Raw genomic sequence first — 72,089 nt, 5'->3', positions numbered from 1 at the left:
ATTAAAATATTTCATTATAGTGAAGACTCTCCAGGAGGGTGGGAAAACAATTCTTCAATTGGAACTGACTCTCTTGCAGAGTTGGGTGTTGTCTGAGGCTATCAGAAGCCCCTGGGACACAATGACCAGTGAAGGACAGCTATTATGAAGATGACAACATTCTGAATCATTTCAGGCAGGTTGGGACAGACCAGCGAGGTGTTTTCTAGTGTAGGCATTAAACCCACACCCCATTCCCACCTTCCAATAATAAAAAATCCAGACTTCATAAAAATTAAATTATATGCTGAAGTCCAGTGGAAATGAATTATTAGAGGAGGAACACTCAAAAAAATGTCCTGTACAGGGCAAGAAGGTGAATTTACCACCTAGTTAGCGCCCAAATGTCTTATGATACTTATTTTGCAAAAGTTTTGCTCCTACTATTTCAGGTTTGACCGCTCAGAGTTGGTTCACCACAATTGAAATTACTACGTATCATTCAAATATTTGGATTTGCTCATTTTTGTGGTGGTTGGCTGGAGTCTGACCTTGAGACAAACCAGGGTTAATTTTCACAATTTTATCACTCTAATTTTTAGGATGATAAAAAAACTCAGATGTGAATTAGTTTTTTCTTCTTCTTTGTGCAGATGAACAAATTAAGGCCCTGTCCCCTACTGGGCCCCACCAGTTAGTGAATGAGGAAGTCTCAGGTCTGGATACCATGACTTCCATTCAGGATTCTTGTTAGCACACTGTCTCCCTAGAGCCGATGGAATGAATTCTACCTTCTTGGAAAAAAGGAAAGCTTTTTTCCTAGGGTGTCCTAGCTAGGGTGGACATTAAAACACTAGGCTGTCCCCTATCCATCGTCTCTACTCTGCCCAGAGGTGGTCAGCATTTAAAACATCTGAGCTCAGTTAATGCCTGAGTGGCCAAAAAGTGCACCATTAATCTAACAAGCCACCTTCCGAATGCATATGATTAGTCCCAAACGAGACTAAAAATATGTGCATCAGTGCAAATCCTTCCAAGCTGGAAAAATCTTTCAAAGCATATCTCACTGATCCTGGATAGGTTCTTACTTATGGCCCTTGACATAATTAAAATAGGTCCATTTACTGATTACTAAGTACCAGGTACTGTGCTAAGTACACCACATTTCCCATCATTTAGCGCTAGTGAAGTTCTACGATTGAGGCACTATCAGCATGCCCACTGTAAAGTTGAGGAAAGCAAAGTACAGTGATGTACTCATCTTGTAGCTTATGGGTGATCAATGAGGGCAGATTTGGAGCCAGGAGACATACCGCTGTGCCAATATTTCCTTTCAGCAGCATGGTCTTCTGTGTGGTAGATCTGGTACCCAGGGAATGCAGGTAGATGGATCTGGATTAAAATTTCAGTCCTTGCAGTTAACCTTCATCCAGCTACCTCACGTCCTGGGTCTTCAGTATTCCCAGTTCTAACTTGGGGATAATAATACCTACCTAGAGAGCAAGATGTATCATGTATGTTTACAATTAGAACTGCGTAACACAGTTTTAGGATTACCTAGTGGTGAATCAAAATGGCCAAACCCTTATTTCTAAGTGTGCATGAGGGAACTGGGGGTGGGCATGGGGTTGAATGAAGAGGGAAAGCTGTCTTTGGATGGCTGCATATAGATGCAGCCATCCAATGACAAAATTACCCTCCCAGCTTTCTAGAGATCGAGTGCTTAGTAAGTCCTTGATCATAAAGTCAACTCTTCTGAAAGTGGCACCTTTTCTTGAGAGGGTGTTTGCTTTCCTCCTCCTTCGATAAACCACGCTCCATGAATTCCTGGAATAATTTCACTGTAAAAGCCAAGATCGGGGACATCTACAATCGACTCTCTGGACTGTGCCTGTGTTCACTCCCACTGGCTGGAATTTTTATGGGGAGTTGGGACAAAGGCCATTTTGTGGCTACTCCCTCTGCCCCCTGCCCAGAACTGGCTCTACTGGAATGCACTAATTGCTGCTGAACAAAAGGATGCCTATGTCCCTCTCTACTCCATGGTTGTGCATTGATTCTTTATGGTGTTGGTATCAAAACAGCCAGTGTTTCCACCCAGTGGTCTTTTCGCCGCAACAGAACACAGCACCTCGGTCTCCTGCACTCCCGGGAAAGTGCGTGTGAGGCTATGGGGTGCAAGAAACGACAGGCTCCATTTACCTAGCAGCCTGTGGAGGAAAACACCTTTGACTGGTCACAAGGGTCCCTTTTGTCTGTTTGGGCATGTGTAGCTGTGACGGATTCTGTGGGCCCAGCCCAGGTGTGGAAAACAGTCAAACGTATTATTCAAATGTATTAAGACCATTCAAACATATCAAATCCACCAGCTGGGTGTGGACCTAAGAAGAAACATGGCCCTCCCCAGAGAGGCTTTTAAAAAGAAGAACAAATGAAGGGCATGGCACAGGGGGTGGACTGAACTCCTGTATGAAAGTTTCTTGAAGTCATAAATCCATAACAGCACGTAAAAAAGAAGATTGGGTTCCATTAGTCAATAAGGATGGAGGGCTGTTCCTGAAGATGGAGGGTAAGACAGAACAGCAGAAAAGCCACCCAGAGGACATTGTGGTGAAAGGCTGCAGACGTAGCAGTGGGAGAAAGCCCTGTGCCCATATAAAAACCCAGACACAGATGGGACTCCTGGGCTCTCTTTGGGGGCATAACTTGAGAGCTGCATTTGGAAGGCCAGGCAGCCCCTTCCCCCAACTCCTACTTCCAGAAGCAATGGTTTTTGAACCCTGACTCAGACAGTGAGAGTGAGCCCTGGGTGCTAAGAGAGAAGGAGGTGTTGAACCTGAAGAAGGATGGAGACCTGCCCACAGCTTGAAAACCCCACCTTACAATCACCAAGAGCAAAGTATAGTGAAAGTGAACCTCATCCATAGACAGACAAGGAGGGAATCCTCAGTACGAAAGGAAGCATGAGAATGACCATTCCAGACAAACACCAGAAAGAGAATCACGGAGCATAACAGGATGTGTGTGGGGGGAAATCATCCTCCAAGGAAATCGTAAAAACAGAGAAATACTTTAAAATAAAGATTAATCAGTTAATTAATGTCTGATGATAGGTTAATTGGATGATCACCCCGTAAGAATAGCTGATGTAAAAAAAGACCCAAGTAGGAATTCTATAAATTTAAAAGATGATTTTTAAAACTTTTACACATAGAATAAATAACTAGGTAAAAAATAAATCCATGATTCAAATGGTTGAACCAAGAAATTTTCCCTGATTTAAAAAAATCTGGGGGGCACCTGGGTAGCTCAGTCGGTTAAGCATCAATCTCTTGATTTTGGCTCAGGTCTTGATCTCAGGGTGGTAAGATCAAGCCTTATATCAGGCTCTGCACTCAGTGCAGAGTCCGCTTGAGATTCTCTCTCCCTCTGTCTTTCCCCCCTCTCATGCACGTGCTCGCTCTAAAATAAATAAATAAATAAATAAATAAATAAATAAATATCTTTAAGGAAATAAAAAATAATTTTTTATTAAAATTTTTAAAATATGGTAAAATACACATACAGTTTACCATTTTAACCACGTTAGCAGCATTAAGCACATTCACACTGTTGTGCAATCATTACTACCATCCATCTCCAGAACTCTTTTCGTCTCGTGAAACTGAAACTCTGTCTCCGTTCAACGTGAACTTCCCATTCCCCCTCTCCTCCAGTTCCTGGAAGACACAATCCTACTTTCTGTCTCTGAATTTGACTCCTCTGGGGCTTCATAAAAGTGGAATCATCCAGTATTTGTCCTTTTGTGACTGGCTTGTTTTCCCTTAGGTAATGTCTGCATGGTTCATCCATGCTGTAGCTTGTGCCAGAATTTTCTCCTCATGAAAGGCTGAATAATATTCCACTGTATGTGTATACCCCAGTTTGCTTATCCATTCATTCACTGATGAACATTTGGGTTGTGTCTACCTTTTGCCTATTGTGAATAATGCTTTCTACATTCTGGATTTTTATACTGTAAAACAAACAGAGATCTGGAGATCCAAAGCTCCAAACACCATTTTTTATTTATTTTTTTTAAAGATTTTATTTATTTATTCATGAGAGAGAGAGAGAGAGAGAGGCAGAGGGAGAAGCAGTCTCCCAAGAAGCAAAGAGCCTGATGTGGGACTCGATCCCAGGACCCTGGGATCATGACCTGAGCCGAAGGCAGACCCTTAACCATCTGAGCCACCCAGGTGCCCTACAAACACCATTTTTAAAAAAGATTTATTTATTTATTTGAGAGTGAGAGAGAGTGGGTGGGAAGGGCAGGGGAGAGAGAGAATCTCCAGCAGATTCCCTGATGAGCAGGGAACCTGACTCAGGGCTTGATCTCACGACCTTGAGATCATGACCCTGAGATCATGACCTGAGCCAAAATCAAGAGTTGGACACTTAACCGACTGAGCCACCCAGGCACCCCAACAAACATCAAATTTTGAGAAGGTTTGACAAGAGGTAGAAAACCAAAAGAAACCAATAACCATAGAAAAATGGAAAAGGCTGTCAAAAATCTAGCCCTTAAAAGGATACAAGGCCCAGTTCCATTTTTGGGCAAATTCTACCAAGAAATATGTTATATGAAATCTCTCAGAACATAGAAAAACATATAAACCTTCCTAATGTGTGCTTGCTCTGAGCTTAACTTTGAAATTGGACAAGAAGAGAAGGGAAAAAAAGAACTGGCAAAAGGTGGCAGACTAAATATACTTGTGTGTCCTTTCTCTCTCCCAGTTCTCTATCCAAGACCACTCTGAAATGATATTCGAGGAGGACTAAGGGTGCATGTTCATAAGGCTAAGGAGGCAAGACAGAAGCCATCCATGGACCAGAGAATTAAACACATTTCTAGATGATGGAAAATAGGTGGGAGAGAGGAACTGACTTAGTAAAGAGGAAGAAACGACATTCTAATGTGATATAAGCAGGGAATACTGAAGGAAACCAAGCTATGTAATTTCATAAATAGTGAAGACCTTGGACTCAAGGCCTTGAAGACCTTGGACTCAGAGGCATCAGGTACCACAGAAAGTTGGAGGCAGGCCAGGGGCTGCAAATAGGCAATAGGACTACCTTCTTCATCCAGATAAGTTGATCTAGGTTGCCTCCCCAGCTCCACACAAGAAGCTGCAGATTGATGTTCTGGACAGATTAGACAGAAGGAGTCCTGGTCTTGGACATTTAAGGCACAATGCTTTGCTTACACAGTGTCAGCAGCTGCACAAAGGTGAGGGTTTGGAGATTCTTCCCCAGAGAAGAACAGATCCACACAGTGAAATCTGGAGGTGTCCAAATGTGGAGGCTACTGGCTGATGAGCCTTGTTCACATACTTAGAGCTCCCAGTTGCCTCTCGACACCTCGCTCTGAAACATAAATGGACAGTCAAGGATCACCAGTGACACAAGTGTCCAAAACGAACATAAGAAAAGAGGGAAGAAATTATGTTAGGAAGAGAAGGAAACTGAAAATATTGCACAGCTAATGTTTCCAAAGACACTGCATTCGCGAAAGAACATAGCTCTTGGAGAAAAAATAATTGGATCACAATTAAAAACTCTTAGAAATGAAAAGTATCGGGGCGCCTGGGTGGCTCAGTCGTTAAGCGTCTGCCTTTGGCTCAGGTCATGATCCCAAAGTCCTGGGATTGAGCCCCGCATCGGGCTCCCTGCTCCGCGGGAAGCCTGCTTCTCCCTCTCCCACTCCTCCTGCTTGTGTTCCCTTTCTCGCTGTGTCTCTCTCTGTCAGATAAATAAATAAAATCTTTAAAAAAAAAAAAAGAAATGAAAAGTATCACTAAAATAAATGTGACAGGAAGTCTGGGTATATGGTTGAAGAGATCTTCCAACAGTGTAAACGTTAAATGAAAAAGTAATGGCAAACAGGAGAGAAATGATAAGAACATTAGAGGCTCAATTCAGGAGAAACAAAATCCACCTAACACCAGTTCCAGAGGGAACAGAAGGGGGAAAGTTATCAAAGAAATAGTGTGGAAAATTTTCTGGAATTGACGGACATGGCAGTCTACATAGTAAGGACCAGCCAGGTGCGTGGTACTGTGACAAATTAAATAAGCAAACAACAACAACTGTATAACAAATCTATATAAAATTTCAGAACAGTAGGGAGGAAGAAGAGGGTGGGGGGACCAGGTTACATAGGGAAGGATTAAGAATCACAGTGCTATCACACAAACCTGGATGGCAGATGACAAAATCCTGCAGGAAAATTATTTTCAACCTGAAATTTAATACTGAGTCAAAAGGTTAATCAAGAGTGAGGGAAGACTGATGTCATTTTCAGATAGATGAGGAATCACAAATTTTAGTGACCATGAGCTTTTGCATAGGAAGCTATAAGGGTTTATTCCACTGAAGTGGGAGTGAAAACTAGAAATGAAAAAAGCAAAGGAGCCAGGAAAGAGAATATTTCATAGAAAGAGAGAGAGAGAAAAAAAGGCCAATGGAAGTCTCAGGATGTCAGGTGTGTGAAGGGGAGCTCAAATGTGCCGTGTGAAAAACATATTCTGCTGGATTGGAAAATGATCCCTGGGGTCAGAGCACCTTAGTTTTGCTCCAGATTCTTCCAACAATTTGACTTTGGGCAACTAACTGAAACTCCCTGGGCTTCATTTCGGTTTCTTTGCTTGTAAATAAATGAGACTGAACTGTATCATTTTTGAGTTTCCTTAGATTTCTAATATTCTTTACAGAGCAAGAGGAGGAGGTCAGTGATTAACTTTTTCCAGGAGAAAAGTGTAAGTATATATACTTTTCACTTCCTGTGGAACAAAATGTTGGTACCAGAATAAGATAGAAAGAAAAATAGAGCCACTTGACATTTCTTCTAGTTCTAGAAGTCTACTATTCCTTTATTTGTGTAACCATCGAAGTTAAATTTTGGGTGGTCTATATGTGTGGCTGTTGTGAAACCAAAGTAAGCCAAGTAAAAATGCACTAATTGTCACCTTTCTTGAGGTCTTGTGTTGGCCTGAGCCCCTTCTGGTCGACCTAGTAGAGGCTGAGGCATCTCTACCAAATATACTACTCATTAAATATTAGTTCATATTTAAATCAAGAACACGTTCTTAAATCTTACAGTTATTTTTAACCAAACAAACATCTGAGTGGAAAACAGGTAAAGCCTCCCCTTTGACCCAATATCCTCAAGCTCTAGGTCATATGATATTTCATAACACACTCTAGTCCCTCTTGACTGGTATCATCACTCGAAATCCCATGTAAGGAGTCCCACAATAATCCGTACTGGTTGCTCTGGTTTCCAGACAGGTGATGATGGTGTGCTTTCTCTTGCCACACCTGATGGCATGCCTGATGGATTGCACCAAGATTTAAGAGCCAAGCATCCCCAGACAGCTAACACTAGGTAAAAACCAAGTTTCTTATGAGGAAGCAAACTGGTAAGTATCAGAGAGATGTAGAATCAAATGCTAGCACCATCACACAGTAACTGCTTAACTCTGTACGGACTAATTTAGCTCTAAAATCTCATTTTTTCTCCTTTGTAAAATGGGGTTAATAATACTTCCCCTTTGTACATGGTTTTTCAATTTCAATGACATAATACATGTGAAGCACGCTGTCCTGTGTGGGACATATGACCACTCAACATACACTTGCTATTTTGTAGCCCTTGTCTTAAGCAAATTCAAGTTTCTTAAGGTACTCAGTAAAATTTTATAGATGTGGAAAATTTTGTAATCAGTATGCAAACAAAGTAATTCCTTCATCCATTGCCAAATCCAAGGTTGTAAAGATTTACTACTATGTTTTCTTCTAAGAGGCTTATGGTTTTATATTTGTATTTAGGTCATTGGACCATTTTGGTTAATTTTTGTATACGAAATGAGGTAGGTGTCCAACTTCGTTCTTTTGCCTGTAGATACCCAGTTGACCCAGGAAAGTTTGTGGAAGAGACTGTTCTTTTCCCATCAAATGATCTTGGCACCCTTGTTGAAAATCCACTGGCCAGAGATTTCCGGGATGATTTCTGGACTCTCAGTTCTATTTCATTGAGTATATCTTTCCTTACACCAGCATGACACTGTCTTGATTACTGTTGCTATGCAGTAAATTTTGAAATCAAGAAGTGTGAGTCTTCTAAATTTCTTCTGCATTTTCAGTTTGTTTTGGCTATTTGGGGCTCCTGGGAATTCCATATGAATTTGAGGACTGGCTTTTCCATTTCAGCAAAAAAGGCTGTTGGAATTTTGAAAGGGATTGAATTGACTCTGTAGATCACGTTGGGTAGTGCTGACATCTTAACAATAACCTATCCAGGAATGTGGTTGCTTTCTATTCATTTAGGTCTTGTTTAATTTCTTTCAGCAATATTTTGCAGTTTTCAATTCACAAGTCTCCCACCTCCTTGGTTAAACTTATTCCTTTGTATTTTATATTTTTGGATGCTATCGTAAATGGAATTGTTTTCTTAATTAGCTTTTCAGGTTGTTCATTGTTGGTGTGTAAAATCACAACCGATTTTTGGGTGTTGATCTTGTACCCTACAAATTTCCTGACTTCATTTGTTGCTCTAGAAGGTTTTCTTTGGGATTTTCTGCATACAGGGTCATGTCACTTGTGAATAGAGGTAGTTTTACTTCTTCCTTTCTTATCTGGATAATTTTTATCTCTTTTATTGCCTACTTGCTCTGGTTAGAACTTCCAGTACAATGTTGAGTAGCAGGAGTGAAAGTGGGCATCCTTGTCTTATTCTCCGTATTAGGAGGAAAACATGCAGTCTTTCACCATTGAGTGTGATGTTAGCTATGGGTTTTTCATAAATGCCCTTTATCCTGTTGAGAAAGTTACCTTCTACTACCAGTTTCCTCAGTGTTTTTATCAGGACAGGGTGTTAGATTTTGTCAAATATTTTGTGCATCAACTGAGATGATCATGTGTTTTTTCCCCTTTGTTTTATTAATGTAGTGTATTACATCAATTGCTCCTTAAATGTTGAATCACGCTTGAATTTCAGGGATGCATCTCTCTTGATCGTCCTGTATAATCTTTTTGATATGCTGTCAGGTTTGGTTTGCTAGTATTTTGTTGAGGAGTTTTGCATCTGTATTCATAAGGGATATTGGTCTGTAGTTTCCTTTTCTTGTGCTGTGTGTGCATCTTATGCTATGCCATGCTTGTGTGTGCGCGTACACACACACACACACACACACTTACAATTTATAAAAATTCCAAGCTGCTCCAGACACTAGGAACAAAATGTTTGTCCAATAAGTATATTATTATACAATACCCCAGGAAGGATGACAACCAAGAAGATCTAGTTTCCCTGATCATTGTTGTTTCTCAGTTATGAGTCTCAAGAAAGATACTGGTTTGTGCAATGTACATCAAGTATTCAACCCTCATCTCATCTACTGTGCTATGTTCAGAGCAGCTGTACCATGTTGTCAAGTGCCTCTCAAACCTTAGCGTACAAACAGCTCACATAGATGTGCTGTAAAACTTTGGATTCCGTCGCTCTGTCATAAAGGCATAATCTTAGGCTCTGCATTTCTTATAAACTCCCAGGGGATACCATTGCTGCTGGTCTATAGACCACACTTGGAGCAGCAAGTTTGCAGCCATGGATTAGGTGGGGGTGGGCCCATTCTTGCTTTGATTACTGATTACCTGCAAACAAAATTCTCCAATCATGAAGGCAGCCATGTCAAAGCAAAAATTCTTCAGAAGGTGTTCAAGGAATATGCCTGGTGTAAGAAGAGCAAGGATTTTGTAGTATGGTGTCCTTGAATCATTCACATGATCTAAGCCATCAGTCTGTACAATTCTACTTGCTTCTTCTACCTCATTGAAAGCAAACATGGTCAGGCCATAGCAACACTGTGCAGCTGATGTTTTCCTACAGCATATCCAGCTTCTGCTTTTGGTGGCTTATTTTGGAAAACGAAGGCCCCTCCCTGATCTCATGGGGCTCAGTGCCTCCTGCTGTTACTTCCTGCTCATTTCTCAACATTGGGATGAATGTTACCAGTCAGTTGCATTCACTCCAATATCCACTTTTTGGTAGGAGCTAATGGGGTTGACTCGTGGCGACACTGGTAAAGAGCAGGTTCATCTGCAAGTCCTGGGGACCCTGGAGAGGGACTTGTGATCAGCATCAGTCTTGGCATGTCCCCTCCACATCCTTTCCCTGCTCTCTCCCCTCTAGTTCCTGCCAAGCCTTCCCCCTCTCCCAGAATAATCTTTTCTTCCATCCCAGATGTAGTTTGTGTTTGCCAGGAACTGCTCTCACTGTAGCTGGTTTTGGATAACACTTTTGTCACTTCTTTTTATCTAAGATTATGTCCTGAAAAGAGTACCACAAGCTTTCATATTATTCCTACCTTTTGTAGAAAGATATTGGCTGAAAAGTATAATACCAGAATGTGTCTTCTTCATGAACAGATCATTCCAGGGCTATCCCTGGGTGACAGGACAGTGATGAGCAGCTTTGGGTTTGAATGCTAAAACGTGGGCAGGAATTTCTTAGGAGGTAGGGATAGGAGAAGCCAATTCAACACCATCTGGGCACTTAGAGCCACAGTCTTCAAAATACGGAGCTCATGTAACCTTAAAAATTTTTTTGAAAAATTTTGTACTCTCTTGCACTTTTTAAAGTTGATGTGCAAAAAAACTGTAAGTGTCAGTAGTTGCAAAGAAGTAATTTTTTTTTTTTTTAAGATTTTATTTATTTATTTGAGAGACACAGTGAGAGAGGAAACGCAAGCAGGGGGAGTGGGAGAGGGGGAAGCAGGCTTCCCGTGGAGCAAGGAACCCGATGCGGGGCTCGATCCCAGGACCCTGGGATCATGACCTGAGCTGAAGGCAGACGCTTAACGACTGAGCCACCCAGGCGCCCCAAGAAGTAATTTTTATGTACTGTCAGTATTGATAAAGTCATAACATCATTCTTTTTAATATATCCAGTTAAATACATAATGAATGATATCCACCATCACCCATTTAAAAATAAACAAATAAGCTTATCTTAATGGTCAGAAATTTTACATCAATTCTTTGAGCTCATTTTCCTATTCAACTTCCCCCACAGAAATGCATTTTAATGTAATGTGTATTTAGGCTTGAAAATCTCCCATTGAGGGCGCCTGGGTGGCTCAGTTGGTTAAACGACTGCCTTCGGCTCAGGTCATGATCCTGGAGTCCTGGGATCGAGTCACACATCGGGCTCCCTGCTCAGCAGGGAGTCTGCTTCTCCCTCTGACCCTCCTCCCTCTCATGCTCTCTGTCTCTCATTCTCTCTCTCTCAAATAAATAAATAAAATCTTAAAAAAAAAAAAAGAAAATCTCCCATTGACCACACTCTTGTGTTTCTCTGCCAAAATTTGTATATAAATGAAACAAAAAGAAAACATAAACAAAACAGAAATATGTATATAAGTGAAATTTAACAATTTAAAAATCTTTATAACTCCATCAAATAAGGCTCTGAATGGAAAATGTCAAACTTTTAATCACTGGTATACTATTGACCTAAAAAACAGAAATTTATCCTATTTTTAAACTCCCAAGCAACATTTTACTGGAAATGCACATTTCCATGAGATGGATGGGACATGATTTACTTATTTTACTATTAGCACACATAACACTGCTAAACTGAGTGAGTTTCACTGTTATTTCTGTGCCAACGTCTCATTTTTATGGATGCTGATGTTGAAAAACTTTGTTCATACAAATTAAGATAGGACTGGAAGGAGAATCCTTATATCAATTTAAAATGCAATGTTACTCAATTTAAAATATAACTCCTTCTGAGTGATATGCCCCAATTAACAAGATCATTTATCATAAAAAATTATTTGATGGATGGACAACTGTTTGGATCCTCTTTCAATTTTGTAGGAAATGAACTAAAAACCCACTAGATTGGCAAAATAATTCATTACTTAATTATTACAGTGATACACTTTCTGAACCATTGCCAAGTCTTTGGGTTGCCCTTCGTTTGGCACCCTGGGATGTTTCACACCGGAGGCCAATACGCAATTGAAAATAAGAAGGGTCTTCATGAAAGGGTGAGGGAACCAGGAGGACCCCTTGACCCTGCTCCCCTCAAGGCAGATCAGTTGTAGGAATGAATATGTACTGAAGCTGAAGACTGGAAACTGATGCTCTAAAACCATCTGAGGGCTGACATGCCCCCTTGGAAAGTATCCCAGTGACTCCGGTAGGCTTGCCTAATAGTCTAGAATGTTCTGCTGGGCTGGTGAAAGCTGCTGTGTTGCACCTCGGCTGGTGCCCCAGACCCAGCAGACATTCCTGTCCTTCTCAATGCTCTGCATTTTCTGAGAACGACTCTCAGAGCCATGGTAGAATCATTGTTCCCCTGTCTTCTGCAGTCTCTTCCTGGCTCTTTTAGGTACCCCCCAGAAGGAGTGCAGTACCCAGTAAATTATTTAAACTTCCTGAATGTCTGCCTCAGATACCAAGTTATATATTTCCATTGTTATATCTAAGTTGCATGCTTGGAAGTACCTAAGAACTCCAGGGATAGAGGACCAGGGGAAGATCATCTCTAGCCCTCCCATAAGAAACCTTGATCTAAATTAGGCCTTGGGCCAATCTGCCTTAAACTGAGAGGAGAGAGAAAACACTTTTTTTTTTTTTTTAATCTCGTTATTTAAAAATAGTTGTCACCTTTCAAGAAGCCTTGGTCATTTTCTGTAAGAACTGATGACCTCATCCAATGTTGTGGCTAACTTGCAGCCACATATAATTAAATTCTGTCTTGCCATGTTTCTGCTGCAAGATAATGTGATGCTTCTTTTTCTGCTACACTGCTACGGGAGGGGGAGGCCGGGAGAAAATAGCCACCATGTGTGGCTGTGGAGGTTCAGGAACCTTCCACCGTCACCCCTCTCTTGTTCTGTAGGAACAGCGATGTGCTCCTCTGAGGAGAAGGGGAGCTCTTATTTCCCCTGTGTTCCCATTTAATTTGCATAGCCACCTGCGAAGGTGGTATTATTATCCCCACTTTACAGATAAGGAACCCAGGTCTCAGAGAGGTTATGACTTGGTCATTGTTGCGCACCAGTGGAGGGCAAAACCAAGACTACTAGTTGGGTCTGTCTTATTACTGGGGCTATGTTCTTTCCAACAGGCATGGGGCTACCTTAGGTAGAAAATGTCTCCCTAGCTGTGGTCGGTACCCCAGATGGGGGTGTGGGAAGCCACCATGGTAGATGACTGCGGTCTTCAGAAATGCCTAGTAGATGTGTGTCTGGAGCAGTGTTTTCCAACCACTTCTGCATCACAGCATGTAGAGAAATGGAAAGCAGGCATTTGGGTTATACGAAGCATTCCAAGGCTAGAGGCAAAAGGGCCAATGTCGTCCCAGCTGCTGAAGGCAGCACACTTGTAACCCATGTAGAGCATGGTGGTCTGACCCACAGGGCGCAAGTGCAACTCAAACACCATCCTTGAGGACCAGCCACCATGGCAGTGGGGTCTCTGCAGAATTGCATCCTTTCATAGGATAAGCAAGAGATGATCCTTTTTGAATTCATGATGACATGCTTAGTGTCCTCAGAGCACTGGTGACTTTGAATGGTAGGGTGGAAGAAAGTGGGAGGACACTGTGTTTCTTGGGGAGCTGTAATACCTCTTGTCCCTGGGGGTGGAGAGGTGACCTGGGATTGCCCACAGATCATAAAGTTGCTCACTGTCTTTTCTCCTTTTCTTCTAATTGGTTGACAATTCAAACGTTGTTCTGAATGAAGTAAGAAGAAATATTATAGTGTGGAAATTGATGATTCTCACTTTGGACTCAAATAAATTCTAAGGAAGTAGACAATATATAGGTGTATATATGTATGTGTATATGTATGTACACACATATATAGAGAGAGAGACAGAGACAAGAGAGAATATATATATTCTCAGCAGGTATGTGTAAGCAGGCTCCAGGTATTTATGTAAATGAGAATACATTAGAGTATCTTGAGGCATGATGAAATTTGCTTTTTGGTTTTAATTGTAGTCTTGAAGGCTCTTCCCTAGGGAAGCTTCAAAGCAGTGAGGGGTGGATGCTTTGTAGCCAGGGTCTGATCAAACAGAGGGAAGATGGAGCTACCTACGTAGGCTCTGTTCAGAGATAATACGTCCATCCCTGCTCAGTTTGCCTAGAAGTACTATTTGCAGGAGACTAGAAATAAAGCTCCAATGAGAATGCCCACACCAGGCCTCCTGGGTGTAAGGGAGACATCAAAGATGTTGGTGATGGGTCTCCCAAACCTGGGGAGGGAGAAACAGGAGAGACATAAAAATCACTCCTGGATACTTAAAAAAATTAAACTTACTTTGAATTAGAAATATAAGGATATGTTTAAAAAAATCTCAATCACAAGCAGGAAAAATGACAAATTGTTTACACTATAGGTTATGGTAAGTGTAGAAATATCTATCTCAAACAAAGGAAATCAAAAGACAGAATGCCTTCTTTGCCTTTAAAAATCCCCTGATTGTAAAGTACACCTGAAACTTATAAAACACTGTATGTTAGTTATACTTCAATTAAAAAAAATCCCCCAAATTAAAGTAAGGATCATCTAAACAAAATTGTATTATTGCTCAAATCCAAGTAAACTCCTTTGCAATAAAGTTTGTATGGATTCCCAGACCCCACCCTAGACTTACTGAATCAGATCCTCTAGGGATGAGACCCTGAAATCTGCATTTTAAAAGCCCTCTGGGCAATTCTGATGTGTCATGCTCAGTACTTGGGAATGTTCTAGCAGAGCAAAGATGTCTATGCATTGTGACTCAGATGAGCTAATTATCGGCCTATGAAGAGCATTGGTATTTTTATGAGCATTCTAGAGAACTGTGGAGTAGGGGTGGGAAAGATGATGTTGATTCTAGGCAAGCTTGAATTCTGTTTGCATTTGGTTGCGTCTGTAAAATTCTGGCCTTCCTTTCTGACATGGAGGGTTGTACTGTGGGTACCACTCATCTCCATGTCCTACCTGGCCTGATACTTCAAAGGTCATTCAACTTCCATTTCTGAACAAAGATGTCTGCCCTCTGCTCCTGTGTCTTTTTTGGGCTCTGATGAGCTGGGCTAGATCAGAAGCTCCTTTTTTATCTAGTTATACAGCAAACCTGGAGCAAGTCCCAGACAACATGCCTCAGTTTCCATTCTAGTCTGGTCCCTTCATCACTGAATCAAAGGTGTCCAAAGGCTCAAGAGTCACCTTTAAGTCAAAGGGCTCCATGTTTATGGTTTCTATAGTTCCCTCCACACTCCTGGTTGGTAGACTTTTGACTCTTTTTTTCTCCTTTCTGTCTCCTCCCTAGCTTGGAAACCTCATCTTGGCTGCTGCAAGTGACAGAAGAGGTTATGGAAGTCTGAAGAGGATTCAAATACTTTTTCTACCTCAAGCATGAGCACTAGTCTGCCTCCTTTCAGCTTTTCAATATCTCAATCAGATTTCCTTCCATCTTCATTATTCAACTTATTTGAATACTAATTTGGCTTCATGTTGCTTCTATTCAAATCATTATGGCTTAGATAATTGTCAGGAAACTTTTCCTGAAGAATTTAGCAATGAGTGGCCAGAAAATTGGGGCCATCAGTGAGGTGATTCCTAGCTTGTGTTTTAGGCTCTTTGGAAAACAGAGATAGGGCGCCTGGGTGGCTCAGTCGGTTGAGCGACTGCCTTCGGCTCAGGTCATGATCCCAGGGTCCTGGGATCGAGTCCCACATCGGGCTCCCTGCTCTGCGGGGAGCCTGCTTCTCCCTCTCCCACTCCCCCTGCTTGTGTTCCCTCTCTCGCTGTGTCTCTCTCTGTCAAATAAATAAATAAAATCTTTAAAAAAAAAAACCAGAGATATCTAATTACCTTGAATAATGAGGGTTACAGGAAGGAGAATGTAGAAATAAGAAATCTCATGGAAATGGGAATATATTTGCAAACTGGAGAGTCGCTGAGGATGCAATAGGGCCTCGATGACTGGGTTGTCTTGTTGCTCCCTGGCAGTCTAAATCTATGAATCTAAACTAGAATTTTGCAACATCAAATATATTGACTCAGCTACTCTCTATATGACACAAAATCAAACATTCCAAGAGAGAGGATCTAGTTAGATTGGTTTTGTGCTACGGCCACCTCAGTCTGCTGGCCAGACTACAGATCGGCTACCTTTAAGCTAGATGCCCACCTGTGGTCTAATCAACTGTGGCCAGGGAGTGCTGGATGGGGGTGAATAGGTTGGGTTCCCAAGAAACCACCCCTGAGGATTAGTGTGAAAATGATTTATCAGAAAGTGTTGCCCTGGAAAAACTAGTAGAGAAATGAGGACGTGAGATCTAGATATTTAGATGGGAAGTCAGGGGAAGCAGGAGTTTGGTATCAAATCAAATCCCCAGGAGGGAATGGTTTGGTTCAATACCATAGGGGGAGCTCTGGAGACAGGGTAGGTCACCCCTCAGCGTTGTCCAATTAGGGCAAGGGAACTGGGGTATTTATACCCCTGAACTCATTAGTCTTTGGGCAAGGGTTGGCTCAAGGCACAGATTCCTAGACACATCTAGCTTTTCTTATGCTGGCAAAGTAGACATTGGCAGCCAAAGGCAGTCCCTCTTCAAGGAGATGTAGAGTCAACTGTTATGGGTGAAAGTGCACTGGCAGGCTGTGCTTAAGAAATGGTCAAAGTGGGGGCACCTGGGTGGCTCAGTCGGTTAAGTGTCTGCCTTCAGCTCAGGTCATGATCTCAGGGTCCTGGGATCAGAGCCCCTCATTGGACTTCCTGCTCAGTGGGAAGTCTGCTTCTCCCCCTCTCTCTCTGCCCCTCTGCTCTGCTCATGCTTTCTCTCGTGTGCTCCCTCTCTTTCAAATAAATAAATAAAATCTTAAAAAGAAATGGTCAAAACATCTGAGGGAATGTGGATTGTAGCACTAACAGCATCTGCTACTGCCCCTAAAGAATGAGCTAGAGAGCTGTTCTTCACCAGGGCACTATGGCCAACACCATGAGCTGACTAAAGTCTTCCCTATATTACCTCACTGACAACAAAATCTGAGCTGAAAACTTCAGTTTGGAACATAAAAGGTGCAGTCAGCTATCTGGTACTTGTGTCTACAGTATGGCACCTTCAGAAATGGTCAACCAAACTCACAAAAATCAGACAAAGACCAACACAGAGCAGACAAGAGTCCACACTCGCCAGATTCAGGCAAGTGTATTAAAAAGAGATGAACTGTTTTCAACCATATCAACAAAAAGAAATTAACTTTCTTATTAATCACTGAGTAATACCATTTCAAATATCCGATACAAATATAGCGCATCTGTCTACAGCCAGCTCCATTTTTATTTCCGCAACCTCTCCTCAGTTTAAAGAGCTACATTATATTCCATATTATTTATAAACTAAACTTTTAGGAATCCCTGGCTGACAGTCCTCTTTTGGGGACTCTCACAACACTGGAGCCTGCACCATGGGTCTTTCCCATGTTCCACTAGACAACAATCTCTTTAAAGATAGGAACAGGGACCCACTTACAGCCATACAAACTTTTAGCCACCGGCTCTCTGGGAAAAATGTATTCATATATACATACACAACTTTATTATATGTTTTAACGATATAAAGGATGTAGAGCACACAATTTATAAATAATAATAAGCTATACAATACTCCGTGTTGTAAGTTCCACATAGCCAATTCATTTTTACAGAGTGCTTTTATTGATTTTTGCTTAACTCTTCTATCTCTGGCCAACCTATAGTTGCAGTTGATGAACAAGGGGAGTTCCAACCTGAATGTTGGTTGATACCTTCATTTATGTTAACAGGTAAGACAAAAATGAAGATGTATGTTGGAACTTCACTCAATGGCATGAGTGACTTCCAAAATGGTTCTTGTGACTAAGGTTGGAGACACATCGTTCCTGTTCTCATAGGACTCATAATCTCATGGGAGAGATGATCTATAAAGACAAATGACAATGGGATAATGACTCTGATGGAAACACAAGGAAAGAGAGTCCCGTGGGAGCCTATCATTTCCTACTTGATCAGGAGGCCACAGCAAAAATGTGATGCTAGGCATGTCATTTAGCTTCTAGAATCACAGCTCCTCACTGCTAAACACGGGAGCTAGATGGTATTTAAACTTGGCTGAGTCTATGTAACTTTGGATCTCTGGAGGTACTCCCAACAAGGTGTGCCCTGCAATTTCATGCTATGAGAAAGTCTATTCAGTTAAAAAAAACTGACGGTGATACACACCCCTACAAATAGCTTAGTAACAAAAGCAAAACATAACAGTGAAAGCTGATATCGCCTTACTATGGTTGTAAATGATAAAATTCTCAACGAATGCATCACACACTCAATCAAGTTTCCCAATCAGTCCTTGGTGAAGCACTTTTCTGTAAATATGAGTGTTGTATTCTGCACATTAAGTCAATGTGGATCCCATATCCAGTTCGTAGGTTGATATTGCTGCTTCTGAAAGTACTGATAATCATCACAGCACTCAAAGAAAATAAAACCATTGATATGGATGGTGCAAATTTGAATAAAATGATGTGCATCTGTTTCTAAGTAATTTCTGAGAACCAATGATAAAGAATACATTTCAAGAATTTACATTATTCTCTGGGAGAAGATATTTGCAAATGACATATCAGATAAAGGGCTAGTATCCAAAATCTATAAAGAACTTATTAAACTCAACACCCAGAGAACAAATAATCCAATCAAGAAATGGGCAGAAGACATGAACAGGCATTTCTGCAAAGAAGACATCCCAACGGCCAACAGACACATGAAAAAGTGCTCAACATCACTCAGCATCAGGGAATACAAATCAAAACCTAAATGAGATACCACCTTACACCAGTCAGAATAGCTACAATTAACAAGTAAGGAAAGGACAGATGTTGGCGAGGATGTGGAGAAAGGGGAACCCTCTTACACTGTTTGTGGGAATGCAAGCTGGTGCAGCCACTCTGGAAAACAGCATGGAGGTTCCTCAAAAAGTTGAAAATAGAGCTACCCTACAACCCAGCAATTGCACTACTGGGTATTTACCCCAAAGATACAAATGTAGTGATCTGAAGGAGCATGTGCACCCCAATGTTTATAGCAGCAATGTCCACAATAGCCAAACTATGGAAAGAGCTTAGATGTCCATTGACAGATGAATGGATAAAGAATATATATATACACAATGGAATATTATGCAGCCATCAAAAAAATGAAATCTTGCCATTTGCAACGAGGTGGATGGAACTAGAGGGGATTATGCTAAGCGAAATAAGTCAATCAGAGAAAGACAAGTATCATATGATTTCACTGATATGAGGAATTTGAGAAACAAAACAGAGGATCATAGGGGAAGGGAGGGAAAAATGAAACAAGACAAAACCAGAGAGGGAGACAAAAAATAAGAGATTCTTAATCTTAGGAAACAAACTGAGGGTTGCTGGAGGGGAGGGGCGGGTAGGAGGGATGAGGTGGCTGGGTGATGGACATTGGGGAGGGTATGTGCTATGGTGAGCACTGTGAATTGTGTAAGACGGATCAATCACTGACCTGTACCCCTGGAACAAATAGTACATTATATGGTAATAAAAAAAAGAATTTACATTATTCTCTAATTTTAGACTGCAATTTAGAGCTTACATTATTCTATAATTGAGACTCTCACATTTTTACAATGCAACATTTCTAGTTTCCCCATATAAATAGCCATAAAACAGAATTATGGAATTAAAAGAATTCAGAAAGAGTGGGCAGGTTAGAGACAGCTGGCTATAAAGGCAATATTTTCTATTTCATTTTCCTAAACATTCTCCCTCTACTCCCCCTACTCTCATACCCCCATACCCCTCTTTCACTTCTCTTTCTCTCTCGGTCCTTCTTCCATCAGTTTTCCAAGAGCTACCCTTTGCCTCCTCCTCTCCATCCCCCACACTCCTAGACAGGATACTTAGATGGGGAGCTGTCATTCTCCCTTCTAGGTGGTATCAAGATTATTTTGCCTGCCTTTATTAAGGGTGTGATCCTAGAAAAGGTGACTTTAATGCCTCCCAACAGGGAATCTGTGCCCCAGGGCCTGCTTTACCTGTTGTTACAGACAAGGCAACTCACCAGGCCTTCAGCAGGTATTAATGTGTGTTGGGGCAGCGGTACCTTTCCCCCAGGGGTGTTGATGAGTTGAAGTTCATGGATGTGAAGGCCAGTGCCTGCCATGGTGTAATCCTTTAAAACTACTTCTTTGTGGTTGGTATTGTGTTTCTGACACATGACTTATTTCAAACTTGTTTATCATATAGAGGCAAAGAGCATAGAAGTTAAGACCAGACAGACCTGGATTCAGAGCATGGCTCTTCCTCTCGCTGTCTGTGTGGCCTCGGGCAAGCCACCCAACATCTCCAAACCTACATTGCCTCATCTAAAAAATAGAAGTAATAATAATCTATTCCTTACTGCTAGTAAGAGAAATAAATGAGATTATGCATGTAAAGCCCTAGCATAAGATACGGTATATGGCACAGAGTGAGGATTCATTAAATATCAACTACGATTATTATTGCAGTCCAATAATGGGGTGTGTGCATGTGTGTGCAGATACAAGGCGTACTCCAGGGAGTGAGGCCAAAACATTAGTAAATAAATATAGCATCAAGTGAATTATACCATACTTGCCATACAAACTAACGGGATAGAGAAGAATAGTTCAGTTTGATGAGCAAAATATATAATGTTTTGGAGGTAGCATTTGCCCTTAGCGTCAAACAATGAGTAGCATTTATATAGGCAGAGATGGGAGGAAGGGAGCTCCAAGTTGTGGGGACAGTCCGAACAAATCATGGATGCAGAAAAATTACAGGCTGTTCTTGGGGGCCCACATGGAGAATGGGAAACTGGGGCGGAGGTTGTGTGTTCACCTATGTTTGGGGTCATGGAGTGGGGAGAGAGGGTTGGAGAGCTCACCCATATTCCATCTTTCCCAACTTGGCGCTGCTTTAGGGCAGGGACCCTGTGTTATTTGTTCTCTGCTTTCAGTGCCTGGTGTATGGTAGCAGACACTTATTAAGTAATGGTTGAATGAATGAATGAGAGATTTCTAGTCTGTGTTTTTATCATAGCTAGAAATGGGGAAGCAGAGGGACAAAGGGGCTTCAATGTTTTACTTTGAACATTGGGTCCCTGCTTCATGTAAAGAGATTTTGCTAAAGATTATGGGACATAATTTGGACAAATGAGGTGTTTGTCAAGTCCAAGAGAGTCATGGTGGAAGGTGGTGGCAACAGGCTGTCCTGCACAGATTTAGACATGTCCTGCACATGTCAAACCAGACTGGAACACTGGATCAGAGATGTAGACATGGGAGCTAACAACATATATACAAAACTTGACTCCTTGGACTCTACATGGCAAAAATCTATGTAGACGCCATGGTCATGGTCCCATTTATTAGGGATTTGATGGGGTAAGGAAGAGAGGTATAAGTCAATGACTTCATGATGCAGGAAAGCCTAGGGTCTTAATTCAGTAACAGCAATGGTTGGAGTATGTTGGGAGATGGAAGGGAAGTTCTCTAGGGAGTAAGAGAAGTAAAAGATGCTGGAGAGGAAAGGAAATATTTTAGATATCTGAATGGTGGGATGCAATGTGGTTCTGAGTGACCATTAATGAGAAAGTCTCCTTTGCCTAAGGATGAAGACATGAGTGAGAGAAGAGATGGGAGGTAGTCAGGTGTGGAGGGGAGATGGGGTGGTCAGGTGTGGAGGGGGAGGCGGGGTGATGTGTTGAGGGGGAGATGGGGTGGTCAGGTGTGGAGGGGAGACGGGGTGGTCAGGTGTGGAGGGGAGATGGGGTGGTCAGGTGTGGAGACTCTGCTTTATTGCTTCTCTACTTCCATACATTTGATGATCTCCTATCCCGCCAGTCATCACAGATTCACTCCATTTAACAAACATCGATTGCGCACCTGCTTTGCAGCAGGTACCAAGCCAGGTCCGGCAGATACAGAGATGGACAGAAACAGACTCACCCCTGAACTCATGAAGCTGCTGACAAATGTGAGGTTGATTAGCTGAATGTACATTATTTTGCTATATTCTCTTTATAAACAGGGACAAATAAGCATTGTAGGGGCTCTCCATTGTAAAATAAAGCTGAGGGGGGAGACAACTAACCTCTTCATTCTGTCAAAGACTCGATGATCACATAACAATTTTAGGGGGAGGACATCTGGATTATTTTTTAAAAAATCATTCAATTCTTTCTGTGGAGACCAGAGCTGACCAGTGTAACCAGAAATTTTCATCAGAAGGTTTTAAAATTTCACTGGCTCCATGTATCATTCAAAGGACCAAATTCTGCTATAATTTCACCTGTTTATTTTTAGATCAGACATTGAATGAATTTGATATTCAATTAGTGGTGATATTAGGCATTTTAACACATGCCAAGCACAAAGACTGGGTGTCATCTTTAACAGGCAGTTAAATCCGTTCTAGGACTATTGCAGGCCTTTTGGCTGGTAGTATTTACAGGTAGGGTCCCCCCTCCCCAATTGAAGCATAGTTGACATACGGTGTTATGGTAGTTTCAGGTGTATAACATAGCAAATGGACAATTATATATTATGCAATGTTCACCATGAAAAGTGTAGGTACCATCTGTCATCCTACCAAGTTACTATGATATATAGCATATACATTCCCTATGCCCTACTTTTCATTCCTGTGACTTATTTATTTTGGAGCTGGAAGATTATACCTCTGAATCCACTTCACGTATTTTGCCCATTTCCCTACCCCCTCTCCTCTGGCGACCACCAGTCTGTTCTCTGCATTTATGTGTCTCTTTCTGTTTTTGTTTGTTTGTTTGGAAATAAGTCAGACAGAGAAAGACGAATGCCATATGACTTCACTTACATGTGAAATCTAAAAACCAGAACAAATGAACCGGTACCATTTTAGACCCATGGTAGCATTTACCAAGTCTACAGCCTACAGACCCATCCAGAATTCTGAGAATGAATACAAGATATAAACTCTGCATGAGAAAAAGTAATTTTAAAAAAAGGTATCTGAAGGTAAAATGTTTGTGAGGCCAGAAATAGAAAGAGTTGTTGGTAAGGAACATAGGAGAACAGAAGGACAGGGTTGGGGAGCCCTGGTACCCTGGTGGGGTCTGGGAGACTAGACTTGGCCGTTTAGTCCCGTGGCCAGGCTAATGAGCAGCTTCTGATCATCGGATGTTGTCTGTGGTTTTCCTGCTTGGGGTAAATATTCTGGGCTTGTCTCCATTGTCAGAGGTGCTTGTTGCTTAATATAAACCCTTGTGGTGGCACCCCCCCACCCCTGCTTTTCTAGTTCAGGTTCCTAGGAGTTCAGTTAATGTGAGTTAGCCTCTAATAAACTTGGAAAGGAGACCGAAACACTTTTCTGAATTGGCAAAGCTGAGGTCCCTCACCTTTAGTCACCTCACTAAGGTCTGTTAGGGGCCAGCCTGATGGTGCCTTATCCTGGCAGCAAGTCCCCCGCTGTTACCCTTTGGTGGAGTGTCACACAGGGGTTCCCAGACCAACCAAGACTGATTAACTGAGGGCTGTATTTTCCTTAGCCCTAATAGTAACTCCATGGCCTCACTGTTCACCCACTAAGACTGTTGCCTTGTGGAAAGAGCGCCTCGAAGCCGGACAGATCTGAGTTTTAGCAGTAATTCTGCCACTTACCGTTTGGGTGACCTTGCCTATGTCAATTAACTTCTCCAAGCTTGAATTTTTTCGTGTAAAACGTAAATTCCTACCACACGGTTGTAAGGAAGTTGCAAGGGTGAACAGTGATGTATGGGAGACAGGTAACCCAGCCTCTGGATGAACTAGTGGAGGCTACTGTTTACGGAAATATTAGCTAAAGAGAGAGAGGGGGAAACCCCAAATCTTTTCCTTAGAAAGTGAGGAAGGAGGGGACGGTCACTAGATAATGCCCCCACGGGAGAAGCCCGGCTGGGCGGAAGACAGGTGTAAATGTGGAGGCTTGTCCGCGTCCTGCACCTAGAATGGGCCACCAAGCCCTCTGCCGCGGAAGAGTTTCCATTCCGGTGCCGCAGGAGCGGCGGGGGTATCACCGCGGCCTCTCCCTTGGGTTGCGCTTCACCCGGTCACGTCCGCGACGGAGCCGGTCTACTCGGGAGCCGTGGTTACTAGGCGCGAGAGCGTCCATGGCAACCGCCCGCCGCAGAGTTTCCCCCCGTTCCTCCCGCTCCCGCCTCCCGCCTTTCCTCCCACCGGCCAATCGGCTCCCGGCGAGCCGGCGGGGGCGACCGTTGAGTGGTCCGCGGGAGCTGACGTCACAGGTGGGGAAGGCGGGGCCAGGGCCGGACCTGTCGGGGTCCCAGCCATCAAGGGCGGTAGGTGGGGGGCTGCCATCCTTACCGCTCACCGCCCCTTCCCCGCCCCTCGCCCGCAGCCGCTGGCAGGTGAGTGGTCTGGTCGGCTCCTGCCTGCCGCTGGGACGACCCCTACAGCGTCCCCTTCCCCAGTGAGGCCCCAACGTCTGACCTCAGAATTCGGGGTGAAGTCGTGGAAACCCTGGAATTCCTCTCCCCAATCTGCACTTCCCTGCTCCCACCCTTCAGAATAGAAACCCCACAGACCCACTGGTACCCGCTACCCAACCCCCAACCCCATGCCTTTGTAACTGACATTTCTGACGCTTTTCAGGGATTGAGAAGTTATTTCTAAATGCGGAACCAGCAAAGGGGAGTCCGACCCCCCGACCCTGTGCTCCCTGGTGTAATTTCTTAACACCAGTTAGCAGTGCTGTGCTTTTCCCCGGTAGCGCTGTTTTCAAGTGCCGTCAAGGGGACGGCAGTCCAACCACCTGGCTGTTCAAAGACAGTTCCTGAGATTCTGATCAGGGCCGGTGTTCTCTCAAGGCCTGTGGCCCTTTCTGTTCCGCTCTGACTCTGAAGCTCTTAACTTGTGTTTTGACCTTTTAGACCAAGCCCCTTTATGTTTTCTCCCTGGATGCTTATGATGGTGTAGATAAATATTTTAGAAATGGGTAATATTACTTGTTTGGCCACCGTGAAAAAAGCAAGCAAATTGTTTCACTAATGGGCAAAGTGTTTCGAGGTTTCTGATAAAATATTCTACTCTTCTTTTTGAAGTGAAATATTTTACTCAATAAGTAGAGTGTTCAAGCATCCATGCACTCATGCCTCACTTCGAACAAACAAGCTAACGTTACTGTCGTGGATGAGACCTCCCTCCTATGTACCCCTTGGGAATCCCATTCCCCTTCTCGTTTCCCAGCTGTATCTATCTACCAGAATTTAGTGTTTACTTACATTCTGTATATTTGTGTACCTTTTCTACTTGTGTATTTGTCCAAAAACGAATATATAGTGTTATTTTTAAAAGTTTATATAATGGTGTCGTGTTCTGGGTCACTCATTTTAACTGCTGTGTGATAATGCTTGTATGAACTTACCAATGATGTATGCCTACTCCTGTTGATAGACTAAAAGTCTATTGTTAGAAACATTCTTGTACATTCTTGGGTACATACTTGAGTTTCTCTAGGTCTATTACAAAGTTGAATTGAGTTGAGTCATGGAGAATGTGCTTTTTCAACTTTGTTAGAGACTGCCACATAGATCTCCAAGGTATATTAATTTATATTTCCACTCTCAGAGAAGAGAGTTCCGTATTGAACATTTTTTTTTCGAAGAAAGAGATTAACTTTTCCTGCATTCTTATTTAATATATGCATAAAGAGAAATTGCTTAAGTGTTGAAATCTGATATAATTTTTTAAAAAATCTGCTGCTCAGGGTTTTGTTTTTGCCCCAGTTTGAAACTGTGAGTAGTTAGATGGATATGACCAAAGGAGCTAAGGGGCGTTGTATGTGATCATTTCAAGCCTATCCTAGTCATTGATCTGAGGCACCGTGTGAAGCAAGTCATGGAAATCTGTACTTGTCATGTCTTCCGCAGAAAATGATCCACAGGTTTTTTTTTTTTTTAAGATTTTTTTTTTTATTTTTTTTATTTATTTGACAGAGAGAGGCAGTGAGAAAGGGAACACAAGCAGGGGGAGTGGGAGAGGGAGAAGCAGGCCTCCCGCTGAGCAGGGAGCCCGATGCGGGGCTCGATCCCAGGACCTGGGATCATGACCTGAGCCGAAGGCAGACGCCCAACGACTGAGCCACCCAGGCGCCCCAGATCCACAGGTTTGTATACCTTAAAATATTTGTGATTTTAGAGCCTTGCCTAAATATGCTAATAAAATATGTTTATCCAACTTGAGGTCATCTTTGGGATTATAAATGGAGCTTCCCTGTACCTACCGTCTTTGCGTTATTGATTATATTTTTAGCATGTTAATATTTATAGAAGACAATTATAGCATTTTTTTTCAGTAGGTAAATAACTATTGACTTCACGTTAAATAAATACAGTCAAGCACTGTATTTGACCTCATTTCTTAAAATGTTTTTTGGTCATGCCTAAAAGTATAATAAAAAAAATTGCATAACTTAGGGTATGAATTTTTCCACAGCTATTTTCAGTCATTTTCCCAAAGAATTTGTTCAGTTTGCTTGCAAATAGGAGACATTTATAGCATCAGTTAATGATCTTAGTATGTGCTGCACGAGCCCTGTTAAGATGTGACTGAGTTAGAATTTAGAGAATGATTTAAATGTTGTAAAATGCACATCATCAACTAAACCATAGGCTTTAAAAAAACCTCCTCCTTAAAATTTGAACAAACCCATTTAGGCATGAAGTTTTCTTTGAGGAAATATTTTAAACTATAGATTCAATTCTTTTAACTACCATAGGGCTATTCAGATGATCAATTTCTTCTTTAGTCAGTTTTGGGTATTTGTGTTTTTAAAGCATTTTGTACCTTTCATCTCTGTTGTCAAATTTCTTGGCATAAAGTTATTAGTAACATTGCTTTATTAACTGTCTAATGTTTGCAGGGTCTGTGTCAATATCTCTTTTTCATTACAGATATTAGTAATTTGTTTCCTCTCTTTTTATCTTGATCAGTCTGGTGAGAGGTCTACCAATTTTATTGTTAGAGTTTCACTGCTTCCCCCCCTGCCCCGTTTGTCCATTTTCTATTTCATTGACTTCTCTCTTTTTATTATTTCTTTCCTTCTACTTTGGTCTTACTTTGCTTCCCTTACTTTATTAAGAATAAAGTGGAGATCATTGATTTTATTTTATCTTTAATTTTTAAAAAGATTTTATTTATTTATTTGAGAGAGAGCACGAGTGGGGGTGGTGGGGCAGAGGGAGAGGAGAAGCAGACTCCCCCAGAGCAGGGAGCCCAATGTGGGTCTCAATCCCAGGACCCCAGGATCATGACCTGAGCTGAAGGCAGATGCTTAATTGACTGAGCCACCCAGGTGCCCTGAGATAATTGATTTTAGCTAATTTTTATTTTTTTGTATAAGCATTGAAAGCTATATACTTCTGCCTAAATACTATTTTAGCTGTACCCCACAATTTTGATATGCTCTGTTTTTATTCTCATTCAGTTCCAAATATTTCCTAATTTTCTATGTGATTTCTTCATTGGCCTAGAGGATATTTAGTAGTGTGTTGTTTAGGGATGCCTGGGTGGCTCAGTCAGCTGAGCATTCTACTCTTGAGTCCGCTCAGGTCTTGATCTCAGGGTCATGAGTTAAGGCCTCTCATTGGACTCCATGCTGGGCGTGGAGCCTGCTTAGAAAAAAAAGTGTGTTGTTTAATTTCCTACTATTTGAGAATTTCCCAAATATCTTTCTACTATTGATTTCTAATTTAGTTCAATATGGTCAGGAACATATTCTGTATCATTTAAGTATTTTATGTTTATTGAGAACTTGTTTAAGGGTCAGTATATGGTCTACCTTGGTGAGTATTCTCTGTGTAGTTGGAAATTGTATGTAATTGCTGTTTAAAAATATTTTTCTTTCAGTTTTATTGAGATAAATTAACATGTAACACTGTATAAGTTTAAGGTATACAGCATAATGCCTTACATATATTGTGAAATGTCTACCACAATAAGTTTAGTTAACATCTGTCATCTCATATAGATACAAAAGAATCTGCTGTTTTGAGTGGTGTGTTCTATAGATGTAAATTAGGTCCTGTATTATTCAAAGAGCCTATTTATTAACCAGTTTTCTATTTGTTCTAACAATTACTGACAGAGAAGTGTTGAAATATCTGCTATAGCTGTGGATCTATTTCTCATTTTAGTTCTGCCAGTTTTTGCTTTCTGTGTTTAAAATTCTACTGGTGGTTACATAGACATTGAAGATCATTATATCTCCTTGACTAATCCTTTTATCCTTATTTCTCTCTTTATTTGTGATAGTACTTATTGTCCTGAAGTCTGCTTGGTTTGTTATTAATATAGCCACTTCAGTATTCTTTTGATTTGTATTTACATGGTGTACCATTTTCCATACTTTTATTTTTAACTTATCTATGTTTTATATTTAAATGGGTTTTTTTGAGACAGCATGTAGTTCAATATTGCTTTATAAAAACCAGCTTAAGAATCTGTGCCTTCTAATTTGATTGTTTAAACCATTTATTATAAATATAATTAACAATGTGATTTGGTTTGTATCTACCATCTTGCTACTTGTTTCCTCTGTCTTACTTTTGTCTCTTTTCTCTTGGATTAATTATGTGTCTTTGTCAGTCTTCTATATCCCCACCCCCCTTAGGTGATTAGCTTTAATTCTGTTTTATTTCTTTTTTAGAAGATGTTCCAGGTCAGTGGTTCAAAATATTTTTGGTCTCAGGACCCCTTTGTACTCAAACAACCTCACGTTGAGGATCTCAAAGAGCTTTAGTTTATGAGGATTGCATCCATTAATATTAATTATATTAGAAATTAAAATTGAACAGTTAAAAATATCAATTCTTTTAAAAATAATCATTACAATCCATTATATAGTAACATAAATAAAATGTTTTATTAAAAAGCTATGTTCCTGAAACAAAAAATATCTAGTGAGAAGAGTAGCATCATTTTACATATGTGGTAGAGTTCTTTGATTTCTGTCTTAGCAGCTGGGTTCTCCTATCTACTGTATTTAGTCTATTGTGATATCACATATCATGTCACCTCTGGAAAACTCCATTGTAAATCTGTGAGAGAATTAGAGTGAGAAAGGAAAATAGCACCTGAGCATTTACTGTGAAAATAATTTTGACCTTGTCACCCCTGAGAAGGTTTAGGACAAGTCCGTGGGTTCTGGGTCATATCTTGAGAACTGATGTTCTAAAGTTTACAATATGCATTTTTAAACTTGTTGCAGTATATGTTTAAACAGTATTATTCCATTTTAGTTATGACCCTTAGAATAATATATTTCCATTTCGGCTCTCCAACATTTGTGCTATTATGACCACATAATTTACTTCTATTTTTACTATGAACTCCACAATAATTTTTTATTATTTCACTTTACACAACCGTCTTTTAAAGAAACTTAAAAATTAGAAAAGAGTATCTTTTATATTAGCACACATACCATTTCTGGCACTTTATTTCTTTGTGTAGATCCAAGTCTCCATCTGGTACAGTTTCTTTTTGCCTGAAGAATTTCTTTTAACAATTCTTTTAGTGCAGTTCTGCTGATGATGAATAATCTTGGCTTTTATTTTTATGAAAAAATTTTATTCCACCTTCATCTTTGAAGGAGGAATTCACTGGACACAAAAATTTTGGGGTTTTCTTCCCCCCCCCCCCCCCGCCATTTAAAGATGTTGTTTGATTGTCTTCTGGCATGCATAGATTTTGACAAGAATTCTGCACGAATTCTAACCATTGTTCCTTTCTATGTAATGTGTCTTTTTGCTCTGATTTTAAGTTTTTCTCTTTATTGCTGATTTTCAGCAATTTGATTATGATGATCCTTGAGGTGATGGTGGTGGTAGTAGTGTGTGCACGTGTGTGTGTATGTGTGTGTGCTTACCCTTTTGGAGTGTTTGGAGCTTCTTAGACCTAAGGATTTATAGTTTTCATCAAATTTGGAAAATATGCAGCCATTATTCAAATATTTTATCTCCCTCTCCTTTCTATACGACACTCCAAATACGTGATGTTTGTTACTTGATATTGTGCCTATAACTGAGGCTTTTCTCTTTTTTTTTTTCTCAGTTAGACAAAGTCTGTGCTTTGGTAGAGCATTTTTTTTTTTTAAGATTTTATTTATTTATTTGACAGAGAGAGAGAGACAGCGAGAGGGAACACAAGCAGGGGGAGTGGGAAAGAGAGAAGCAGGCTTCCCGCCGAGCAGGGAGCCCGATGCGGGGCTCGATCCCAGAACTCTGGGACCATGACCTGAGCTGAAGGCAGTCGCTTAACCAACTGAGCCACCCAGGTGCCCCGAAAGTCTGTGCTTTGGTTTGTTTAGATTTTAACTCACTAATCTTTATTTCTCCAGTGTCTACTCTGCTGTTAATCCCATCTAGTGAAATTGTTCAAGTATATACTGTATAAGTATATGTTGTATACTTGAAGTTATTTTTTATTTTTATTCCTGAAGTTACATTTGGTTCTTTTTTAAAGATTCTGTTCTTGTTTTATGTTCATTATGTTCTTGTTTTCCTTTAAATACTTGTATATTGTTTGCTTGTTCTATCAAATCTTTCCTGGTAATTTTGTCTGAATGCTGTTTTGGACAATAGGGAATTTTGGACAAAATTACCTTTGTCTGGTAATTTTGATTGAATGCTGGACATTGTGATAGTACATATTTGAATGTCTTGATGTTGTCAGGCAATTAAATTACTTGTGGATTAATTGGATCTCTTTGTGCCTCTTTTTAAGCTTTGCTGGAATGAATCTTTAGTACTTTCACTCCAGAGATAGGTCAGCCTTGTCTCTAATGTGTGACTTCTCTGGGGTCTCCACAGAATGCTCTAGGTGATCACCAACAACTCTCCACTCTGACGTGGTCTGAGTTCAAAATGTCTCTCCATCTTCTGTGAGCTCTAGAAATTGTTCAGCTGACAACCCTGCCATCATTCTTTGCCAAAGTTCATGCAATGTCCCTTGATGTATGTGTATCCTATTGCTTAGCAAAGACACAAGTGGACCCCTATATAGACTTAGGGAGCTCTTTTTCTACATTGCTTGCATTATTCTGGAATCCTGCTTCACAACTTCCAGCTGTCTCAGCTTCCCAAAATTCTGATCTCCTCCTCAACTCACAAAGTTGCCAGGATCTGTTCAGTTTTCATCTGTTTTTCCCGTAATCTGGAAATTGCCTCCAGGTAGAATGCCAGGACAATCAGAGGGCTTGCCTTATTTGTTTCTCTTTTCTCAGAGATCAGAGTCTTGTGCTCCCTATTGTCCAAAACAGGCATTTCATATATTTTGTCTAGTGTTTTAGATGTAAGAGTCTAAGTCTAGTTTTTATTACTCTATCATGGTTGGAATCACAAGTCTATTTTGAATTTTTAAGTATTTCTTAGGCCATGACACTCTCAGTTTCCTTGACCAACAATGACCCAGAATATAAGATGTTGCCATGCTATTGTTTTTTAATCCATCTTCCTGAATGACTTATAAGATGGCTGGCTGGAGCTAGAACTTCCATTGTGTAACTGCATAGAATATTTTGTCTTGTGTAGAATATTGTATTTCCATGTGAAACTTACTGCCACACACGAGGAGCTCTTCATCTGTGAACTTTAAACAATGGAGCTTTATGCTTAGATTCCAGATTTTAAATTATATCCCCATCCCTAATTAAAAAGCATATCACTGGAAAGTTTTGTAAACTATATTGAATTTCTCAATCCATATGTCTCCTCTGGCTTATGAGCCTCTGCATTGCACAAATCACCACTCATAGTAGATGACTCATGGTTTGAAAAACATGGGTTTAGATGGCTCAAGACTTCAACATAATAGGTGTTGAGTAAACATATGTGGTAATTCTACACTTGGAATTCCTTGGTTGAAGGACCAAGTAAATTGCTAGCTTTTATTGTCAAGAATTAAGAAAATCCAAGTAAGAGTGGCCCAAAGCCCACTTGAAGTTTCTTGCTGAAAGAAAACTGACAAGATTATTTCTAGATTTGACTGGAGAAGAGGTTAGAACTGAAATTAGCCATGAGGACCCTAAGGCCTCAGGTTGCTTTGAATTTTCTTTTTTGAAAAACATTGTTTAACTTCCAAACTGAGGGGAAGAACTGCAAGTGATTATTAAGGTTTCTTTTTCACCACCATACTCATAAGCTTGGCCAATACAAGGTATCTGGGGACTGAGGGAGGGAAGAATTAGGAAAAGGTCAGGGAGCTAGGGTTGTGTGGGCCACCACAATTGCATGGGCAACTATTTCACCACATGTGGAATGAGTGTTTCAATTTGACCACAATTCTACAAATAGATTATTTTGTGGTTTGGGGACCAAAGGCCTTAAGACATAGCTATTTAAATAATCATTGAATGATTTTTTTTTTTCCTGAGATGGTTATAGAATTGGATCTGATTTATTTTTCCTTTTCAGTAAATGAGTCCATAGACATTAACCCCCAAACAGAATGATGTTTACATGCTGAAAAGTATGTCAATCAGCTGTGGTCTGGGCTAATAATAACCAAAAGTTCTAGACAATAGAATACTTTTCAACTGGTAAAAAGAATGAAGTGGATCTATATGTTCTAACAGGGGGAGAGGTCAGAAATATTTTAAAAAATGTGTGTTCTAGGGCGCCTGGGTGGCTCAGTCGGTTAAGCGTCTGCCTTTGGCTCAGGTCATGATCCCAGCGTCCTGGGATCAAGCCCCGCATCAGGCTTCCTGCTCCTTGGGAGCCTGCTTCTCCCTCTGCCTCTCTCTCTCTCTCTCTGTCCCTCATGAATAAATAAATAAAATCTTAAAAAAAAAAGAAAAAAATAATACATATAATGATTAATAATGTATAATAATATATACATATAATGATTAATAATGATAAATAATACATATAATGATTAAGATAATTCAATATTTGTATTTAAAAAGCTCTGTTCATATGTATAAATTGTATATAAGTAGATGCATTTTTAAGGTAGCTTTAAAAATGATACATATGTTGGTATATAATAGGAAAATCTGGAAAGAAACAGCTATTAATGAACTACTCAATGTTCAAAGTGTTCCCTTTTGGGGGAGGGATGGATATTTATCTTTTATTTTATATACTCTTTTGAATTAGTAGTTTAAAAAGCTCACATTTATTGAACGTTTATTTTGAGCCCAGAACTGTGATAAGCATTTCAAGTGCTTAGCATTGTCTTGCTTACTCTCATAACTGCTCTAGAGTGTCTGTATCCGAGGTGCCTAGAGGTGGGAAGTTGCCAGGAGAAGGGAGCCAGGTATTTGCCTTGAGCTATGTTTGCACACCAAGCACACTATTGTTATCCAGGTTTTGTGCTCATTTAGGATGACTTGGTAGGGGAAATGCTGCCAAGTAACATCCTGCTGGTAATACCTCTCATAATAATCCAGAGAAGTAAGTACTACTATTATTCCCATTTTAGAGATGAGGAAATTGAGGTATGGATAGCTTAAGTAATTTGCCCAATGCCTCACAGCTAGTAAATAGCAGAGCCAAGATTTGAGTCCCTGTTAAAATGCATACTTCAGGCTCTTAATTTAGATTTGTTACAAGATAATAATAACTTAAATTTAAATCATAATTTAAAAAAATTTCAGAAATTCAAGTGGCCAATCCAAAAAAAAAGTAGTTTTTAATATATTCTAGAAACAGAGATGGGAAAAAATATTTTTGGAACATATTATCACTGGTAAGGGTGGATATCAAATTAGAACAAATACCTAATATGTTAGGGAGTACTGCTACTAAAAGTCAAATGTGGCTTTTATTTGTAAATTTTCACCAAAGATTAATTTATGTGACTGTCTGTTTTTACATCCTCCCCCCCTTTTAAACAGGAGAGATTTACAAATAGCGTTTGAGCATCATGGAGCCTTTAGGTTCTACGTTAACGGCAACTTATGCCCACCCTAGACCAACACCGACCAACTTTCTACCAGCCATCAGTACTATGGCATCAAGCTATAGGGACCGCTTCCCCCACTACAATTTAACCCATACCTTGAGCCTTCCTTGGAGACCAAGTACATACTACAAAGTAGCCTCCAACTTGCCGACCTTGGGTCCGTACTGCACCAGATCTCAGAAGGTGTGTGAGAGTACCATGCTTCCCTTTGTTTCCAATAGAACCACTCTCTTCACAAGGTATACTCCTGATGATTGGTACAGGTCCAATTTAACCAACTATCTAGAATCCAACACTTCCCGACATAATTCAGAGAGACTAAGGGTAGATACATCTCGCTTGATTCAAGACAAATATCAGCAAACAAGAAAAACTCAAGCAGACTCCACCCAAAATTTGGGAGAACGAGTCAATGACATAGGATTTTGGAAATCTGAAATCACTCATGAGTTGGATGCAATGATTGGAGAGACAAATGAACTCACTGATGTTAAGAAAAAATTGGAGAGGGCTTTGATGGAGACAGAAGCCCCTCTTCAGGTAAATATAAGACCTTATAATAAAAGACACTACATATTTGTATGATTATAATCCACTAAGTGAATTACTGTGGTTATTCTCTGCCAAATTATGCTTCACTTCACCTATAGAAGCCAACGTCCTATCAGTCCATCTACAACTACTTTCAGTAGTTGGTAAAACCATGACCAGTTTTACACATCCTAGAGAACAACTATTTAAGTAGAATGAATTCTGAATGCAAAGCAAAGGAGGTTAAGTAGAGAGACACCCTCAGGGTCCACAGTGTTTTATGGTAAGAATGCCATCTACCCATTTATTAAATAGGCTACCTGGGCATTGCTGTCGCTGGATTATTGTATATAATATTTGAAGGAAAAAAGTACTATTCTTTTAATCTGTGTCATGAAATGCCTCCTGTGCATATGTTATGATTCCTTTTTAGGGCACAGTGAAATGATCAATGAGACCATCTTAGGAGATGGGGTGAGTTTGATTGAATAGAGAAATGCGCCTGAGGTTAAGCCAGTTGTTATGGTCATGGAGGCAGCATTTTAGTTTGTTGCTGGCCTCTGGCTACTGCTCACCCACCAAGTGTGTGATTGGGGGAGGGGGCTCCAACCCCATTCTACCCACCACCATTGAAAGAAGACATTCCGTAATTTGAAGATGCACAAATTACAGAAATCAGGAAGTGTATATATACTGATGAGGCAAACACCATTTTTCTTCATGTTTGTATGACTTACTTCCCAGGTGATAAGCATTTGCAGTAGGTCTTTATTATGACATCTGTAGCAGAAGAGTTTAGAGAATTAAGGAGCTAGAAGTCTAGTGGGTTGAAGAGTCTGTTGGAGACCCCTGAACGTTGTTATTTCTTATTGCACACTCCCACCCCGTCCCCCCACCAAACACAAGCACACAAAAATACACACAACCTCCAGAAATCCTAAGAAAGGATTTCTCAAATGATGTCCTTTTAAATTAACTTATCATTAGATGTTTTTCAGGATCGGAAGCCCTTCCATACTTTCTTTGTGCTCTGGCTCATTTTGAGGTTTCCTGGTCTATTCTGCACCCCACCTTACCCACTCCACTCTAGAGTATCCTTAAAATGATAGCCACTTGCCCTCTGAATTTCCAGAGGACATCCAGTTTCTTCCTTTCAGTACTCCTCTCAGTGATATGGGTCTAATTTGTATTTTTTTCTGCAATTCTTGTCCAAATGTTCCTCTGTGTTCGAACATTTACTATCAGCACAGTGTAGGAAGGTCCTGATTAAAATTAGAATTAGTCACATAACCAGAAACATCTCAAAAGGGAAAATCCAGATGATCAACTAATATAAGAAAAGAAGTTAAAATTCCCTAATAAAAATGCAAATTAAATCAATGAAGTATCCATCTTTGGCCTATCATATTTGCAACAGTGGAAACTGATGACATCTAGAATTGGCCAAAGTGAAGAAGATGGATACTTTTCTATGTTGCAGGTAAGATGAGTAGAATCCTACTAGACTTGGGTTAGTAGAAACTTACAAAAAGCAGATTAGTAATATACATGAAAATAATCAGAGTTCCCCTCAACCCATTAATTCATTTTCTAGTAAATGAAAATATACATTCATTCAAAGATTTTGTTCAACAATATGATGTCCACATTACAGTGTACATACTATTATATTTTATGCCGAAAACATTAACATTATACAGTCATTCCATGTCATGAAATAGTCTTTGAAAAAAGTGTTTTAACATTTGCATAATGTTCTTTCATACATAATTTATTGTTAGCAATCCAAGCTGTTTTCCACTCGAGTCATTAGCATACTTTGTCTCAAAGAATATTTTATGACCGGGGCCTACCATTTAATGTCAATCCTAAAAAGCATAATATAAAATTGTAAGGACAAACTGTGATAGGAATATGGCTAAATCATTTTCTACTTTTCTACATTTTTTCTCTTTAATGGATAAGGCACATTATTTTTGTAATTAGGAAAACAATAAATGGTACTTAAAATAATCACTTGGATTTTTGGCTACACAAATATTTTGGCCTCTTTAAAGATAATAATTTGTTTCTTCCTCACTCATCTCAATAGAAAATATTTGGAAATAATGTTTCAGGATATTATTTCTGTAGCAGAAATTAATGCTAAGTAATTTTCTCCGATGTTAATTTGTAGGAATCAAGTAGATGCCATATGCTTGATTTTGTCACCTTTCCAAATTAGAATTTTTTTCCAAATCACTTTGAAGAGTGAACTCTACCTTTTAACTAGCAATAAGGATTTACTTAGTTGTTATGGTGGGTCTCATGCTAGATTTCCCGCAAAATGGCTTGAAAAGTTGGTAAGTTGGTATTGGGAGTATCTATTGACTTGTTTTAGAACCAAATCCTTAGAGCTGCTCATCGCTGATTTTAGTTACTTTGTATTAGTGCTTTCCATTATTTGTGTATCTGTAGGTAGCCAGAGAATGTCTATTTCATCGAGAGAAGAGAATGGGGATTGATCTAGTTCACGATGAGGTGGAAGCCGAACTGTTGACGGTAAGTACAGTCAATAGCAAGAAATGTAGTTGCAAACATGTGCTTAATGTGTAGAAACAAAAATTATGTTATATGAAGCCATTTATAAATAAGTTATAGTATCAAATGTTTATAGCATTTGGAAAAGATTTTTTTTGTTGTTGTTATAAAAGTAATAGATGTTCATTGAGAGAATTCAAAAGATACAGACTAGGATAAAGAAAGATAAAAATCATCTGAAGCTCAGTTGGACAGAAATCACTGTTAATTTTGGAGAATTTCAGTTTATTCAGAGAATTTCAGAGAATTTCTTTTTATTAATCATACTTAGACACCATCCAACTAAAAGACACACAAACATGTCTTCAAGATTAGAATTATACTGTATACATAATTTGAATAGTGCTTTTTTTGATGGATAAATGCTTAACGATGTTTATTCTTAAATATGGTTGTAGGGAAGGCAGCACCATTCTTTTTAAAGACTTAATTTTTTTAGAGCAGTTTTAGGTTCACAGCAAAACTGAGGGTAAGGCATAGAGATTTCCCATACAGCCCCTGCTAGGGCCCAGCTTCCCCCATTACCAACATCCCCCACCAGAGTGGTACATTTGTCACCATTGATGAACCTACATTGATACATCATTGTCATCCAAAGTCTGGAATACCCTTAGGGTTCACTCTTGGTGGTGCAGATTTTATGGGTTTGGACAAAGGTATAATGACATATCCATCATTGTAGTATACAGAGTATTTTCACTTCCCTAAGAATCCTGTGTGTGCTGCCTATTCATCCTTCCCCTCTAAAAGTGCTTTATTCATTTAAGAATTGTGTTGGGGTAATTTTCCTATAGCATTAGATATACTTCTATGTGTATATGTATGATATGCATGATTTTAATGGTTACACTGTGTTCCACAATGTGAAGGTGCTACCATTAAAAAAAAAAAAAAATCAATTCTTTCTTTTTGAATAGTTAAGTTGTTTCCCTATCTCAGTCCCCCTTTGGTTTTCTTGCTATTATAATAACACAGCTGTGTACAAAAATATTATTATTGATAACTGTATGTATTTCTGATTATTTCCTTAGAATACTTTTCAAGAAATGTAATGGGTGGGTCAAAAGGCAGATGCTTTTGGGAAGTTTTGCTCTATAGCCAAATTGTCATCCAGAAGCTGAGAGTCATATGCGCACTACTATGCTCATTCTCCTGCTAGGCTCCCTTCCATGTCCACCGATTAAATGTGACTTAGGTCTAAGTTCTCTGGCCTTCACTTGCCAGACTTATTCCCACAAGATCTGTGCCATTCCTTAAGATTTCATCCGCTTCATGCTTTGGCCTTCCTAATCTCTTTTTCAGGCCAGACACTCTATTGTGCATTAATTCTGTGTCCCTAAGTCCCTGTCAAATGAATTTATGTTGGTAAGCCTTCTACCCCTCCCCGCTTTTTTGGTTCATATTCATGAAGCCTGAAAGTGTACTTTCCTTCTACCCCGATGCCTTCCACCTTCCCCTTCCTACTGATGGTACCAAGGTTCTCCTGTCACTTGTGGCATGGCTTGCTGACTATCTTCACCCTTTGTAATCAGTTTCCAGCTCCTGTAAAATTGTTCCTCTCCTTTCCATTCTGTTCTCTCTTACCATTGTTCAAAACCATCCTTTCCTCCTTCAGAACTGGTTAATGCGAAATCCCCAAATATCTTCCCTTCACTTGGATCTGTACTACCATTACCACCAGTGGTTCGAGCCGCTAAAAACTCTTCCTTGACTCCCTAATTTCTATGACCTTCCATTGTCTGCCTCTCACTCCTTCTCAGTCCCATTTCCTACTCTGACTTGCTGAATTTCTGCAGCAGGAAATCAATTCACTATCCTTGAACCAGCATGGCTGGGTCCCACCTGTTTGCCTTTCTGTGATTGGTTCTTGGTTAAAAAAAAAAAAAAAAGAATCCTTGGTAAGAAAGTAAATGTGATGAGCTAGCAAGTTGGTCATCAGTAATATTATCTTCATTAATCATCAGGGTCCCTTTTAACATTGCATTAAATTATTTATTTATTTATTTATTTTTAAAGATTTTATTTATTTATTCATGAGAGACAGAGAGAGAGAGAGAGACAGAGGCAGAGGTAGAAGCAGGCTCCCCGCGGAGCAGGGAGCCCGATGCGAGACTCGATCCAGGGACTCCAGGATCATGACCTGAGCCGAAGGCAGTCGCTTAACCAACTGAGCCACCCAGGCGCCCCTGCATTAAATTATTTTTAGTGACCTATTGCATTATGGATGATAAGCAGTTTTTTTTTTTTTTAATTTGCTCTTTGCTTTCCTCTACTGCGTGATTCTCTGAAAGAAATATGCATGGAAATAATAAATTCAGGAAAGTTTTGGCCACTACAAAGAGGCTATGCAATCTATTTTGTAAAAGCCACAGTACCTATTGCTGCCACATGAGTGATTAGGAACAAGATCCCAAATCAAGTAGCTTTATGTGGATGGGTTGATGCTCTGCTGTTTCTTCCTTCCCTGCCTCTGATGAATCGCCCATCTTGAAATAATCTGTAATCTACTTTGTCATTCTAAAGGGGGAAGAATTTACCAGCAAATACCCTTTGGCCTCTCCTTCTCACTGATCCTGAGATGTTTTGTATCAAGTAAATTATACATCAGTTCTAACAATTCTTAACTTCATCAGAATATCTCTTGGTATTTACAAGGCTTTTTCTTTTTTTTAAACTTTACTACTTTTAGTGTATTATTCTAGCTCTCAAACCTGGCTACACCTTAGAATCACTTGAAGAAGGTTTTAAAAACATCAATGACTGGGTCCCACACCCAGAAATTCTGATTCAAATCTGGAGTGGGGACTAGGCATTGGTATTAAAAATATTCCCCAGATAATTTTAATGAACAGCCAGAGTTCAGAACCACTATAAAATATTGTTGATAGGAATTAATGAAGACCTAAATGAGTGGACATATGTGCATGTATTGGGAGACTTAAATAGTGTTAAGGTGGCTGTACTTCTCAACATGGACCATAGATTCAACAGAATCCTTGTCAAAATCCCAGCTGACTTCTTTGTAAAAACTGACAAGCTGATCCTGAAATTCACATGGAAATTCAAGGGATTCAGAATAGCCAAAATAATATTGAAAAAGGGCGCCTGGGTGGCTCAGTTGGTTAAGCGACTGCCTTCGGCTCAGGTCATGATCCTGGAGTCCCGGGATCGAGTCCCGCATCGGGCTCCCTGCTTGGCAGGGAGTCTGCTTCTCTCTCTGACCCTCTCCCCTCTCGTGCTCTCTGTCTCTCATTCTCTCTCTCAAATAAATAAATAAAATCTTAAAAAAAAAATATTGAAAAAGAAGAAATTCAGAGGACCCACACTTCTTGATTTAAAAACTTACTACAAAGTTACAATACATGAGACAATAAAGATAGACATATAGATCAATGGAATAGAATTTGAGAATCCAGAAATAAACCCTCCCTTTTACAATCAATTCGTCTTCAACAAGGGTGCCAAGATGATCAATGGGAAAGGAATACTCTCATGAACAAATGGTGATTGGAGAGTTGGATGTCTGTGTGCAAAAGACTGAAGTTGGACTTTTACATCACACCATATATAAAAAATTGAATAAAAGTGGATCAAAGACTTAAATGTAAGAGCTACAATTGTAAAACTCTTAGAAAAAACATAGGCATAAATATTTGTGACACAGGAGTAGGCAACCATTTCTTAAATCTGACACCAAAAGCACAAACCGCACACAACATAAGAAAAAAGAGATAAACTGATCATCACCAAATGACAAACTTGGCTGCTTCAAAGAACATCACCAACAAAGTGAAAAGAAAATCCATAGAATGGAAGAAAATCTTCTCAAATCATACATCTGATAAAGGACTTGTATCCATAATATATAAAGAACTCTTGAAATTAAAGCTAAAAAAACCCCAAATAACCCAACTCAAAATAGGCAAAGGATTTGAACAGAGAGTTCTCCAAAATGAATATACACATGGCTGATAAGAACAGTAAAAAATGCTCATCATTAGTTCATCAGGGAAATGCAAATAAAACCACAATGAAATACCACCTCACACCCCTTAGAATGGCTATACTTAGAAACACAGATAATAGCAAGTGTTGGTGGGAATGTGCCGGTTGGGATGTAAAGGATGCACCTGCTTTGGAAAATGGTTAAATATAGAGTAGCCATATGATTCAGTAGTTCTACTCCTATGTATCTGCCCAAGAGTAAGTACATACCTACACAAGAACTTGTACATGAATGTTTATAGCAGCATTATTCATAACAGCCATTTAGAAACAACACAAATGTCCATCAGCTGATCAGTGACATATAAAATGTGGTGTAGCCATACGGTAGAATGTTATTTAGCCATAAAAAGTGCTAAAACATTCTACTACATGGATGATCCTTGAAAATTTATGCTAAGTGAAGCAGTCAGGCACAAAGGATGGCACATTGCAGGATTCCATTTCCATGAAATGTCCAGATTAGGGAAATCTATAGAGACTGAGTAGATTAGTGGCAGCCTCAGAGAAACAGGCTCAGGAGATTGGAAACGGGGTGACAGTGAAAGGGTATGTTGTTTCTTTGGGAGGTAATGAGGATGTTCTACAATTGGTTCTGGTGATGGTTACATAACTCTGAATATACTGAAAACCATTGAATTGTACAGTCAAATACGTGAGCTCTATTGTACATGAATTATATCTCAATAAATCTATTTTTTAAACAACCACCACCACTGCTTTAGGGGCTTAATATTTTCTAGACCAGTAGCAGAGGTTACTTTATCTCAAAATAACTAAATCTGCAGTTAAAGTAATGGTTTGTCAACTGAGGGGTGCCTTGATCATTGCCAATTAATTCAAGTAATGAGTGTATCCTTAGCTTACTCAAAGTAGTGATATTAGCATATCTTTTAACCAACACTGGTCTAATTTTTTTGAATAACTAAATAAACATTGGCAAAGAAAAGAAGTAGCCTTAAAAGGCCTGCTTTTGAAGAAGGTGGCCACATTGAAATATTTTCTCATGAATTCTGTTGACTTTTACATTCAATCAGTGATATTCACCAAATTCTTATAGAATGGCTTCTCTTGGGGGATTGATCAGGGTACCATCTTTTTGGTCCTCCTAGACTAGGCTAACTCCTTGAACTTTTTAAAGCCAAATGAACCTTGAGTACAGATTAATAGATAAATTAACAGTGGGAGACAATTCCAAAGGTAGGCATTCCCTATTTCCATGAACCCTTCTGCCTCCAACCGTCTGATATTTATCATACGACATTATTTAAATTCAAATATAGAAATTATTGTTGAAGAATATTTTTTATAACAAGAGTCTCATTAAATGCATTTTTTTTCCCATTAAAGTCCCGGACATTCCCACTACATGCCTTGTGTATACATAGTATAAAAGCTCACTAGGATTTTGGGTGTTAAATAGTATTTTCTTTTTTTTTTTATTCTTATGTTAATCCCCATACATTACATCATTAGTTTTAGATGTAGTGTTCCATGATTCATTGTTTGTGCATAACACCCAGTGCTCCATGCAGAACGTGCCCTCCTCAATACCCATCACCAGGCTAACCCATCCTCCCACCCCCCCTCCCCTCTAGAACCCTCAGTTTGTTTTTCAGAGTCCATCGTTTCTCATGGTTCGTCTACCCCTCTGATTTCCCCCCCTTCATTCTTCCCCTCCTGCTATCTTCTTCTTTTTTTTTTTCTTAACATATATTGCATTATTTGTTTCAGAGGTACAGATCTGAGATTCAACAGTCTTGCACAATTCATAGCGCTTACCAGAGCACATACCCTCCCCAGTGTCTTATCACCCAGCCACCCCATCCCTCCCACCCCACCCCCCACCCCAGCAACCCTCAGTTTGTTTCCTGCGATTAAGAATTCCTCATATCAGTGAGGTCATATGATACATGTCTTTCTCTGTTTGACTTATTTCGCTCAACATAATACTCTCCAGTTCCATCCACGTCGTTGTAAATGGCAAGATCTCATTCCTTTTGATGGCTGCATAATATTCCATTGTATATATATACCACATCTTCTTTATCCATTCATCTGTCGATGGACATCTTGGCTCTTTCCACAGTTTGGCTATTGTGGACATTGCTGCTATAAACATCGGGGTGCACGTACCCTTTCAGATCCCTACTTTTGTATCTTTGGGGTAAATACCCAGTAGTGCGATTGCTGGATCATATGGTAGCTCTATTTTCAACTTTTTGAGGAACCTCCATACTGTTTTCCAGAGTGGCTGCACCAGCTTGCATTCCCACCAACAGTGTAGGAGGGTTCCCCTTTGGAGAAGGCCTTTAAAATCAAATGAACAAAGTAGAGACCAAAAGGGGATATTTAATAAATTTGACATCAAAGAAATCATGTATGTCTAAATATCAAACTCACTATGCAAAAATAAAAGGCAAAGGACAAACTGGTTAAAAATATACATATACTTTTATATTATATATATTTATGCTTACATTTATGACATTTATGGTGGGAAAAGATCAAATTTTAAATGTAAGAATACTTATAAATTAATAAAAAAAAAACAACAGAAAAAGTGCAGAAGCAGGTAATTCGCAAAAGAAGAAAGTTGAATGATGAACAAATACATAGTTAAAATATCAACCTGCAGTTAGCCCAGTAATGGGTATTAAGGAGGTCACATATTGCATGGAGCACTGGGTGTTACATGCAAACAATGAATCATGGAACACTATCAAAAACTGATGATGTACTGTATGGTGACTAACATAACATAATAAAACAAAATTAAAAAAAAAAGAAAAAAATCAATTTGCAAATTTCACCAGGTTTGTTGTTTGGGGGAGGGTCCTATCACACTGACAGAAATGGAGAGGATTTGGTAGTGACCGCTTTGTAGGTGAGGAGAGGAAGCGTACTCTCGTTTATTGTTGTAAATGGGTACAACTTCTTGGAAGGGCAATTGGTTGTATTTGTCAAAACCTTGAAAAAAGGCATACCCCTTTGGTGGTGTCTCAGCATTTACTGAGGTTGTTCATCATGGTACAGTTTAATGTCATGGGAAAATGTTCACGTTTAGAATGTAAAGGTGGGGGGCACCTGGGTGGCTCAGTTGGTTAAACATCCCACTCTTGATCTCAGCTCAGGTCATGATCTCAGGGTCATGAGATGGAGCCAACAGGGGCTTGCACTCAGCAGGGAGTCTGTTTGAGATTCTCTTTCTCCCTTTCCCTCTGCCCCTGCCCCTGCTCTCTCTAAATACATAAATAAAATCTTAAAAAAATAAATGAAAAGGCAGGCCACAAAACAATACACATAGGGTGATCCCTCTGTGCTTGAAAAAGTGAAAACAGTGACCATGTGCGCTTTTTAAATGTCTTCTCGGCGCTATTTTGAATTTCTAGACTTTCTAATGTGAATATGAATTTCAGAGGGCAGCGAGAAATGTTTACTTTTTTTTTTTTTAAGATTTTATTTATTCATCTGAGACACAGAGATACAGAGAGAGAGAGAGAGCATGAGCAGGGAGAGAAGCAGAGGGAGAAGGAGAAGCAGACTCCCCGCTGAGCAGGGAGCCCGATGCGGGGCTCGATCCCAGGACCCTGGGATCATGACCTGAGCCGAAGGCAGATGCTTAACCATCTGAGCCACCCAGGTGCCCCTAGAAATGTTTACTTAATACGTCTCTGATACAGCACATGCTGTGTAATAGCGTATATATCCTGGAGGCATCAGAATGCCATGTGTGTGGTCAAGTAGAGCAGTGTACAGAGGTGTTTGTCTGAGCGTATTTAGGAGCTGAGCTGCAGGGTACAGGCAATGGAGGGAGGGCTGGCCTCCCGGTGTGGAAGTCAAGTTTCTATTTGGACCAAAGAGCTGGGTCTATTGAGGTTATATGCACTGCCAGAGGGAGGTCCCTTTTTGGCTGCCCCTTTCCCTCCCCAGTTTACTTTGTCTTGGAAGAATAGTTATTATAAAAGAAGCCTGCATTAAGTTCAACCTTGCACATCACCAGAACTTATTTATTAACTTATTGTTATATTGTTTTAGTTACGGGCCAGAGATAAAAACAAAGACAAATCCTACAGTTTTACTCCTGTCCCAAATTGTTACATAATATAATTTTCCTGTGACCCTATAAAGGGGTGAACCTCAGTTTAATGTTTAGATTGCAGGACCATGAGGGCATAAAGGTAAATAAGTGGGTGTAAAAATTGTTTTCTTGTTTCACTTGACAATTTTTTTCCAGGAAGAGTTTTCCTTTGTTGATGTTTTGTTACATTGTTGACTTTGGATGTTATACCCATTGATGAAAACATTAATGTGTTTTTTTTTTCCAATTGAGTAGGAAGTTGATATTATTCTGTGTTGTCAAGAAAGGATGAAGCTGCATTTGGATAAGGCCATTGCTCAACTTGCGTAAGACCTTTAACTCTATATACAATTTAAAATCTATCTCAAAACTATGCTTTCGTGCCTCCCATTCAAATTTCTCTTAGCTTCTTATGTAAGGATTTCTTATATATGGATACACACACACTCACACACACACATGTGCACATATACATTTTTATTTGGAGGTTGAGATGAGTACTTGGAGTGCTTGCTTTAAATTTATAGCTAAAGAAATAATTTTGAGGAGCGTCTGGGTGGCTCAGTCGGTTAAGCATCAGACTCTTGGTTTCAGCTCAGGTCATGATCTCAGCGTTGTGAGATTGAGCTCTGTGTGGGGCTTTGTGCTCAGCATGAGTCTGCTTGAGATTCCCTCCCCCTCTGCCTCTCCCCAAACTTGCACGTGCAGGCACATGCTCTCTCTCTCTCAAATATATAAATAAAATCTTAAAAAAATAATTTTGAGATGCTAAAGAAAGGATTTCTGCCCTACCTTGGAATATGGCTAAGATTTCTTTTAACTCAAAAGACTTTCATTCTTTTTTTTTTTTTTAAGATTTTATTTATTTATTTGAGAGAGAGAGAATGAGAGAGAACACATGAGAGGGGATAGGGTCAGAGGGCAAAGCAGACTCCCTGCCGAGCAGGGAGCCCGATGCGGGACTCGATCCAGGGACTCCAGGATCATGATCTGAGCCGAAGGCAGTCGCTTAACCAACTGAGCCACCCAGGCGCCCAAGACTTTCATTCTTTGAGGAGAGATTGACTTATATATATTCAGCCCAGCAGCCGGGTAAGTAATGAATTGTGGCTCACTTTTATGATTATTTCCATAGCTCCTTAAAGACTCAGCCTTCTCTGATTTCCCAGGGACCCTTGTACCTGCTCCCTGGTGCTCTGGTTATACCCCCTTGCAGCACTGTAATCGTTCACCCATCCTACTCTCTCCCAGAACACAAATCCCTCTTTTCTTGGCAATAGTAGATAGTAGGTACTTAATATTTATGGTGGGGATTGGGGCGGGGGAGAATAATAATCAAAAGAAGGTCTTAAGCAACAATAACAACCATCAGCATAGAAAACACATTGGTTGAGCCTCTTCCCTAACATGACCAGAAAGATGAATGTTCATCTGGTTATGGCCATGGAAAACAGCATCGAATATGTCACCCAAAGGAAAGGATGCTTCTGCTTATACTGACCTTGTCAAGGATAAGGTGTGAGACCCTGAAAAGAATACGTGTTTTGGAGGTATCAGTTCTGCTTGTTTGTTTGCCCACTGTGCCCATCAGGATTGATGCTCCACAGGTTGGTGAGGTTTAGATGGTTGGTTGTTTGCCCACTGTGCCCATCAGGATTGATGCTCCACAGGTTGGTGAGGTTTAGGTGGCTGGGATCTCTCCCTCGCTGTGATTGGAAGTGTTCTTTAGTCTAGAAATGTTGAGGATGGATAGAAGATGAGTTAAGGATGACTTACTACACATGGTTTCGTTAACTATACTGTTTACCTGAGCTATAAATACAAAGCAGTGCAGTTCTGATATTACTTTTTGGCTTCTGCTCCCTAGAAATCATAGAACCACAGTTTAGCGTCGTTCACAGAATGGTGCCTGTTCTGTTTTCTCCGGGTCCAGTTCCCAATCCTATTTTCTTTTATAATCTAAAATCTGCAGCTCATCCTCCACGTTCTTCACTCTTCTTGCCCAGATTGTTCCACAGCCACATCTTCATATCAGTCTCTGCTACAAACCGCCTCATTTTCCCAGCCCTGTTCAGGTCTTTGCAGAAAGTTCTGGCTCCATGTATGCACTTGTGTGGAACCTTTGTTGGTGATCCTTTAAAGACCTTGCTTTTCATTTAATACGCAGTGGATAAAATGCCTACCTCATTTCCTGGGATGGTTTCTCCAGGGTTTATGGAAGCCTTAACGTGGTCATTGGGCTTGGTCCAGTGAAGGCGATGCGAGGAGGGTTTTTCAACTCTATTTGCTTTGGAACACCCAACAAAGGCCTGAGTTTGGATCTCAGTTGAAAATGGAATGTCACTAGGCACCAACATGGCAGCCAAGGTTCTTCCCATCTTGGGCTATAGGACAGGTGGATGGGGTGCTGCCTCAAGCACCTTCCTTAAGGAGGTTCTGAGGTTAGGTCAGAGGAGGTCAAGGGTGTGTCAGCCCAAGAGAGGAAGGGTATGGGACATCTTGGTCCCAGACCACAAATGAGAAAGGCCTTTAATCCCAGAGTTGCAACACAATAACCTGAGATGGGAGATTGAACACAGAAATATCAAGGGGAGGCAGCTCTCTCACCTTTCATCTCTTGCACGTGTTTTAGAATTCACAAAAGTGTTTCAGGATCAAAATGCAGGTTACTGGCATGTTGCTACCCTCATTTCTATTTCACACAAAAAGAAGAGCTCTGATAAGTGACTTACCTAAAGGTACAAGCTAAGCTAAGGGGAAGCTGCAGCTGGAATTATCTATTCCATTCAACGGTGGCTTTACCAAGTGGCTCCTGTATGCCAAGAACATTTTGGATGCCAGGAACACCAAAATGATGATCATCTGGTTGTCCTGCTTTTTCAAATACTATCTATATGCTAATGATCCCCCAATTTTTATTTCCATCCCAGACCTCTCTCCCAAATTCCAACAACCTCCTTGGTATCTGCACTTGGATGTTTAATGGACGCTCAAGCTCAGTGTATTGGCTGAACTTCTGTCTTCTCCCCAGCCTACTCTCCCACCGTTGTTGATGGAATTCTGCTATTCCAATTACTCAGCTTCACCTCTCCCCTACCCCTTCATGTTTAATCTCCTAGGGGAGTCTCTTGGCTCTTTTTAAAACATACTGAGAATCTGAACACTTGTCACCTCCTTCACTGCTACCCCCTTGGTCCAAGCCACTATCTCTCACCTGGGTAACTGTACCTATCTGTTAATGGGTCTCCCTGCCCCCTACAATCTGTTCTAAACCCAGCACCAAATGGTCCTTTAAAATTGTAAGTCAGTGGTCTCTCATTTCACTTGGAGGAAAACTTGACTCCTTCCAATGTCCTCCAACGAGGCCCTGAGTGATCTGCTTCTTCCTTCTGCAAGTTTTTGCTCAAACATTACCTCCTCAAGGAGTCCTACTCTGACCATCTTATTTAAATCATCATTCACACTCGTTTCCTTTTTTCTGCTTTGTTTTCTGCACTGTTCTAACAAACTACATGATTTGCTTATTCATTAGGGGTATTGCCTCTCTCCTCCCTCTAGAATGTACACTTCTTGAGAGAAGAGATGTTTGCTTTGTCCATTGATGCATTCAGGCTTGAACAGTGCTTGACAGGTAGTAGACACTCAGTAATTACTTGTTGAATCAACCACTGCATGAGTAAAGACATGGCTCACCTGTCACCCACCCCATGGGTCTATCTCCTTGGTAGTGAGCTGCCGGGTCTCTTCTCTGTTTGGCAGGGCAGGGAACACCATGTATCTCAGCCTCTTCCTTCCCAGGAGGGTGGCTACTGGAGCAGATGAGCCTGGGGGCCCCCAATTCTTGATCTCCTTTCAATCACTCTGTCTCTGGCCTCAGAGCTCAATATCGATGCTTGGTTTCTATCTCCTGGCAAACTTCTTAGGCCTCACGTGACCACAAACTGAGGTCACTTATGGAAGGAGGGAGGCTGGCTATAAATGTCTATTAGCCTATAGAACTTCTTGGGGAATTGCACTCAAAGAATGGAGGAATTAGGGTATAGAAGAGGAAAAAGAAGAAGGAAATAGAGGCACAGATGTGGACAGATTACTTTAAACCAGGGTCCTGTCTGGAGCAATGTTTGTGTTAGGAAGACAGGTCCCAGCCCTGGGGCTCCAGATACCTGCCTTCTGTTTATCTATACCTTTTCCCCCCCAAGCTCCACCACACACCATGGGAGGGGAAGTGTGGACAGGGTTCTAATTACTCACTTGTATGGACATCTCCAGGGAAGGCTCTTTTTAATTGGGAAGCTGGACATTGTGTGAAAGAGGAGCGACCCAGACAGCAGTAGTGGGTGGGTCCCAGCACAGAAGAGCCAATTACTCTTCCTCATATCAAATTGTTTCCTAAGCCTGAAGCTCTATTTCCCCACTCTGTGTTACAGAGCTAACAGAGCTTCCCAGCACGAGCTGGAGAAGGACCTGAGTGATAAACAGGCGGCTTTCCGAATTGATGATAAGTGCCACCATCTGCGAAACACATCGGATGGCGTCAGCTACTTTCGTGGCGTGGAGAGGGTTGATGCGACGTAAGTCAGGCATGAACCACTTCTATGATTTCAATGTCATTTAATTCATTCTCTCCCCCTTCAAAATGATGCAGCTTACAGATTAAAATGGAAAACATGGGAAGATGTGGGGAAGATAAAAGACACACCCTGCTTTGGATGAGTCTTCAGTAAGCATGTGTATTCCTGTCAGGCCTTGACACTTGCCTCTTCTATTGTTTTGTAAAAGAATATTTGTTGTTTACACTTATTGTGGTGAGCACTGAGTAATGTATAGAATTGTCGAATCACTGTGTTGTACACCTGAAAGTAATAGGACATTGTAAGTCAACCATACCTCAAAAAGCTCAAAAAGAGTGATTTGTTGTTTGTATTTCTAACTATGAAAATAACAGCTACTTGAAGCAGAAAAACCTAGACAACACAGATAAGCATAAAGAAAATAAAGTGTTGCCAATGTGTTGGATGCCCTGGATTCTGCGGGGTACAAGCTGAAAAACAACTTCACATTTTATTACCACTGCTTGGGGGTTTTTATTGTTATGTTAATCACCATACATTACATCATCAGTTTTAGATGTAGTGTTCCATGATTCGTTGTTTGCGTATAACACCCAGTGCTCCACGCAGAACGTGCCCTCTTTAATACCCATCACCAGGCTAACCCATCCTCCCACCCCCCTCCCCTCTAGAACCCTCAGTTTGTTTTTCAGAGTCCATCATCTCTCATGGTTCGTCTCCCCCTCCATTTTCCCCCCCTTCATTCTTCCCCTCCTGCTATCTTCTTCTTTTTTTTTTCTTAACATATATTGCATTATTTGTTTCAGAGGTACAGATCTGAGATTCAACAGTCTTGCACAATTCACAGCGCTCACCATAGCACATACCCTCCCCAGTGTCTATCATGCAGCCACTCCATCCTTCCCACCCCCCACCACTCCAGCAACCCTCAGTTTGTTTCCTGCGATTAAGAATTCCTCATATCAGTGAGGTCATATGATACATGTCTTTCTCTGATTGACTTATTTCGCTCAGCATTAACACTCTCCAGTTCTATCCACGTCGTTGCAAATGGCAAGATCTCATTCCTTTTGATGGCTGCATAATATTCCATTGTATATATACACCACATCTTCTTTTTTTTATTATTATTATTTTTGTTTTGTTTTGTTTTGTTTTTGTATTTTTTTTATTCTTATATTAATCCCCATACATTACATCATTAGTTTTAGATGCAGTGTTCCATGATTCATTGTTTGTGCATAACACCCAGTGCTCCATGCAGAATGTGCCCTCCTCAATACCCACCACCAGGCTAACCCATCCTCCCACCCACCTCCCCTCTAGAACCCTCAGTTTGTTTTTCAGAGTCCATCGTCTCTCATGGTTCGTCTACCCCTCTGATTTCCCCCCCTTCATTCTTCCCCTTCTGCTACCTCCTTCTTCTTCTTTTTTTTTTTTCTTAACATATATTGCATTATTTGTTTCAGAGGTACAGATCTGTGATTCAACAGTCTTGCACAATTCACAGCGCTTACCAGAGCACATACCCTCCCCAGTGTCTATCACCCAGTCACCCTCTCCCTCCCACCCCACCCCCCACTCCAGCAACCCTCAGTTTGTTTCCTGCGATTAAGAATTCCTCATATCAGTGATACACCACATCTTCTTTATCCATTCATCTGTCGATGGACATCTTGGCTCTTTCCACAGTTTGGCTATGTACCACTGCTTGTTAAACTGGCTTCACCAATGGTTTCTTTGCCACGTCCCTGGATGCAGTCTTGGGTTCTTGGTGTTTTTCTAGCCATTCCCTTAAAAAAAAAAATCAACCTGACAGATTGAGGTGAAATTCACCTACGCTAAAATGCATTTGGTCTAAGCGTATACATTTTGGTGAGTTTTGACAAATTTCTATGCCTATGTAACCATGACCATGGTTGAGATGAAGACTATTTTTGTCACCTCAAAGAGTTCCCTTGTTCTCCTTCCCATGCTTATGCCCCCTCCCCTTTTAAGGTAACCCCCACATGGATTCTCTTTTGTGGGGCTGGTCACCCCCAAAGCAACCCCATCTCTTAGCATTCCTGTAATAGTGCAGCAGGTGCCAACTTTGATTTTTAGATTCTTCAGGTGTGAATCAGATTCAGACTCTATGTCCTAAGTGGTCCTCTTGAAATGCCTCTTACTTGGTTTGAGGTGAGCCGGAATCATCTTCCTCTTTTCCTTCTGGGGCGGGGAATGTGCTGTGATCAAGCCACACACACTGAGCACCTTGCCGTCCATCAAGGGCCTTCTCTATTTCCAGCATGAATTTTTAGCCATCCTTCATGGAATGTCAGGGTATGGAGCATGTAGGGTGTTATTTTGGGTCACTGTGGCATGAGCTAACACCTCTTGTCAACAGTAAGAGTCTTATTTGATATCCCATTATATCAACAAGCAAAGAAATGCCACCTGTAAACCCACCATGCCCAATGTTAACTGTTAGTCCTTCTAATATTGTTCCACACACGTAGGTAGAGATTTATATTTTTAAAGAATGGCATTACACACATGCTGTTTATATAGTCTGTCTGACTTCTCATTTCATGATATATCAAAAACATTGTGAAAAAATTCTGCAACATAAGTTTGCATGCTATATGGATTACTTATTTAAATGTACCATAATTCACTCAACTTTTTCTTTACTTTTGGACACTTAGACTGTTGTCAGTTTTTTAAGGATAGTCATAAATATTGATGAAAATTAATATCCTCACATATACACTTTTGGGTGCATCATTTCCTTATGTTAAATTTCTTTTTTTTTTTTTGAAGATTTTATTTATTTATTTGACAGAGAGAGAGATAGCGAGAGCAGGAACACAAGCAGGGGGAGTGGGAGAGGGAGAAGCAGGCCTCCCGCTGAGCAGGGAGCCCGATGTGGGGCTCAATCTCAGGACCCTGGGATCATGACCTGAGCTGAAGGCAGACGCTTAACGACTGAGCCACCCAGGCGCCCCCCTTATGTTAAATTTCTATATCGCTTGCTTTGGCAGCACATACACTAACATTGGAATGATGCAGAGAAGATGAGCATGGGTCTTGGGCAAGGATGTCACACAAATTCACGAAGCACTCCTTATTTTTCGTCCTAGAGATGTAAAGTAGAGCTTCGTGACTATAGTTAACGATACTGCATTGTATGTTTTGGAAAGTTATTAAGAGAGTAGAACATAACAGTTTTCATCCAAAGAAAAAAATAATTGTAACTATGTATGGTGATGGATGTTAACGAAATTTATTGTGACAATCAATTCGCAATGTAGACATGTATCAAATTATTATGTTGTGCACCTACCTGAAAATAATGCAATGTTATATGCCAATTATATCTCAGTAAAAATTTCCATAAGTGGAATTTCTGGGTTATACACATTTGATAGGGTCTTGGTGTATGTTGTCTTCTAGCATGGTTCTACCAATTCAACATTTCTGCCTGCAGGATTTGAGAGTAATCTTTTAAAAACAGGCTCACCAGAAAATTATCATTCTCTTCAGTCTTTGCTATTCTGATGAAGGGTTATTAGTATGTTGCTGTTTTCGTTAGTACTCCTTTGATTACTCCTGAGGTTGGATATTTTCTCACATGCTTATCGGGCCAGTGAGACACATTTCTTATGAGCCCAAAATACCCATATCCTTCACCCATTCCCCGCTCCTGCCCCCCCTCCCTGCTGATTGGCAGAGGACTTAGTGTATGCTCTGGATTTACAGAAACTAAGCAGAAAAATAAGGAACAATTAAGAAACGTTTTAAATAAGCTTTCCTCTGATGTTTACACTTTATATAATAAACCAGGATTCAGTGATGGGGGTTTCCCCTTTCACAAAATGAATGATCGCTTACAGTCTGTCTAGGCTGATTCATCATTGTCACCATTGTATGGTTCTACTTTTTTTTCCCAGGGTCTCAGTGCCCGAATCCTGGGCCAAATTTACAGATGACAATATTCTCAGTTCCCAAAGTGAACGAGCAGCCTCTGCCAAGCTAAGAGACGACATTCAAAACCTCTTGGTTGTGACTGCCAATGAGATGTGGAATCAATTCAACAAAGTGAACTTGTCTTTCACCAATCGCATTGCTGAGACTGCAGATGCTAAAAATAAGATTCAGATTCACTTAGCGAAGGTAAATCAAGTGCCAGTGGTACCCCTTAGCCGACCTGGATAGATAGAGCAGGGGGCTCTGGGACCACAAATCTCTCACCACTCCTGGAGAGACACCATAAGACGCATGAACTCCTGACCATATAGACTAAGAAAAATTAAAAACAGTACAAAGCACACCATTTATTTTATCCAGGTAGGCAGGTGTCAAAATGAAATTGGAATCCACTGGTTTTTGGAATACAAAGAGTGCACTATGCACTGAAAGGTTCCTAGTATTTAATAGAAACAAAAATATTATGATTAAAGTTTAATGAATCACTGCATGTAACTAGGAAGTGAATTTATTATTAGAACATATGGTAGGAATGTTTTCTGTTAAATTACTTCAGGACCTTTCTCTGGAATACAAAACCAAATACAGGAAACTATTAGGTAGTTCAAAGTGTTTCTGATATTGAACTTTTTAAAGTGCTCTAAGCATAAGCATTTTACAATGACAATAAAATGAAGGATTTAAGCAGAATTTGAGTGTTTCAGGATAAAACAAGGAGCTCTTTCTTTATTTAGCATTGGTCTTGGAGCTCGTATTATTTCTGTGGATTATGCTGCCAATAGGTTTTCATTTCTTATTTTAAGAACCTGACACAGTCGGCCATGTGTGCTGGAAGGCAGTATTATCCAGTTGAGGGTGCCATGTTTTCTCAGACTGCAGCAATTTAACTTCCTTTTTCATGGTGTCTTCTTTGAGCAACAAATACTTATTGGACAACAGAGAGAAGAGCAGAGAGAAGTATAATATGCAGTTTTGGTCCCAGGAAGCTTGTATTTGTGAAGATGTGCATACGTAGGACAAGCTCATGAACAATTAGTAACTACAATAGAAAATTACAGATTGCGGTTGCCAGATAACAGATGCAGAAGGTGTTGTTGGGGTTTGGAGAAAGAGGTGAACATTCGGGGCGGGGGGACGAGATCTCGAACGAAGCCTCAGGAGGTAGCCAGTCAGAGGTTGAGTTCGGATCTGTAAATGGAGGGCATGTGTCCTGGGAGAGAAGCTTGCAAAGGCAGCCTGGAGCCAAGCTGTAGAGGACATTGATGGGAAGGTATCCACTGGGCAGTATGAAGCTATTCTAAAGGCTTCTAGAAGGCTGCCCTGATGGAGTCCCTTTGTTCAACAAATTTTTATTTACTTCTGCATTAGTTCCCTGGGGCTATCCAAACAAAGCACTATAGATTGGGTGGCATAAACAACAAAAGTCATTTTTTTCCCCCCCACAATTCTGGAAGCTAGAAGTCCAAGATCAAGGTGTCAGCAGGGTTGGTCTCTTCTGAGGTCTATCTCGTTGGCTTGAGATGGCCATCTCCCTTTGTCTTCACTTGCTCTTCCCTCCATGCATGCCTGCATCCTAATCTCCCCTTCTTATAAGGACACCAGTCCTATCGCACTAGGACGTACCCTAATGATCTCATTTTAGCATAATTACCTCTCTCAAAGGCTCCATCTCCAAATGCAATCATATTCTAAGATACTGGGGCGGGGGGTTAGGACTTCAACACAGGAACTTTCCTGGGGGTAGGGAGGGGATAGCATTCAGGCCAGCACAGCTACATTGGAGGTACTGTGCTGGGTGCTTTGGGGTATGCACACATGAACAACACACGGGCCCTGCCATCTTGTATTTTAGAGCGAGACAAGACATGAAAGTAGAAAGGACCAGAAAGGTGCAGAAAGAACTCCTAGGAGCTGCAGATAAAACGTTAAGTTTAGCAGAAGAGTTATTTCCACTGGGGAGAGATAGGAATGGCTTCGGGAGCAGGGAGCCCCTGAGGGTGGCTTCGGGGATAGGAACAGTGCAATGATCTTCAACAGGTTGTTGAAGGCTTGGGAGGGAGGTCAAAGCTCAAGTGACAGATTTCAGGGCTCCTGGATTATGCAAGTGCTGAATCCATGAGGTTACAGGAGAGCTCTGAAGGAGAGAAAGGACGGAGCAGAGAAGTGGCCCAAGACAGAGCCTTGTGCTGGGAAGTGGTGAGGAGCAGCTACAGAGAGAGGCAAGGAATTAGGACAGCAGCTGGCCGGAGAAGACAAACAGGGCAAGGGTTTCAAAGAGAGGGAGACATCGGGGAGGGTTATTGTCGCCTTTGAGAGTACAGTTTCACGAGGGCCACTGGGTCCAGGAATATAGGGGCCACCTCCAGATGAGCTGGTCGCAGTGCAGGGCGTGAGCAGGACCATTGTGGAATACACGGAGCAGGGACCATGGGGGGAGAGTTGGAGGGTACCAACTGGAGAATGCCCAGGTGGGACTGAGTGAGAGCGTGGTGGTCAAGACACGAAGTTTTACAAGAATTTGGGTGACACTGGGGTGTGTCTCCAGGCCACAGGAAGGTGGCTGAGGAAGGGGGGGAGTGGTGGACAGATGCGGAGAATTGCAAGTGCAGAGGTCAAAGTCATAGAAGAGAGGAGAATTGTCAGAGCATAGGAGAGGAGACCAGGGAGGAATCTGGGTTTATGTAGTTTGGAGGATCTTCCTTTAAGAAAAAAAGAATATAAAATCAGGACTCCCCAACACTGCCAGCGCTCCTCCCTTGCAAGGGAGACACTCAGAAACTTGAATTGGTTTGCTTCTTACTAGCAGGAAAACATCTCTATGACACTAGTAAGAAGATAAAGAGGCAGGACATACTGATGTGAGGAGGGATGTAAGGGCCATTGAAACCTCTTGGCCTCACTTTTTTTCAGAGTTACACACACATGTGTGCTGGTAATTATTTAACAATCGGTGGGGGCTGTGTGTGGGAAGGAGGCTCCGATTTGTCATATTTGCTCATTTCTGTGGTGTAAATACTCTCCGCCTGGCAGATTTCACCTGGAGTTGGGAAGAGACACACACAGTCAGCTCTCCAGAGATTCCGGGGACGGGGCTGGGGTGGGGGGAGAAAGGCCCTCAGAGAAACCACCTCCCCATGGGAGAGGGCAAGGTGGGCCTCAGGCCTTAAATGCAAGAGGCCTCAAACATTTGCTTCTCTTCACACAGACGCTGCAGGAGATCTTCCAGACTGAAATGACCATAGAATCCATCAAGAAGGCCATCAAGGACAAGTCTGCCTTCCTGAAGGTGGCTCAGACCAGACTGGACGAGCGCACCAGGAGACCCAACATAGAGCTCTGTCGGGACATGGCTCAGCTACGGTGAGACGGAAGTGGGCCCTGAGCAGGAGGGGCAAGCTCGGGGCGCTCCTTGGGGCAACCCACCAGCCCCATGGCGGCTCCATACTCTTTATGAAGGCGCTTCCTTCTGCTTTCGCACTGGTCATATGGAAGAGCACAGTAAGAGTCATTGTGTTGGAGCCTTCTTCGGAAGTGTTAATAATTATTAATAATGGGCGTAGAATTTCGGTTGGGGAGGATGAATAAGTTCTGGAGATGGATGGTGGTGATGGATGCACCACAGTTTGAAAGTACTTAATGCCACCAAACTGTACACTGAAAAACAGTTGAGATGGTAAGTTTTTTGTGTTATGTACATTTTACCACAATTTAAAAAAAAGGGAAATGGGTATTAAGAAGGGCACGTACTGCATGGAGCACTGGGTGTTATACGAAAACAATGGATCGTGGATCACCACATCAAAAACCAATGATATATTGTATGGTGACTAACATAACATAATAAAATTAAAAAAATAAATAAAAATAAAAAAGGGAAATGATATCAACACCATATACAAAAAAAAAAAAAAGTGATAATAAACGTGAAGCCTCATTCAGTGGGGCCGATGTGGCCTCTGGGTTTCTCTGCGCTTCCCTGGGGTCTGGAGTTTCCAGAATATCTCTCTTATAAGCAGCAGAGTGCATTACTTGCTGTGTGGTTTTCAGTGCCTGGGACTCATCAGAAAAGGGACTTGTGGTACCAGCTCCACTGACCCCTTTCTATTTGCTGTCACCCATTTGTTCTCATTGGCCTTTTTTGGCATTTATATCTACTCTCCCCATTAAGACTATCCTCATGGTCCCCTAGGGCCCCTTCAGGGTCACTTCAGTTTGTTCTGTTCTCACTGGAAATCGAAAACAGCTGGACTTCATCAAGCACATCCCCCCATAGACATGGCCACAAGACTCTCATGCCGCCATTTATCCACCAAACACTAGGCATCTTTTATCATGATGATGATTTTAACTTTGAACATTCCTTTTAGGATGGGCTCCTCAGGAATCGGGCAAAACTCCCCCCCCACCCCCACCCCGCCGACGTTCTGGCTTCATTTCCAATTTCCCAATATCTGTCAGCTTGTCTTTTCTTTCTGGATTTCTCCATGGCTTTTCTCAGGTCATGAAATGCTCTGTGCAGAAGCAAATCAAATTTATAGCAACTGGAGGAACAAAGGTGCCTCACTTGAACTCCAAATTCTTTCTGGTGCCGTGGGGAAATGCCACTAGTCTCATCTCCTACCTGGTTCCATGATGGGATTCCCTCATCATCACAAAGGATTGATCCTAGGGATAAATCAGCTTTGAGCCCTGCCAAGGAAGCAAGTGTGGATTTCTTGGAGGGTAAGGGAGATCCTTGTTGCGCCAACAACAATGAAGACAAGAAAGATGGTGAAGTGGCAGGAGTAGAGTAAGCTGCCATATATGGATCTCATTCTGTGCTGAGCTCCATCCTCAGCTCCTTACACTACCTCATTCATCGTCTGCATTTCAAAAATAAGGAAACTGAGGCAGAAGCATGTTGCGTGACATGGTAAGTGGAGGCATGGTTTGAATTCTTGCCTGCCCCACTGCAGAGCCCTATCCAACCAAACCAACCGTTTGCTTCTGCTTCCCCCATCTTTCACACGTATGGTGCTTTTATCATCCCCCTATGGTGCTCCCAATCCCATCCAACCTCCTCAGTGCCTTTATGGAGCGAGTCAGCAAAGCAGATACTGTATCCCCATCTCTCTCTCATAGAGGATGAAACTGAGGGTCACAGAGGAGATCTTTACAGCAAAACGCCCTACCCATACAGCATGCATGTTGTCTGTGTTGGATGCTAAGAAGCATGCTCTGGCATATATGCCAACGAATTAGCTGCATTTCTCCTTGTAGAGCTGTTGTCTGGGCCATAGCCATATAGGTGTGCACCCATGCTGGCTAGACATTTCCCCAAGTGGCTTCCAGAGAACCCCTCTTCCTACACAGCCCGTTCATTATTTAGGATTAGCTGTCCTCCACTCCAGAGACCCGTCTGCAGTGTCCACGTGCTTCCGAAGAGTGTGGCAGTGAGTACACGGCCATCTGGCCAGTTAGGATTAGATCACGAATTGTGGCTTTCTGCAAATCATATTAGGGGAAGTTGAGCGAAGTTTTATTCTCTGAGTTTCTGCAGAGTCACCAGAAGTAGAGACGGGGATCCATCAGTTGTTCAGACTGGCATTGGACAAACCCGGGGCTGTTTTTTAAAAGGGTTTTGAGTAGGGGCTCCTGGGTGGCTCAGTCATTCAGCGTCTGCCTTCGGCTCAGATCCTGGGATCGAGCCCCGCATCGGGCTCCCTGCTCGGCGGGAAGCCTGCTTCTCCCTCTCCCACTCCCCCTGCTTGTGTTCCCTCTCTCGCTGTGTCTCTCTCTGTCAAATAAATAAATAAAATCCTTAAAAAAAATAAAAGGGTTTTGAGTAGTGGTCTAATTTGTTGTTTGAGTTATCAGACAATAGGCATTGAAGGCTGCTCCACAGAAGCCGAATTATTTTTACTTTTTCCCCCCTTCACAGCTACACGAATTTACTTTCCCTTTGCTTCCTATGGAATCCATACTATGTCCATTTCCTCTGCCCCTTTATTGACTTTAGGACAAAACCTACTTTTGTTTCTGTAAGGATTTCTTGTTCAAGTATTGTTGCCAAAAAGACCACAGGCTCAGGGGAGCGAGGACAGAGAAAAACGGCAGTTTTCATTTCGAGACTTTTATTTTCATTTACAGTGTTCTGAACGGGTCCTTTCAAAAGCAGTTCTGACCATTTTTGGCATTTTTGGTGGCAGGCCACACCAGGTTCTGCTTTGCTTCAATAATCTTGGTACATTTAGGGCGAAAAACAAAAAAAACAAAAAACAAAAAACAAAAAATAAAAAACGACGGTAGCTTTATTTGTATTTGAATGCAAAATGTTTTTTTCAGTTCTGTAATTTCCCCCCAAAATGAGCGGTTTCAGCAGAACAGCTCTCTGTGATCTGCCAAGAACAAGGAAGCCGAGGCAGAGATGTGGCCTTGATGGGTGAGAATGTGTTTCCAAGGGCACAAGGGGAGGGGAGTACAGGACCCCCCAGCCGTATTCACGCAGGAGTGGGAGGAAGGGTACTAGCAGCCTGCATTTTGTAGATCTTTTCCCTTTCCAAAAAAATAGAAAATCAAAAAAATTTTTAAAAAAAATCATTGATCTTTCAACATCTGTATTTTCAAAAGTTCTCTACCGGGATAAATTTTCCACTAGACTAGTGTTTGTCAGCTAGGAGTAAGGACTCATAGATCATTGTGCTCTGTTTCCTGCCTCTGGGTTCAGGGTTCCTTCTGAAGCCAGAGGAGTAGTGCAGGGGAAGGTGAGAGGCGGGCCCGGTGTGATTATACACAACCCACTTCCATAAACCCCATCCCTGGTACTGTTGTAGCAGCCACCCCAAGTACCTGTTTCTTTGCCAGTGATACTTTATACCCTGGGGTCTTCCAAGAGACTTTCTTTTTAATCCACCTTGGATCGAAGCAACAACAGAAATGGGCTTTTAGATCGGTTCTCGGATTTTGTGTTTACCAATAGGAGACCAAAGGAAACTTGAGGCACTTAGGTTTCAGTTCCTTCCCCCGCCCCATTGAAAGTCTTTCTGTTTTCTTAACAGTGCAGCTTCTAAGATGAAGGGAGATGCTTTGTGTGGATGCGTCTTCACAGCTTATTGTTGCTTCTGTGAGCCTTTTGTGAGCACCTTGCCCCTTTCGGGCTGCCTGCAGGTGTCTTGGGAGCAGACCCCTCCAGGCTGGTATAGGTGGGCACGGCAGAGCAGATAAATTTGCCCCGTTGCCCTGTTGTGGTGTTGGTCTCTAAAGGCCAAAGAGAGTTTAAGTCCCTCAAAATTGTGTTTCCTTTTGGTAAAATATTTACCGCATTCTTTCTGGCTTTAAAAGTAGCATGATAGACACTGGGGAGGGTATGTGCTCTGGTAAGTGCTGTGAATTGTGCAAGACCGTTGAATCTCAGATCTGTACCTCTGAAACGAATAATGCAATATATGTTAAGGAAAAAAAAAGAAGAAGAAGAAGAAGAAGGTAGCAGAAGGGGAAGAATGAAGGGGGGGAATCGGAGGGGGAGACGAACCATGAGAGACGATGGACTCTGAAAAACAAACTGAGGGTTCTAGAGGGGAGGGGAGTGGGAGGATGGGTTAGCCCAGTGATGGGTATTGAGGAGGGCACGTTCTGCATGGAGCACTGGGTGTTATGCACAAACAATGAATCATGGAACACTACATCTAAAACTAATGATGTAATGTATGGGGATTAACATAAGAATTAAAAAAAAAGTAGCATCTGTTCATGATAGAAAAAAATCAGAAAAAGGAAGTAAAAAATAAAACCCATCTTGATTCTTTGTGCCATCGAGGGATAATCGAGGTTAGGGTTTTTTTGTATTTGCCACCAGGCGTGTTAAAATTGTGATCATGCTGCTTATGGGATTTTCTGTCCTGACTTTGTCTTTATTTTTTTTTTTAAGATTATTTATTTGAGAAAGAGAGAGCGAGAGAGCATGGGCGCATGAGCAGGGGAGGGGAGGAGAGGGGAGAGCAGGGGCAGAGGGAGCCTGATGGGGGCTCCATCCCAGGACCCCGAGATCATGACCTGAGCTGAAGTCAGACACTTAACTAACTGAGCCATCCAGGCGCCCCTATCTTGACTTTTTCTTTTTTTTTAAAAGATTTTATTTATTTATTTGAGAGAGAGAGAATGAGAGACAGAGAGCATGAGAGGGAGGAGGGTCAGAGGGAGAAGCAGACTCCCTGCTGAGCAGGGAACCCGATGCCAGACTCGATCCTGGGACTCCAGGACCATGACCTGAGCCGAAGGCAGTCGCTTAACCGCTTAACCCCCATCTTGACTTTTCAAATCAACACCATATTGTGAGTTTCTTCGCCCATGGCAATTCTCTTTTTTTCCAAAGTGTTGCTTGCATTGCTTCCATCATGTGGCTAGAACATAGGTTGTCATTAGGTATGAATGCTGTTTCCTCTTGTTTTCTCATACTACTGCTCAACACAAGATAACACTGTGAAGAAATTATTCCTTTATTCTTCTATGTCACACGTTTCACCGTATTTTTCCCTGCAAGTTTTCTTGTTCAATTTCACAAGTAAGATTGAGATGCTTTCTGATATTCAAATGAATTCACCGAATACAGATCTCTATGGAGTCCGAAATGAGAACCCCCTTCCCTGCCCTCTTGTCTCCCCTCCACTCAGCCTAAACAGCGGCTTCTGATTTGGTGCATCTCCTTAAAAATGTGCCGTTTGTCCTCTAAGAAGAAGAGAGCATGGAGGGTTTGGGGTAGAAAAATTGTTGCTTTGGTACCATCTTAATATTCTGTGAGAGCCCACTTCGTGCCGAGCACTACATGGGCCCCTCTGGTGGGGTTGCCCAATTTTGCAAATCGAAACTCAGGATGGACAGTAAAATTTGAGTTTCAGGTAAACCATGAATGGTTTTCGGTATAAATATATCCCAAATATTCAGAGAGACAGAAAGTAGAATGGTGATTGCCAGGGGCTCAGGGGTATGGGGAGTCAGTGTGTCATGAGGACCGAGTTTCAGTTTTGCAAAGTAAGGAGTTCCGTGGATGGACGGTGGTGATGGTTGCACATCAGTGTGAATGCAGGGAATGCCTGCTGGAACTGTTCACCGAAAAATGGTTAAGACGGTAAATTCTCTGTTGTGTGTCTTTCATCCCAGTTAAAAAAATACTTACACTAAAACAATTGCACATGTATCTGAAATTCAAATTTAACTGGGCATCCTGTGTATTAACCTGGCCACCCTACACGGTGGGGATTACAAATAGAAATGGTCTTACCCAAGGGGGTCCTGGATGCTGAAGCCAACATCCCGGGTCTCTGCTTCTGTCCTTTGCTTGCAGGGAGCTCAGACGGTAGGGGCAGGAAATGGGACCCAGTTCCTTATTATGGCCAGTGAGACTCCTTATTTCCTTCTTAGTTTCCTGGATAACTGTGCGAAGCTTATAAACACATGTGGGCCGCGTGCCTGTGGGGAGGGAAGCTCATCAGTCCCCCAGCTCAGTTTCCTTGTCTGTGAAACAAGGAAGCTGGGCTTGATGACCTCTCACATTTATTTTCCAGCTGCAGAGTTCTGTGAAGCTAGACTGTTGCCTTGGTTTAATAATAATTTTAACATGGCCTGGATATTCTTCTGTGCTGGTGAAAACCCTTTCTATCCCTAAGGACACACATATCTTTATGTGGTCGCTGTTCTCTTTACATTACTGTATGTTTTATGTTTTATTTTTTTTTTAAGTAGGCTCTACGCCCAATGTGGGGTTTGAACTCATGACCCTGAGATTGAGAGTTGCATGCTCTGCTGAATGAGCCAGCCAGGCACCCCTGTATTACTGTATATTTTAATTAATTCCATGCACCTCCAGTCTGCTGATAAATGGATTCCCAAATAAAGAAGACCTTAATATTGAATCACTAGTTACAATTTGATAAATTTGAGTTGTGTTTTTGGCTGACCAGAGTTAGGCAGGGGAGCAGCATGGTAATTAAAAGCAGCTGATGGGTAGTTCCAAGCAAAACTGTAAGGAGAGTTATCTAAATTTCTTATACCTCAGTTTTGTCATCTGTAAAAGGGGATAATCGTAGTATCTACTTCATGGTGTTGTTATGAGGATTAAATTGTCTGATCGTGTAAAATACTTAGAATAATATATACATATATATGTGTATATATAGCATATATATATACACATATATATGTATATATATATACAATATATACACATATATATAATAAAGTAGTTAATAAATGTGTTGCTATTATTATTATTGTCTTTTTATAAACTGTTCCCTAATTTTTTTCTTAAGTGACCACATAGTCATCTCTCCTCAATATAATTGGCCAAATCAGTGGGTAAAGGAGCCCCTGCTTAATTTCTCCCCAGGAAGAGAAAGACTTTCTAAGTATAAACACAATGGAAGAAATCACAAAGAAAGAGAAAGATTTGGCTTACTGTAAAAATATTGAAATCTTACATATAATAAATACGTCATAACCAGAATTAAAAAGGCAAAAAATGAATTAGGGAAAACATTTGCCAGAAGCAAAGCAGACCAAAAAAAAAAAAAATCAGTATGCCTAACATGGAAAGAGCTCTTTGCAAATGAGTCAGATACCTCAGTAGAAAGGGAGCAAAGGAGAGAAGCAGTTCACAGAAGAAATGCAACAAGCAACAAGGCCAAGAGACACCTGTTTGCTAATAATCAGGGAAATGAAAATTGAAACAGTATTGACTAATATAATTTGAGGAGATGCTATAGGTTTTTTTTTTTTTACATTTTTTTTTTATCCTTATGTTAATCCCCATACATTATATCATTAGTTTTAGATGTAGTGTTCCGTGATTCATTCTTTGTGCATAATACCCAGTGCTCCATGCAGAATGTGCCCTCTTTCATACCCATCACCAGGCTAAACCATCCTCCCCCCCTCCCCTCTAGAACCCTCAGTTTGTTTTTCAGAGTCCATCGTCTCTCATGGTTCGTCTACCCCTCCGATTTCCCCCCCTTCATTCTTCCCCTCCTGCTACCTTCTTCTTCTTCTTCTTTTTTTTTTCTTAACATATATTGCATTATTTGTTTCAGAGGTACAGATCTGAGATTCAACAGTCTTGCACAATTCACAGATGCTATAGGTTTTTCCATGAAATGAATTTTTTCTTTTTTGTCTTAATGAAAAAATGTCTTTTTTTTTTTAATCATCACAGGGTAATTAGAACTATTAGAACTACAACCCGTTTCACTGTTTATACAGCCGATTTCAAGCCTTATCCTGTTCTATTACGTTTTCGACAATTACAAATATATTTAGTCTGGGAACTTGAGGCATTGCCTTGGGATGTTGCTGGGGGGCAGGGGCATTATAATTTCAGGAATGCCCCATTAACTAACCCCTCCCACTGCTATTGTGCTGAATTCTAGCCACTGAGTAAACTTGGGTGTCCCCCCTCTTCCTAACCATGAAAATAATTCCGATTATAAAAATGTAAGAAAGTCCAGCTAAGCTTTGATTTTTCCCATTTTTATTATTTAAAAAAATGTCACATGTTTACAAGTTTTCCCTTTTTAAAAAATACCATAATGCATGTGTGTGTGTATGAAAACTTGATGGTAAATTTGATGGTGTCCCTAAAATATGCTTAGTTTGCCTTTTGGATTCTGGGCGTTGTAAATGGGAGTGGCGCTGGCCTGATTCTAGAACCACAAGGAAGCCCAGTACTGCTTCCTCTGCATGTTTGTCCTGACGTTGGGATGACCCGTGTGCCTCTGGGAGCTCCGTGTGCACTCAGCCCAGCAGCTTCCAGTAGGACTTCAATAACCCTGCAGGCCCTTAATTCAGCGCATAACCAGCCTGCAGACTGTGACTTCTGCTAATCTAACCTGATGCCTCTTTCCTCACGCAGCCTTGTCAACGAGGTGTACGAGGTGGACAGCACCATCCAGACCTTGCAGCAGCGCCTGAGGGACGCGGAGGACACCCTGCAGTCGCTGGTCCACACCAAGGCCACCCTGGAGCATGACCTGGCCGTCAAAGCCAACTCCCTGTACATTGACCAAGAAAAATGCATGAGCATGCGCAAGACCTTCCCCAACACCCTTCGGCTGGAAGGCTTCTGTTAGGGGACCCCACCAGGAGCCAGCAAAGTGGAACCACAGCCCTGTGGCAGCTAATTTAAATGGAGTGCTAATATCTTCACTTATTAAAGGATTGTGTTGATAGAAATGTAAACAACGGCCTGTCTTGGAGAGTGTTTTGTTTACGTCCAAACCTTCATTTTGTACTATTTACTAGGCTTCTGAGCTATGGTAAGGATATAAAGAAATATAATCAATCTAATAGAGAAGGTAAAAAAAAAAAAGATTATTTGTATTATTCTTGTTGTTCTCTGTGTAACATGAATGGGCTGGAAAGGAGAAATGTATTTCCTCTAGGCGGTGGGGGCAGGAATCACAAATAGGGTGGATTTTCAGCTCTGCCTCAGAGGAAACCCAGAGGAAAGGAGAAAGGCCCTTGGGTATGTAGTGGTTGGAGGTAGTCTGAGCAAAAACAAGGGTGAAACAAATACACAGTGTATTTGGAACAATAATGAGACCGGTTTGATTGTGATTCATAATGCAGGGTATATAACATGGGGAGGGCTTCAACTCCAGGTCAAGGAGTTGGGGAGAGCTGACGGACACCTCCGAGCAGGAAAATGGCCTTATGAAATTGCGATCGAGCAACGATATTAGAGTGATGGCAGTAGAAACAAAGAAAGGAGAGATGCAAAACATATTCTAACCAATCAACAGGACTTGGTGACTCTTTCCGTGGGAACTGAGTACAAAGGGGTCCAGGATGACAGAGGCGTTGACCCTAGATGGGTTGCAAAATGGGGCATTGCTTAAATTCCAGGAGGTCCTGTGGTATCCTAGGGGTTATTGCTTAAAATAACTTTTTCTTTATTATAAATGAAAAACATTTGCATGACATATTTTGGAAATGGAGAACACACACACATACCAACTCCTAAAAAGCACACGTTATCATAACACCCAGAAATGGTCACTGAGGTTTGTCAACATTTTATTTTCTGTGCTCTCAATTCCTTTGCTTTGACTCTATGTGCATATAATATTTATCTACACATGTGGGTATTATGTAATGTTTATGGTTATTTACATATATAAATATGTCACTGGCTGTTTATCCACAGCATCATTTTTGAAAACCTTTCCTTTCTACCTCCAAAAACCAATTCATATTGCTTGTGGGAACTTGAGAAAATACAGACAACAAAAGAAGAAAATAAATGTCTTCTATATTTCTAAACTAACTAGGTATTTTGATATGCATAGATTTTTATTTCTATATTTATACACTGGTGCTCCTCTCAAAATCAGAATCATTCTGAATAAAGCACCTACTATGTGTCCGGTACCATTCTCAGTGCCTCATTCACCTCAACCCATTTATGCCTCTCCACTTAATCATATGTACATTTTCCATGTCATTAAACATCTTTTCACAACTTCATTTTAATGGCTTTTTGACATACCATTGCATGGAGGTTCTAGAATGTTCTATAACCAATTTTTTGAAAAAAAGCTTTTTTACAGTGTGTTGTCATATTGCCCTCTTGAAAATTGTGTTATTTTGTACTCCTGCCAGCAGTCTATGAGAGGGTGTGTCTTTCTGCATCTTTGATAACTCTTTCTGATTTTTTTTGTTTTTTACCATTCAATACTATAAAAATGATCTTAATTGCTTTAACATCTTATTCTTTGGACCCTAATGATGTAGAGCATTGTTCCCTGGGCCTTTGAATTTTTTCTGTTAATTGCTTGTTTTCGTTATTTGCCTATTTCCCCTGAGTATTTATCTTTTTTTTTTTTCCATTTATTTGTGAGAATTCCCTGTATATCAACCATAGGACACTTTCGCCATAGGTACCAAACATGGATTCTTTATACGGCACTCGCCCTTACATTTTATTTATGGTTTTTAACGTACAGAGGGTGAAGTGTACCAATGTTTCCATTATGGTTTATTTATGCCTTTGGAGTTACACCGGGAAAGCTCTTCCTCATCTCAAGATTATTTACTTGTAATTTCTTCTAATTCCTCTAGTGTTTTCTGAACTTACATTTAACCATCTGGAATTCAACCTGATAGGATGTCGACAGCATTCTGGCTTTGAATCCTTTGACACAGAAGTCCTGAGATGGGGGGTTACCAGAGGGAAAGGTTTTCTGCCTGTTATCGTACTTGTCACTTAGGTGTAGCCCCCTCTCTCCCATTAGCTAGCTAGCATCTCTCTGTCTATCCTCTCTGCTCCTATCTAAGCACTGTTGATTAACCCCAAACCCCATCTCTCTCTCTCTTTCTGTTCCTTAAAAGTTTCTCAGACCTTGATTAGTCAACTTCATGAAACATCTCAAAATGCTAGTAGAGTTGACATAAACATGGTAAGCTTGGACCAGGGGTATTTTTGTGGTCTCAGTATATCATTTTAGAAATCAAATTGTAGGTTTTTGTCCTTCTCCCTTCACTTCTAATGGAAACAAAGATCTATAAGTTCCACTCAAACACTTAGGCAATGAGAGTAATCAAGTGTTGATAGTCATCACTTTTAGACGACAGTAAGAATAAACAGAAATCCCACATGTCTCTAAGTTGTTATATGTTTCAGGGAAAATCTTACCGACTTTTTCCATGAATTGTTACCTTTTTTAAGGACTATATGCCTGTGGAGTTTTTTTCCTTAAACATACGTTGTTGGCATTGCGAGAACGTGTTGGGAAGAAAACATAGTTCAGACACAGAAAAAGGCCAGTTTTCCTGTTATTTCGGTAAACCGTGGGCAAGGCTAAGTTCCACAAATAAACATTCGGTTACTAGTCTTAAATGTTGTGGCCACTTCATGAGGATAAATATTCTAATGCTGAAATCCACGAACAGCTAAGAATCACAAAGTGCGATCCTGTTTAAGAATCACAGGCCTGCAGATATCAACACAGGATGTGGTTTTATATATTCAGGCCCCAAGTATCTTTAATACTATGTGGCTTTAAGAAGGCCTGCTGGAATGTCAAAGGCTTCCACCTTCCGCAAGCATCATTCAGATTTAGAAATGCTCGTAACTGCCCCTAAATAGCCAAGTCACCTATAATTTTAGTAATTTCCATTTATGCCTCCGGGGAAGTGTTGTCATAAACACCTCACCTGGCACTTTTGAGTCCTGAGTTCATGCTGTAAATAGCTGAGCTGGGGTCTGGTTTTAGGTTATAATTTTTGTTTTGCTCTGAAAACAGGGATGGAGTCCTTGCCTTTGTGCACAGGGCTGACCCAAGGCATATAGGAGGAGGCAGAGTGGCTGCTCATTGTCTTGTCCCCAGGTTCCCCTGTTGGTGTCCACTCTGCTAGACCTGACCCTTCCTTCAACTGTTCCCAGTAGTGCTGCGTTCACCCTTGGCATGATTGCCAAGACCAGCCTTCTGTGCAGAGTGGTCTGATGGTCTTTTTGGAACCCCATATATTCATGAATTCATGGGGAAAAAGACAATATTTAATCTCTTCACCAGAGATGGACAATCGATTTCACCTTGCAGACCAGCTCCAGACCTTGGTAGTGTGTATTTATGGAGTGTTGAGTTGAGAAGGATTCTCAGGCCCCGGGTGAGCTTGGACTGGTAAGAATCTAGAGGAGCCCTAGGATAGCGTTGTCTGAAAGGGATCCAGGGCAGAGAAGAGGCAGCATAAATACAATAAACCCTGCTCTAAGTTGTTCTGAATCCTCCTCAGCTCAAATCTTTCTCTGTCAACATCAAAAAGGTTCTGTTTTGTGAACTACGGCTCTTTCCCTCTGGACCTTGCTATTTGCTAATTTTGCTGGGAGCTTTCTGCTGCCAACTTTTTCCTTTTAGTGAAATGACCTTCTAAAGAGCTCACCAGGACCAAAATGCAACTCTGGTGGCATCATGGCACGGTGAGGAGGGAGCTTTTTGGGGAACAGGGAGCATTTTACTGCTGTTCTAAACAGTACCTCATTGTGTATGGATGGATAAGGCTGTGGGAACCATACAAATTCCTTGTTTTTCTGTATTACTTTTTCCTCCTCCCTGTAAGGTGAAGTGATAGCTTTGGACTAAGTTTCAAGGTTCTTGTCTTGGGTATTTTAGCTCTTCAGTCACTCAGACGTAAGGATGCTTTTCCAACTCCCCTGCCCCCCACCAAATGGTGCTCTGCTTGCCTGAGAACCTGCTCTTTATGGAAACTTATGCATTTACTGATAACAAAGACCATGATATGTATTGGGGGATATTCTTTTATTTGCAACAAGCTAGTTGGTTTCAACTTTCAACCCCAGGTCACTTTATGTGTGTAGCAAAGATGGAAGCTTTTTAGAAGAGATGAGGCCAGGAAATCTGAGAGGAAAATAATAAGCTAGGGCCACAGACAAGATTTAAGAGCACCACCCATACCATCAAATGAAAGATTAAAGCATTGACATTTTATTTATTTAGATTTATTCATTTATTTGAGAGAGAGAGAGAGCATGTGCCCATGAGTAGGGGGAGGGGCAGAGAGAGAAGGAGAGAGAGAAATCCTCAAGCAGACTCCCCGCTGAGTGCAGAGCCCGACTCGGGACTTGATCCCAGGACCCTGAGATCATGGATCATGACCTGAGCCGAAACCAAGAGTCAGATGCTCATCTGACTGCACCACCCAGGAACCTCAAAGCATTGACACTTTAAAATAATGCTGGAAGGGGTATCCAACTTTCTCAGTTCCCTAAAAGGTAGATATAGTAGATATTTCTTAGGGTCTTGTGGGAAAATAACCATACCTCCAAGTATTCACATCTTTGCAAAATCCTCTCCTCTCCTTGAATATAGGCTGACTTTCTGATCACTTGACCCAACAGAATGCAGTCTAACATTGTGCCAATTCTAGGCCAAGGCCTTGAGAAGGCGTGGAAGCTTCTGCTTTTATGCTCTTGAGACCTAGCTGCCATGTAAGAAGTGTGACTGCCCTGAGATCACCATACTGGGAAGGAGCCCAAACAGCCACATGGAGAAGCTCATGTGGAACAGAATTTCAGCCAATAGCTGCAGATGGGCTTGTAGGGAGGCCAGCACCAGCTGCCAGTCATGTGAATGAGACCATTTGAATCTTCCTGCCTTCCCAGTGCCTCTGCTGACACCATGGGAGGTAGAATTGCCCAACCAACCTATAGAATCATAAGAAATAATAAACTGTTGTCTTAAACTACTAAGGTCTTGGATATTTTTAATGACTCAGGTTTCTTGAGTTGCTCATTACTATGTTCTCATCATAACCACAACAATCTCATAGAGAGTTATTATTGCCACTCTGCAAATGGGGAAACTGAAGCTCAGAGAGGATGCATAACCCCACAGTTGTTAAGCAACTAGTCTGAGGTTACTCAGATAGAAATGCTGGATTAAGTGTTCAACCCCCTTATCTGACACTGGAATATGAGCTCTTAACCACTATTTTATACTGTTAGAAGGTCTCTAGATAGTTCTTCTTAGCAATAACAACAACAAAATGTGTAAAATGATGGCACTGTTGGATTTAGAATTGAGAACAGAGGCACTGAAGAAGCTTTCATTTTGGAAAATTTGCATAAAATTAAAGCATGAGTGGCATCCATCCTCTGGTTTGATGATCATCTCTTGATATTGACACATGTAATGAAACATGATAGTCAACTTGTGCTGAGTAGAGGAGCTTTATAAATATTATTTCATAATCACAGCTGTTCTCTAAGGTGCACACATTTAACTATTCACATTAAAAAAATGAGAAAATTGAGACTGAGGGAAATAGAATAATCCAGAGTCAAGACACTAATAAGTTTCAGATTCAGGAGCTGAACTCAGATAGGTTCTCTTCCAAACATCACTAAGCATCAGAGAAATAAAAATCAAAACCACAATAAGATACCACTTCACATCACTCAGAATGGCTAAAATAAACAACTCAGGAAACAAAAGATATTGGTGAGGATGGGGAGAAAGGGGAACCCTCTTACACTGTTGGTGGGAATGCAAGCTGGTGCAGCCACTCTGGAAAACAGTATGGAGGTTCCTCAAAAAATTAAAAATAGAGCTACTCTATGACCCAGCAATTGCACTATTAGGCATTTATCCAAAGGATCCAAACATACTGATTCGAAGGGGCATCTGTACCCCAATATTTATAGCAACAATGTCCACAATAGCCGAACTATGGAAAGAGCCCAGATGTCCATCGACAGATAAATGGACAAAGAAGATGTGGCTGTGTGTGTGTGTGTGTG

At 41.0% G+C, this 72,089-nt stretch overlaps 1 protein-coding gene and 1 non-coding gene across 2 annotated transcripts; both read left to right on the top strand.

Annotated features, from left to right (window-relative positions):
• The first annotated feature begins 34,030 nt into the window (after window positions 1-34,030).
• TEKT3 (tektin 3) lies at window positions 34,031-66,010 on the top strand. Its single transcript, XM_021694786.1, has 7 exons — window positions 34,031-34,609; window positions 37,058-37,141; window positions 45,522-45,592; window positions 49,694-49,837; window positions 53,770-53,992; window positions 57,012-57,166; window positions 65,685-66,010. Exons 1-7 carry the CDS (start codon window positions 34,031-34,033, stop codon window positions 65,899-65,901), a joined length of 1,473 nt encoding a protein of 490 aa, XP_021550461.1. The 3' UTR covers window positions 65,902-66,010.
• LOC123326838 lies at window positions 52,849-52,951 on the top strand. Its single transcript, XR_006541368.1, has one exon. It is a non-coding gene; the product is annotated as a U6 spliceosomal RNA (small nuclear RNA).
• Window positions 66,011-72,089: the final 6,079 nt, after the last annotated feature.

The sequence above is a fragment of the Neomonachus schauinslandi genome, chromosome 15 (genome assembly GCF_002201575.2).
Source record: "Neomonachus schauinslandi chromosome 15, ASM220157v2, whole genome shotgun sequence".
NCBI lineage: Eukaryota > Metazoa > Chordata > Mammalia > Carnivora > Phocidae > Neomonachus > Neomonachus schauinslandi.
This window is presented reverse-complemented; position numbering and strand designations above follow the sequence as displayed.

Excerpts from the sequence above, each read along its gene's own strand:
- TEKT3 (XM_021694786.1), top strand. The coding sequence starts at position 34,031 with ATGGAGCCTTTAGGTTCTACGTTAACGGCAACTTATGCCCACCCTAGA. Across the intron at positions 53,993-57,011 it reads TTCAGATTCACTTAGCGAAG|ACGCTGCAGGAGATCTTCCA; the intron begins GTAAATCAAGTG and ends CTCTTCACACAG. Across the intron at positions 57,167-65,684 it reads CGGGACATGGCTCAGCTACG|CCTTGTCAACGAGGTGTACG; the intron begins GTGAGACGGAAG and ends TTCCTCACGCAG.